This window comes from Sapajus apella, unplaced genomic scaffold (assembly GCF_009761245.1).
Source record: "Sapajus apella isolate SASKATOON/1434 unplaced genomic scaffold, GSC_monkey_1.0 scaffold10, whole genome shotgun sequence".
In the NCBI taxonomy this organism is placed as follows: domain Eukaryota; kingdom Metazoa; phylum Chordata; class Mammalia; order Primates; family Cebidae; genus Sapajus; species Sapajus apella.
This window is the reverse complement of record NW_022436950.1, coordinates 32,225,831-32,297,919: the sequence shown is the minus strand read 5'-3', so window position 1 is coordinate 32,297,919 and position 72,089 is coordinate 32,225,831. Positions and strand designations below refer to the sequence as shown.

At 39.2% G+C, this 72,089-nt stretch overlaps 1 protein-coding gene across 1 annotated transcript; it reads left to right on the top strand.

The window, feature by feature from the left end:
• The first annotated feature begins 19,232 nt into the window (after nucleotides 1-19,232).
• Nucleotides 19,233-46,943, top strand: CPO (carboxypeptidase O). Its single transcript, XM_032278471.1, has 9 exons — nucleotides 19,233-19,566; nucleotides 29,181-29,277; nucleotides 33,621-33,722; nucleotides 36,121-36,225; nucleotides 37,128-37,238; nucleotides 38,341-38,431; nucleotides 39,573-39,775; nucleotides 45,640-45,724; nucleotides 46,549-46,943. Exons 1-9 carry the CDS (start codon nucleotides 19,499-19,501, stop codon nucleotides 46,809-46,811), a joined length of 1,125 nt encoding a protein of 374 aa, XP_032134362.1. The 5' UTR covers nucleotides 19,233-19,498; the 3' UTR covers nucleotides 46,812-46,943.
• The last annotated feature ends 25,146 nt before the right edge of the window (nucleotides 46,944-72,089 follow it).

Genomic DNA, 72,089 nt, shown 5'->3' with positions numbered 1-72,089 from the left:
ACAGGGTGAAGATGTTAAGCGTGCTGGAGAGAGTCTTGCTGACAGTGCATCATGAGGTCTGGATTGGGTAGGATTTGAGAGGTGGCACATGTCCAGATGAAGGAAAGGTTTGGGGTGAGGCCATAGGAGTGGAGTGCTTATAAGAAAAACGAGGGTTGAAGCAGGGCTGGGATATTTCCTTGGCAGTCCAAATGTCTCTTGGTCTCTAAGCTCCATTTCTCAGTGAATTCCTCACGATCCAGTGGGAACCTCCCATTATCAAGGGTAAGAAAGGGAAAGGCATTTAAACAACAAATAGATTCTAGTTGAAAATAGACTTGTGAGTGAGCAAAGAAAACAGATATTAGAACTTTACTTCTAAACCACAATATTGACATTAAATTTGTACAGATAATTTTCCTTCAAAGTAGTTACAATGAAATTTGCATAAATAGGTGGTTAAACTTCGCAACAGTCATAGCTTTTGGTCACTATGATTAGCCTTGTTTTCAAAGCAGAGACTATACACAAGTCATCTTTGTGGACCCTGAACCGAGCACATGGGGGTACAGCCCAGCTGGCTGGCACAAATCTGGAAACAGTCTCCAAGTCTTGAGTTTCTTATTTTACTGGTAACTAAAACCTACTTCTACTGACATGTCAGTCAATTAAATTTACACGTCTGTTTTATGGTCTTTTTTTGAGCTACCAAAGACTTCTGCTTTCCATTTTGCAGATATTCTGTTTAGATAACACCAGGCAGGGAAACAAGAGAAGATATGCACGGATTTGAAAACTTCATGAGTAGGGAACACTTACAGGTTCAGGAAGACTGCATTAAGAACTAATTTTTTTTCTGGGATAAGTAAACTCAAACAAATAGGTACTGAACATATACTCTGTGAAAGACACTAAAAAATGGAAAATATATACTGTCCCTGCTGTCAAGTAGTTTGCAATCAGAGAAGAATTAGAATGACACAAGGGACTACAAAAAAAAAAGCAGAATTGTGGAGGAGACAGAAGGACAACTGTCTTGGGTAAGAGGAAAATCTTCAAGAGGTGAAGGATCAAGCCTTTTGTGAAAGTTTATAATCACAATCACCTCATGCTCACAAGATGCTCTGTGGATATTCCCTCAGACAAAAACTGTCATAAACAAGAATGTCTTCAGAGTCCCTGCTCTTAAATGTAAGGCCAATGGGAGGCCAAGGTCAAGTCCAAAGAGAGGTACAAGATGGGCAAGAACGAGTACTTCTCCCAGAAACTGTGGTTTTAGATGTTTTTGTTGTTTTCAGTCTTTAAAAATAAAATAATAAATAATGTACATGTGTAATCAGTACTCAAAATGTCATGGTTTAAAACAATAAGCATTTATTTGGCACATGAATCTATAGGTTGGACTCAGTGATCCTTCTGGTCTGATGCTAGCTTCTTCAGGCATCTGGGGTCAGTTAAGTGGTTCTGCCTCTAAAAGATGGCCAGCTATTGGTTGGTGCAATGGGGATACTTGCTCTCATTATCTGAAACTCTAGTCCATGTTTGCTCCTATGTGGCAAAAGCACAGCCTGAGGGCAAACCCCGATGCACATGTACTTTTTCACACCTCTGCTTGTGTCACATTGGCTACTATTCCATTAGCCAAACAAGTCACAGAGTCAATCTCAGAGTCAGTGCAAGAGAGCACTGCTACAGTGTGTGGAATCAGGGAAGGGACAGACTTGTACCCAGTTTTGTAATCTACCACTCCTTACTAATTGATAAAGGAGACAGATAGTAGGTTACACAACAAATAGAAGGTCATCACAGTAGGGCATCACACATTCTTTGTAGGTTATAACAGGAAATATTTTACTATTACTAGTGATTAAAGAAATATACATTAATGTGGGCTTCAAGTCTTATTTTGCAGAAGAGAAAACTAGAGGCTGAAAGCCTTGTTATGATGATGGGTAGATGCCTACCCAGCCTGCAAGCCAACCAAGATCCCTAGCTCCAAGTTCAGCAGCCAAAGGCAAGTCTCGGTTCATACTCTGGCTCTGTCATGTCTTAGTATAAGTAGTATAACTTTTATAACATTTCTAAGACTCAATTTCACCTCTGTAAAATGAGAGCAATAATGCCTACCTCACAGATTATGAGGACTAAGTGAGATCATGTAAAAACATTCTTTGAAGGTCCTGATACCTATTCAGTTCTTACCTCCTTTTTTCCATTTTGATGCAATTTTGTGAAACCAGCTACAGAATAAAGCAAAATCAGAAAAGCCCAGACAAAATAAACTAGCCAATAAATAGATAAAACTATAGAGACCAAGAAGAAACTTTAATTTTTGTGTTTAACTGGTGACTGTTCATTCTGTTGTTAATTCACCCAGCAATTATTGAGCGCCTCTGCTGGACTTGACACTGTGCTAGGCATTGGGAATACAGTGGCAAACAGAAGGGGGCAGGTTCATACCCTCATGAAGCTTAGAAGCTAATGTCCAAAACAGACAATAACCAAATGATCACATTAATTAGTACTGTACAACACCCTTGGTTAGTTTTAGTTGGAAAGCATATAATTGGAATATGTGACCCAATTAAGGGTAGGAGGAGGCCAGGTAGAGTCTCCTTGATAAATGGATGAGTAAGTTGAGGTATGAAGGGGACAGTAATTATTTCATCTAGACTACAGTGGTGTTATAAGAAGGGGCCCAGCCATGTAGCCTCTGTAGGGAATGACAAGGAGATTATCTTAACCCTTAAAGCAATCGGAAGTCATGGAAGGAAAGAGATGAGCAAAATTGAGATTTGGAAAGCTTTCACTGGGATCAGGTTGGAGAACAGATAAGCGCAGGGAAGAGGTGGATTCAGCTAAATTATCAGACTATTGGAAGATTCTTGAAATTATAATTCATTGATTATTTCCATTTTTAAAAAATGAAGTAATGGTAGACCTGTTAATTCTACTTTGGGAAGCATACACTCTAGGGAAATACACCCCAAACACTTGTACATTGATCAGAAATGGTCAGCGACTAACATTAGACCACAAATTGTACATTTTAGTATGAAATTATTGAATAAATAGGTGTTAGACAGCTAAATTATTATTAAAATCTGTGTGTATTGGTCATTAAGAACCAACGGGGTCATATTTATTTTATCATTACTGATTTTAAAAATCCATGTACTTAGCCAGGTTGCCCCTACCCTAGTGTCACATTTCCGGGAGAAATATTAAGTGGGTTTGATATTTCAATATGAAGAGATCCTGCAGAGATACAAAGTACAGCAAGAAAGTGTAGATGATGTAAAGAAGATGTTAAGTGTTCAACAAGCTGAATACAAATTATTAGCAGAACACTGATTATTATGAAAAGCTCATGAGCAAACTGAGCAAAGTTCAGAAGACAGACTGAAATATTTCCTCAGCTTGGGTACTTGGTTTAAAAAGACTCAAGAGTAACACTTGACTTTAACAGCAGTGTTGGGAATGGAGTCTACTTATTCATCATTGAAGGAGTTCAATTATATTGCTTCCCAAAGAAGGTTGAGAGACTATGCTTCCCACACCATGTAATTGTAGCTTGATCCACTAGTCACAGATTCTTAGAAATAAGTAAATACACAGATCTTCAATCCTGATTCTCAGTTTCAGCATCTTCACAGTAATAACTGTACATTCCAACTTTCTGGTACTTTATAGCACCTTTTCTTCTACTATTGTAAAGTGCCTGTGAGAAGTGACTATATTTTAAATATCTCAGCTTAATAAAAAATGTAAGAAGTTAAACGTAGATCTGAGAAACATTTAGACATCTGGAAAGCAATTTTTTAAATATTATTGAAATTTGTTCTTAAAAATGAATTTTCAAGTTGCTGCTGAATCTCCTAGAATAAACCTAGACTGCATTGACATGTAATTGTTTTCTCTTTCAGAGTGAAAACTATAGCTTCCATAAGAAACATTTGGAGGTTCCTAAAGATGACAGATAAATGAACTAACCTAATCTGCAAAATTAAACTATAGAAAAGAATATGGACCTTGAAAAGATGGGTCTGGTTCAAATTCCTTCTCTTAGTTGAGAAAATCCCATTGCCCTTTGAAATTGCAGCTTCCTTGTAGGAAAAACAGGGATAAAAGTAACTATCTTTCAGGATTCATAGGAAATTTAAATGAGGTATTGTATATCAAGTAGCTGAGGAACACTCAATTCAAACATTAGAGGCCCTTCCTTATCTTTCACAGAGTTGAATGGGTTTCTTGGTGCATTTTTTTCCTCTTTCCCAGCTTGGCCCGCTTGATAATGAAAGTAACACCTTTCCAAGTAACATTGGAAATTTGACCTCCTTATCGGAAAAAGGTGTATAGACATCTCTGGAGTCAGGCTACCCCACATAAAGCTTGGATTTTGGCTTTACTGTGGCTGCAGGTATTTGAGGATGCAATTAGCTGAACTAATCTTGCACAAATTCCTAAGTAAGACTTCCTATGTGGTTTTCATCTAGCTGTTCTATCTATCCCAACAAGAGTCTGTTGCTAGACCTCAAAATCACGCTGAGTGCTGTCAGGAAAAATTGTGCAAGGCACCACCAAGATTATGGGGCATCTACCATGGAAAACCTAGACATTGTCTAGAGCATTGTTTGTGGTTATCTCTGCCTTTCATTGTCTTTGATCTATTTTTCAACTCTGAACATCGTAGAAAATGACTGATAATTCAAATGATTCTTTTCCATAAAAATGCAAGTGAACAATGTTCAGTGGAATGCAATGGACTAATTTTGTAGGTATTTGTAAGTTTATTTCAACATTTTGTATTACCTATGTATATATGTGATTCTCTGAATTCTCCTTTGAACTGATTGTAACATCTTACTGGATCTCATTAATTAATGCACTAAATAAAGTATTTGACCCATGTTCATTTTATATGAGAGTCTTGATTTTACATTAAAAAATGATCCTTTGAGAGTGGCTAATCCTGACAAAGGGGATTCTCCCAGCACAGTACACCAGCTCTGTGGCTGATCCTGACAAGGAGAATTCTCCCAAGACAGCGCACCAGCTCTGCTAAGGGTCAGACTGCCTTCTCAAGCGAGTCACTGACCCTGTGCCTCCTGGCTGGGTGAGACCTCCAAACAGCAGTCAACAGACACTCAAGAGCTCCGGTTGGCACCAGACCAGTGCCCCTCTGGGACAAAGCATCCAGAGGAAGAAGCAGGCTGCAATATTTGCTGTTCTGCAGCCTCCACTGGTGCTACCCAGTTAAACAGGGTCTGGAGTGGACCCCCAACAAACTGTGGCAGACCTGCAGAAGAGGAGCCTGACTCTTATAGGAAAACTAACAAACAGAAAGCAACAAAAACATCAACAAAAAAGACCCCCACAACAAAACCCCATCCAAAGGTCATCAACCTCAAAGATCAGAGGTAGACAAATCCACAAAGATGAGCAAAAACCAAAGCAAGAATGCTGAAAATTCCAAAAGCCAAAATGCCTCTTCTCCTCCAAATGATCACAACACTTCTCCAGCAACGGCATTGAATAGGGCTGAAGCTGAGAAGGATGACCTGACAGAAGTAGGCTTCAGGAAGTGGGTAATAACAAATTTTGCTGAGCTAAAGGATTATGTTCTAACCCAATGCAAAGAAGCTAAGAACCATGATAAAAGATTATGGGAGCTGTTAACTGGAATAACTAGTTTAGAGAATGACACGATGGAGCTGAAAAACACAGCACTAGAACTTTTTGATGCAAAGACAAGTATCCATAGCTGAATTAACCAAGTAGAAGAGAGAATATCAGAGCTTGAAGACTGTCTTGGTGAAATAAGGCAAGCAGACAAGATTAGAGAAAGAAGAATGAAAAGCAATGAGCAAAACCTTCAGGAACTATGGGACTATGTGAAAAGACCAAACCTATGACTAATTAGAATACGTGAAAGAGGTGGGGAGAATGGAACCAAGTTAGAAAACACACTGCAGGATATCATCCAGGAGAGCCTCCCCAACCTAGCAAGATAGGCCAATACTCAAATTCGAAAAATCCAGAGACTCCCAATAAGATACTCCATGAAAAGATCTACCCCGAGACACATAATCATCAGATTCTCCAAGGTCAAAATGAAGGAAAAAATGTTAAGGGCAGGCAGAGAGAAAGGCCAGGTTACCTACAAAGGGAAGACCAGCAGACGTCTCAGCAGAAATCCTACAAGCCAGAAGACATTGGGGGCCAATATTCAACATTCTTAAAGAAAAGAAATTCCAACACAGAATTTCACATCTGGCCAAACTAAGCTTCATAAGCAAAGGAAAAATAAAATATTTTTGAGACAAGCAAATGCTGAGGGATTTTGTCAACACCAGGCCTGCCTTGCAAGAGCTCCTGAAAGAAGCAGTAAACATGGATAGGAAAACCACTACAAAAACACATTGAACTACACAGACCAATGACACTATGAAGCAACTACATTAACAAGCCTGCAAAATTAACCAGCCAGATCATGACAGGATCAAATTCACACATAACAATATTAACCTTAGATGTAAATGGACTAAATGCCCCAATTAAAAATTGCAGAATGACAAGCTGGATACAAAGACAAGACCCCATAAATCATTCTATTATAATTCTTGCACATGTATGTTCATCACGGCACTGTTTACAATAGCAAAGACCTGGAACCAACCGAAATGCCCATCAATGATAGACTGGACAAAGAAAATGTGGCATATATACACCACAGAATACTATGCAGCCACAAAAAATAATGAGTTTGTGTCCTTTGTAGGGACATGGATGAACCTGGAAACCATCATTCTCAGCAAACTGACACAAGAACAGAACATCAGGCACCGCGTGTTCTCACTCATAGGTGGGTGTTGAACAAAGAGAACACATGGACATAGAGAGGGGAGCATCACACACTGGGGTCCGTTGGGGGCCACAAGGGGAGGGACAGTTGGGGGGATGGACCGTGGGAGGGAGGCTGGGGAAGGATAATGTGTGGAGAAATGTCACGTATAGGAGATGGGGGGATGGAGGCAGCAAACCACCTTGCCATGAATATACCTATACAACAATCTTGCATGATCTGCACATGTACCCCAGAATCTAAAGTACAATTAAAAAAAAAAAGACCTATCATGGTGCTGTATTCAAGAAGCACATCTCATGTGCAAAGACACACATAGACTCAAAATAAAGGGATGGAGGAAAATTTACCAAGCAAATAGAAAGCAGAAAAAAGCAGGGGTTGCAATCCTAGTTTCTGACAAAATAGACTTTAAACCAGCAAAGATCAAATAAAGACAAAGAAGGGCATTACATATTGCTGAAGGGTTCAATTCATCAAGAAGAGTTAACTAGCCTAAATATGTATGCAGCCAATACAGGAGCACCAGATTCATAAAACAAGTTCTTAGAAACCTGCAAAGAGACTTAGACCCCCACACAATAATAGTAGAATAGTTTAATACCCCACTGTCAGTATTAGACAGATCATGAAGACAGAAAATTAACAAAGTTATTCAGGATTTGAATTCAGCTGTAGACCAAGTGGACCTGATAGATATTTACAGAACTCTTCACCCCCAAACAACATAATATACATTTTCTTTCAGTGCCACATGACACCTACTCTAAAACTGATCACATAATTAGAAGTAAAGCACTTCTCAGCAAGTGCAAAAGAACCAAAATAATAACAGTCTCTCAGACCACAGTGCAATCAAATTAGAAATCAAGATTAAAAAGCCCACTCAAAACCACACAACTACACAGATATTGAACAACCTGCTCCTGAATGACTCCTGGGTAAATAATGAAATTAAGGCAGAAATTAAGAAGTTCTCTGAAACCAATGAAAACAAAGAGACAATGTATCAGAATCTCTGGGATGCAGCTAAAGCATCCCAGAAGGAAATTCATAGCACTATAAATTTAATGTTAAGAGGGAAATTTACAGCACTAAATGCCCACATCAAAAATCTAGAAAGATCTCAAATCAACACCCTAATATCACAACTAAAAGAACTAGAGAACGAAGAGCAAACAAACCCCAGAGCTAGCAGAAGACAAGAAATAACCAAGCTTGGAGCAGAACTGAAAAAGATAGAGACACAAAAACCCTTCAAAAGATCAACGAATCCAGGAGCCGGTTTTTTGAAAAAATCAATGTAATAGATCACTAATGAGACTAATAAAGAAGAAAAGAGAGAAGATTCAAATAAATACAGAAACTTTAAGGGAGATAACACCACTGACCCCCAGAAATACAAACAACCATCAGAGAATACTATAAACACATCTATGCAAATAAACTGGAAAATCTAGAATAAATGAATGAATTCCTAGACACATACACCCTCCCAAGACTGAACCAGGAAGAAGTTGAATCCCTAAATTAGACCAATAGCAAGTTCTGAAATTGAGGCAGTAGTAAATAGCCTACCAAAGAAAAAAAGCCCAGGTCCAAATGGATTTATAGCTGAATTATACCAGAGGTACAAAGAGAAGTTTGTACCATTTCTTCTGAAACTATTCCAAACAATTGAAAAGGAGGACCTCTTCCCTAATTCATTTTATAAGGCCAGAATCATCCTGATGCCAAAACGTGGCAAAGATACAACAAAAAAAGAAAACCTCAGGCCAATATCCCTGATGAATACCTATGCAAAAATCCTCAATAAAATACTGGCAAACCAAATTCAACAGCACATCAAAACATTTATCCACCACGATCAAGTCAGCTTCATCTCTGGGATGCAAGGCTGGTTCAACATACACAAATCAATAAATGTAAATCATCACATAAGCAGAACTAAAGACAAAATCCACATGATTATCTATATACACACAGAAAAGGCCTTTGATAAAATTCAAATCCCCTCATGTTAAAAACTCTCAATAAACTAGATGTTGAAGGAACATACCTCAAAATAATAAAATCCATTTATGACAAACCCACAGCCAGTATCCTACTGAATGGGCAAAACCTGGAAGCATTCCCCTTGAAAACTGGCACAAGACAAGGATGCTCTCTCTCATCACTCTTATTCAACATAGTGTTGGAAGTTCTGAATAGGGCAATTAGGCAAGAGAAAGAAATAAAGTGTATTCAAATAGGAAGAGAGGAAGTCAAATTGTCTTTTTTTCCAGATGGCATAATCTTATATCTAGAAAACCCCATCATTTCAGCCCAAAAGCTTCTTAAGCTGGTAAGCAACTTTAGCAAAGTCTCAGGATACAAAATCAATGTGTAGAAATCACAGGCGGTTCCTATACCCCAACAACAGACAAGCAGAAACCCAAATCATGAATGAACTCACATTCACAATTGCCACAAAAATAATAAAATATCTAGGAATACAGCTAACAAGGGAAGTGAAGGACCTCTTCAAGGAGAACTACAAAGCACTGCTCAAGGAAATCAAAGAGGGCACAAGCAGTTGAAAAAACATTCCATGCTCATGGATAGGAAGAAGATTATGAAATGGTCACAGTGCCCAAAGCAATTTATAGATTCAATGCTATTCCCATTAAAGTATCATTGATATTCTTCACAGAATTACACAAAAACTATTTTAAAATTTATATGAAACCAAAAAAGAGTTCACATAGCCAAGACAATCCTAAGCAAAAAGAACAAAGCTGCAGGCATCACACTACCCAACTTCAAATTATACTACCAGGCCACAGTAATCAAAACAGCATGGTACTGGTACAAAAGCAGGCACATAGACAAATGGAACAGATAGAACTCAGAAATAAAATTGCACATCTACAACTGTCTGATGTTCAACAAACTCAACAAAAACAAGCATTGGGGATAGGATTCCCTACTTAATAAATGGCACTGGGAGAACTGGTTAGCCATATGCAGAAAATTGAAACGGAATCCCTTCCTTAAACCTTATACAAAAATTAACTCAAGATGGATTAAAGACTTAAATGTAAAACCCAAAACTATAAAAACCCTAGAAGAAAATCTAGGCAATACCATTCAGGACATAGGGATGGGCAAAGATTTTATGATGAAATTGCCAAAAGCAGTTGCAATAAAAGCAAAAATTGACAAACGGGATCTAATTAAACTAAAGAGCTCCTGCACAGCAAATGAAACTATCATCAGCGTGAACAGACAACCTACAGAATAGGATAAACTTTTTGCAATGTATATATCTGACAAAGGTCTAATATCCAGAATCTACAAGGAACTTAAGTAAATTTACAAGAAAAAACAAACAACCCCATTAAAAAGTAGGCAAGGGATATGAACAGACACTTCTAAAAACAAATAAATGAATAAAAAGACTTACAGGTGGCCAACAAACATATGAAAAATAGCTCAACACCACTGATCATTACAGAAATGAAAATCAAAACCACAATGAGATACCATCTCACGCCAATCAGAATGGCAATTATTAAAAAGTAAAGAAACAATAAATGCTGGCAAGGTTGCAGAGAAATAGGAAACTTTTACACCGTTCTTGGGAATGTAAATTAGTTTAACCATTTTAAAAGACAATGTGGCAATTCCTCAAAGATTTAGAACTGGAAATACCATTTGACCCAGCAATCCCATTACTGGGTATATACCCAAAGGAATATAAATCATTCTATTATAAAGATACATGAATGCATATATTCATTGCAGTACTATTCACAATAGCAAAGACATGGAATTAATCTAAAGGCCCATCAATGACAGACTGGGTAAAGAAAATGTGGTACATATATACCATGGAATACTATGCAGCTATAAAAAAGAATGAGATCATGTCACTTGCAGGGACATGGATGAAGCTGGAAGCCATTATTCTCAGCAAACTAATGCCAGAACAGAAAATGAAACACTGCATGTTCTCACTTATAAGTGGGAGCTGAGTAATGAGAACACATGAACACAGCGAAGGGAATAGCACTTATTGGGGCCTGTCAGAAGAGAGTGGAAGGGGAGAGCATTAAGGAAAAGAGCTAATGCATGCTAGGTTTAATACCTAGGTGATGGGTTGATCTGTGCACCAAACCACCATGGCACACATGGTTGCCTATGTAACAACCTGCACATCCTGCACATGTACCCTGGAACTTAAAAAATAATTATTATTTTTTTTAAAAAAAGGGCAAATAAAAAAATAAAAATTTAAAAATTTAAGATGATCCTTTAATAGTATCTAGTTTAGGATATCCCTAGCACTGGGCTGGAGGCATGGGAAATATGGCAATTGGACACACATGAAACGGTTGTAAACTACACATGAAAGAATGGAGTCAGTGAGTAGACTTTATAATAGAGGCTTCAGGTTGTCGGTGGATTTGAGTGATCAGGGTTGGACTAACCAAGATAGGTTTCAAAAAGAAGGTATGACTTCATGGCTAAGACTTCAGAAAGCCCAGAGGAGCCGGAGAAAGAACTTGCCTTGGGGCAAGGAGAAAATGGAACCTGAGATAAGAAATAAGAAATGGTAGAAATCAGAGAGATTTGTTCACAGGCAGTTGTTCTTTGACAAGATCTCAATAGAAAAAATAATAAACAAGGCTAAGTTTTATTTGGTATCCACAATGTAGAAGGCAATGGGTGCCAGAGGTTCTCAAACCTGACTGCCTATTAAAATCATGTGTGGAAGTGTAAAAATGCTGATTCCAGGGCCTCATTCCTAGAAATTCCAATGTAAGTGATCTGGGGAAGGAGGTGCCAGGGAAGGTTCACCAGATGATTCTAAAATGAAACCAAGTTAGTGAACTACTGGGCTATATAATTTATGTGTACACTTTGATTTAATTTAATCCTCCCAATAACCCAATGAGAGCAGCATGAAAACCCCTATTTTACAAATGAAGAAAAACAACAAAAAAAAGGAGGCTGAGAGACTAAGTGATTTGCCTTGAGGGGTTTCTGTGACTTGCTGGTAAGAGAATACAAAACAGAAAAAAACCTTATTTAGGGGTGAGTGGCTTATGGCTGCCTTTTTAAATTCTTTTTCTTTTTTTACTTTAGGGTCTGGCATACATGCACAGAACACACAGGTTTGTTACATAAGTATACATGTACTATGGTGGTTTGCTGCACCTATCAACCCATCATCTAGGTTTTAAGCACTGCATATATCAGGTATTTATCATAATGCTCTCCCTCCCCTTGCCCACCACCCTCCAGCAGGCCCCATGTGTGATGTTCCCCTCCTTGTGTCCATGTGTGCTCATTGTTCAACTCCCACTTATGAGTAAGAAAGAACATGTGGTGTTTGGTTTTCTGTTCATCACTACATTTTTAATGATGTTATTGCACTGTATAATTATGAAAAGAAAATTCATTCATGTAGAAAATGTTTACTAGGTGCCTACTACGTGTCAGGCTGTGTTCTAAGGACTAAGAATAAAAGTGATAGTGAACGAAGTCTCCACTCTCATCCTGATGATGGGAGACAAAGCTGGCTTTTTGGCTACCTGAAAGAAGAGTTCCAGGCTGAGAGAAGAGCCAGTGAAGTGGTAGCATGGCATTCCATCAGGGCATTAAGGAAATAGGACCCACAATAAACAAATGAGTACAAAGACTTAAAAATGTGAATCACCTGGGGATCTTGTTAAAATGGAGGCTGAGATACTACCTTTCTAACTGTGCCTGGGGTCATACTGACATGGCTGGTCCTGAGCCCACATTTAACTTAATTTTAGATTTTAGGTTTTAGATAGTGTCTTAGTCTGTTTGGGCTACTATAACAGAAATACCTTAGCCTGTTGAGGCTACTATAAAAAGTCATAAACAACAAAAATGTATGGCTCACAATTCCAGAGGCTGGGAAATCCAAGTAAGGCGCAAGCAGACCCGGTGTTTGGTAAGGGCTCTGCTTTACAGCTGGTGACTTCTTGCAGCATCCTCACATGGAGGAAGGTGCAAACAGTCTCTCTTGGGCTTCTTTTATAACAGGATGAATCCCCATTCATGAGGGCCCCATTCTCATAACCTAATCACCTTCCAGATGCCCTGCCTCTCAACACAACTGCACTGGGGATTAAGTTTCCACAAATGAATTGGGGAGGACACAGACATATAAGCCACAGCAAATAGCTCAGTCTCCTTTTCTGTAATTGGGTCAATAATTGGTCCTGCTACATAAAGGATGTTGGTACATTAAAGTACAGTATCTTGGACATAGAAATATGTACAATCTTGGACATCGATACTTTTTTTATAACTCTATCGCTTACTTTAAATTTTAAAAGACTTGCCTGTAGAATAGCATGGCATCCTTCTGAGGAGTTAAGAAAACAATAATAGAAGCAAGAAGGAGATAGGAAAGTTAATGTAAAGGATATCCACCATCCAGTGACAATATTATTTCCAGGAATGGTAATCACAAGTAGAAATCTTATGAAATCTGGGAGGTCTCAGATTTCACAGGGAATTGGACCTCGGAATGTAGAGCATTTGGGTTTATTAAACCCCATAATAATTTTAGTAGCAATTACTTTTCTGGGTGTAAAATTAATCTCAATGTATAAAATAAAGTAGAAATCTCATGCCTATCCTTTTATAGAAATTATTTTAGAGATATGGGGTAAACCCACAGGAATAGGAATATACAAATTGCATTAAATTATGTATATTTTATTTAAAAAGCCAATTATGCTGGAAAATGTTATTATTTTATAAACAGAGAGCTAGGATTATGTAGATTATATACAGTTGGTTTTAGAAGCTAACATATAGCTTATTTTAAACAGATGCTGTATTTCAGAAATGCATTTCAGAAATCTGTTTTTTCAATATATATAAAGCTGAGAAACTTCACCCACCCCCCTTTTTTAGGAAAATCCTCTGATGAACTTTACATTAAGATATTTCACAGTAAAAGGAAAAAAAAAAAAAGCTCGACATTTTGCTTTATGGGGAATTTGGTTTTTCTTTTTTGTATTGTGTGGTCTTATGTTAGAGTAATCCTGTATAGATAGCACTGTAATCTAGTTACAGATCATTGTTATTAGTGTCAATGATAATTATACCATACATTTTGATGGCATCACAGTCTTCAGAGGGCTTTTCTTTACATTACTTTAGTTAATGTGCTCCACAGCCCAAGAGGAAGGCAGAACAGGTATAATATTTTTTTCTTTTTTTACAAAGGAAGACAAGTGAGATTTGCTGAAAATCACATGGCTGAGAAATGGAGGAAACTGAATCAGAACCCAAGGCTTCTGAATTCTAACTGATTACTCTGCACCCAGTCCATCTAACGTTGCACTGAGATTCTGACAACGGTGATGATCTGTGATGTCCTTGCCGAATATATTAAGCAGAAATGAGAAGATCTAGGACAACAACCTGGGGCAAAATGCAGAGAAGGAAAGGAAACGGTCCTAATTGGGTTGTCTTTCTTTTAAGTACCTGAGCAGAGACTCAGAATGGTAACCCTCTTGATCAAGTTTTTCAATGTGATGATTCAGGGTGATGATTTGGAAGCATTCTCTTTGAAAACTAGTTGGTAGTCGATGCAGAATGAATACTGTCCAACTGAGAAAGAGATGGAAAAGTATCCATTGGCTAATTCCCAAGCTGATGGCCCTACCTCACCTCAGTTCTGTCCCCACCTAGTGCCCTGCAGATTGCCAGGGTTTCTGGAGGAAATCCAACTCCTCTTTAAAACCTCCTCCATTTCCTCACCCTCCCACCTCCACTCTCAGCACTCGAGAGCATGCATTTCATCTTTGCTCCTCTTCCTTCCCCAGATGATCCAAATAGAAAATACATCAGCACATGGGAAAGAGCAATGTTGATCATCTTCACGGAAAGGTTGAGGACCCTGCGCGTGCCACACATTAGCCAGGGTGAGCAAGCAGTGAGAGAGAAAACACTTTTTTTCAGAAAGCCAACTGGTAAGGAATGTTACTAAGCTGCCATGTAATTTTCTGTAGCTTTCTGGCTGTGTGTTGTAAGCCTGTTAAGGCCTAGCCATGTAGGATTATCCCTGTTACTTCCAAACTTGAGGGTTTTTTTCTGCATTTAATTATCCACAAAGTTTCAGAAAGATCCATGTGACTCAAGATCAATTACATTCATTTATTTTCATGTTTTCTGTGATCTGGCTGATGTATTGGCTGGATCATCTGAAAAGCAGATACTAAGATGGAGTTGAAAGTAGAAGAGATTTTAGGGGAGTAATTCTTATGAAAGATAAAGGGGAGAAAAAGCAAGACGAGGCATAAGCCCAGATCTGACACCTGTGAAAAGATAGAGGGAAGAAAGGAAAATTGGCCAGGTAGGGTCTCAGACTATGGTACAGCCAAAAGAAGATTGCTCCTAGAGGCACATTGCATTGGTTCAATGGTGAGTACTTATGCCAATTCTGTGCTCAGTCATTGGTTGGAGTTGTCAAGGTAGCACATAGTCTCAGCTTGAATACAGAGTCAGATTCTGAAGCTACCCATAGCCAGAAGTTGACAGTGGTTTCTCTCTTGATGGTAGAGCTGAGTTGCACACTTCCACAGCTGGGCAAAGGAAAGAAGATGGTCACAGCAAGCTAAGATCCTACCTGTGTATGTGAGTGGCTACATCTAGTCAGTGGATTTATCCCATCTGAGCAGAGCATAGATACAGAGTCATCCATGCATTTATGCATCTGTGGACACATGTATCCAACCAACCATCCATCCATCCATCCATCCAGCCATCCATCCCTTCATCCATCCAACCATCCATCCATCCATCCATCCATCCCTTCATGCATCCATCCATCCATCCATCCATCCATCCATCCATCCACTCATTTCTTGCTTTAGATGATGGCAGCAATTGCTGAAGCTTCTGTCAGAAGAAGAACCTCTGCTTGGTGCTGCCTCGGAAATCAAATCTAGATTTTGCCTCTTCTGCTAATAAAGCTGTAAGTTCAGAGTGTCAACCAGTTTATATCTCCACCCAACCTGCCTCCAGCTCTCCTTGTGACTGTAACTCAATGTATCATCCATCTGAGACCAAGCCCTTAACCACACCTTAATTGCTGCCAGTCTGATATACCACTTATTTGAATCCCGCTGGTACTTTGCTCCACTGGATGGATCGTAATTCATGTTATAGTCCCTTTGATTCAGTGTTCCAGCCACAAACAATGCAAAGCAAGCAAGTGATGAAGTTTATTGCAATGTCCTTGGGTTCACGGTCAATGAGAGCAACTGACAAGCAGCAGAGGTAGTGAGCTGACTTGGCTGTATGCCTTCCAGTTCTTAAGTCACTGAAGCTGTTCACCTTCAACATGACCCTGGCTTTTGGTAATAATATTTCATAGCAGCCTCTATCCAACTAATGTGACAACAAGTCATGCAATTTTGAGCCCAGAGAAATCATGGGCATCATTTTGAGAGCACATTATTTTGGAGGATGAAGACAGTGGAAATGTGTAGGGTTTGGCAGGTAATAAAAAGAGGTTGGGTTTTTAAACAAATAATTCTACCAATTAGAATATAATTCTCTTTGAAATCAGCTATCTCTAAGGTCCTTTCATTTCTTTCATCGCATTACTTACTCTATCAAAGAACACGAGTTTCACCATAATAGAAACCAATTCCTTTTTTCCCTAGAACAATGTTTATGTTTTGGCAGGCTTTCTGTCATGTGGTTTAAAGAACCACATGTGTTTGCAGGCATTCTATCAAGTAGTTTAAAGAGCATAAAATTTACAGTAATATTTCTGGGAGTAAATTTTATTGTTATGGCTTTAAAACACAATCAAATAAAAATAAGAATTCTATTAGTAGTCGAATATTGTAATAATGGTGTTGAGGATAAATTTTACTATTATGGGAACTATAAAACAGCAATAATAAAACACTATTATTGTGAATAAATTGTGTTGAGATGACTATCTAGAAAGCTATAAAACACAATGATAAGAAATAATCTAATCACCAGGAAAGATGTGATAATAATTCACCCTTGTTAGTGAGGAGCCCATGGTTCCAGTTCATTGGCCCTGAGTTGCCTGGGTTACTGCTTGCATTCCATAAGGTTACAGAAAGATAATCTTTGGCCAGCGGGGTTGGCAGGAGACCACATATTACAGTGAAATTGGACATGGGGCTTGAGGAAAATCCAATTATCAGTGACAGTTAAGAAAATCCTGTGAAGTAATACCAAATGTCCTCACAACACATTTTAAAAATTTGCAGGTTTTTACTAACAATTTTTATGTGTCATTTGACTGCATTTTTATGTGTTTTTAAACTTTTATTTACATTCTTTTGCTTCAGAATAACTATATGGAACTAAATATTTGTAGGGGGGAAGCCTTTTGTAGTCTTCCGTTTTACTTAGACTACCCATGCGTCCCTCTGCCGTGAATCCATCTCAGTCCATTCCAATTAGCAAGAGTACAGAAAGAAGATACCCTTAACTTCCAGGTCCCACTCTCTTTCTGTGGAACTGACAAATCCATTAGAACCCTTGCTCCAAAATTAGTACTACCAAGGTGCCTGCGAGTCCCCTCACTTGGGTGAAGAAGAGAATGACATGGGTGTTGCATTTTACCCCTCATTCTGAACAGCAAAATTCAAATTCATGATTTTTGAATTAGTTATATCCTAAGGGAAGGATGTAAAATCCTAACAATACAGTTTTCCTTAAGGTGCCATTATCGTAGGCAAGCTATGCTGAGTTTTCTATATTCACCGCCTCCACTTTCTCACTTCCCTTTCCTTCTTTAACCAGCTCTAGGCAGGCATTTTTCCCCACCACGTATCTACTGAAATTGCTCTTTTCAAGGTCTCTGGGCGTCTCTATCCTGCTGGTTATCATTGGTTAGTTCTTCGTCCTCATTTAACCAGTGGTAACTCCCATTTTTTCTTAATGCTTTCTTCACTTGGCTTCTGGGACACAATAGTCCCCCAGTTTTCTAACTACCTCACTGGCTGTTCTTCACAATTCCCTCACTGGATTCCTCTATTCTACCAAGTCCTCTAAATGCTAGATCAGCCTGAGACTTAGTCTGTCTTTCTCTGTCTATATCCACACCCTAGATGAACCCCTCTAGCCCAGTGGCTTTAAACACCTTTGTGTTATTGTGATATAATAGGAAGTACATATTTTTCGTCTTTGTCCCTGGTTCCTGTCACAGAGCTCCTAAAACCCTTGACATTTCCTCAGTGAGAAGATCAATAAAGGTGAAAGGGCCATTTTTGTCATTCATGATGCCCCTTTTGACTATGTCTAAGTTAACAAGTAACTTTCGGAAAGTATCTAAGGATTTGGGGGGCAGTTGCCAGGAGAATCAGCCATGTGATTAGAAAGTTAGAGCTTTTAGTAATCCCCTCCCATCTCTCGGGAGGAAAGAGGGACTGCAGATTTATTTAATCACCAGTGACGAATGATATGCTCAATCATGTGCATGTAACAAAGTTTCCATAAAAACCCAAGGGAATGGAGTTTGGAGAGCCTCTGTGTTGCTGAACACATGGAGGGACTGGGCAGATGGCATGCCTGGAGAGAGCATGGAAGCACCTATCTCCTCTGTTCCTTAACTGCATTCTCTTCCCTTGAAATTGTAGTATTTGTTTGTATACGTGTTTATTGTTCTCTCGACTCTACCATGAGTTCCATAAACGAATGGACTCTGCCTTGTTCACCTTTGTATCCTCAGTATCTAGAATAGTGCCTGGTATACAGTGGTGCTCATGAGATTTTTGCAGAATGAATGCATGAATACAGGGCAAAAGATTTAAACTGGGTCCCCAAATATCAAGGACTCTATTTAAACACTCTACCTGTGCTGCACTAAAGTTTGCCTTGCTCAATTAGACTGTTAGCAGTGGTCTTCACGTGAGTCTTTACTTTTACTTGTCATTGAGACTCAAGCATAACTTGGCTATGTCTGAAAACATGGTGGATTATCCTTCATGTAAGAGGGGTGTCGGGTAAAATCCAATTGAGAAAGGATTGAAACTGTTGTCACTGCTCAGGTTTGAAGAGACCTGGGTTTGTTTAAGAAGCTGGTGATGTGGTTCATCAAAAAAAGAGAAGGCATGTCAAAGCCTTTGATTGAAGCAGGAAGTGGAGATTCTGAATAATGACCATGTCCATCGTGACCAGAGCAGAGTGTTCTTTCTGGTCTTATGAACAGGGTCATGATTCAGAATGATGAGCCTACTATTCCCAGCCTACCTGTGTGAGGGAAAGAGCAGGAATGATTGCTCTTGAATACAAGCGATGGGGATTCCTAGAAATACTCCAAGGTGACTTTACATAGGAGGAAGTTTATTTCTGGATCTGGTGGAGTTGAGAGCCCCTGTAAATTTGATTTTAGAGAAGAAATGAAAGATTGAATGGTACAGCATTTCCCCCATTGAAAAAGGTGTTTGAGGACATGATGGAGTTAATAAAGCAGTTGCTCAAGTCTCTTTCTGCTGAGACATCTAACTGACTTATCTCATCTTGATTGTGGGAGCCATTCCCACAATTGAATTGATGATGCATTCTTAAGGACACTTGATCCACTGCCAGAGAGGTCTAGAATTTTCTAACTTACTCTGTAGAAGAATGAAGCCTCTGTTTGAAACCCTTTACCTTTTGGGAATGCTGTTTCCTGGAGGGCTGGGATATGATAGGTGAGTGTAAAGTGGGTAGAGGGACTGATTATTATGATTCAGATTGTCTAAATTGAATGCTTTTTTCGGGATCAATGCAGCTGGCTTCTCCTTCCTTGATACTCATGTATACCACCATGAGATGAGAATAATAAAGACCACTGAAATTTATCATTGAATGGTAATAATCCTCTAATAATCCTTGAATAAATGAATAAATATATCAAACATTTCCTAACACAATGCATGACATATACCAATAGACATGTCATGTTTTGTGATTGGAAAAAGAAAATTGTAATAAAAATTATATATCCCTCATTTTCATAGTTTCTTAATTGGTGAATCAAATTATCCTAATTATTAAGAAAAATGTTAAAAAGACCAAATAATTTCACCTAGATATAAGTACCATTAATATTTTCAGATAGCTAGCTAATTATATATGCAGTACTATTTCTGAAATATTTCAGTTAAATTGTATTACAGAAATTTTCCTATGGCATTAACAATTTACTTAAAACATAGTTGAAATCACTAATAACATTCTATCATTTAGTCAATTCCTGCTCTTTCATTTTTATAAATAATGCTGTGATGAGCAACCAGCTACATTTTTTTTTTGGTTGCAAATCTTTGATTATTTCTCTAAGAAGTGGAATTACTGGGTCAGTGGCTGAGAAAAACATAAGGATCTTGCTATACATTGCCCAGTTACCCTCTAGAAAGACTGTATCAGTTTACACTTCCAGCAACAGTGTATGAAAGCACTTTTTAAGTGTTTGGCACATTGACAAGCAAAAAATACCCACTGTTGACTTCCTTTGTATTTTGTTGATGTACAATAAGAGTAAATATTTTGTCTTGCTTATTACTCATTTTATTATTTTACAAATTGCCCATTAATGTAATTTGCCCATTTTTGTGATCTCTCCCTATTCTTAATGAATTATAAGTTCTCTAAATACATTGAATACATTGTATTGAAATCTCTCTCTCTCTCTCTCTTTCTGAGTGTGTGTGTGTGTGTGTGTGTGTGTGTGTGTGTGTGTGTGTGTAGTTTCCTTATAAAGTGTGTTTTTCCCTTGTTCATACATAACTCATTATTTTGCTCATTTGGCATGTCTCATGAAGTATATGTGGTTTTAACTGGTATTTCCTCTTTTGCTTCATGGTTAAAAGAAATCTTGCAATGAACTTGCTCTCACATAACATAGAAACCCACTCCAATTTTTGTCCCACAGTAATAGTGTGACCTCAGCTTGTTCCTTATGTTTATAGACAGTTCAATTTCAGATATGTGCAGAGTCCAGGATCTCTGTAATATCAAAAACTTAAGTTTGACTATTTATTTCTCATTTTTTCCATTAGTTTACTTGGTTTCTTATAGATAGTGCATTTATTTTCCTTTCTGAAATTCCTCACCCATAAATTGGAAACAAAGACTCTTACATATTCTGCAGGGAAAACATGAAAAAAATTAGGCTGCTTAAAAATATCAAGAGCCTTAAAACATAAATCTTTTGGCCTAGTGTCCCTGCCTCTGGACATCTATACTAAGAAAATAAGCTAAGGTCTGAACGAGTTCTATGCAGCTCTGGGATGCAGCTTTATTTATACTACATATATTCTAATATTTGGAAACAACTTAAATGTCTATATTTGGTTATGTAAATGCCGATGTGTGATATAAGACAATGGAATATTATTCATACAATAGAAAAATAAGTATAAAATGTTTTAATAGTACAGGTAATGTATGTTTTAGGCTAAAAGAAAGAGGCAATATATAAATGTAATGGAGTACTTTGAAAAATAAAATAAAAATATGTACTAAAATGGTAATTGTTATCTCTGGTTGATGATATTCTTTCCCTTCCCTCAACTGTTATTCATTTTGCAAATATTGTACAATGAATGTTATAAAAAACTTTTATTTAAAAAATTAGATTCCAAGCCCAGGTTAAATAATGGAAGTGACTAGGCTCAGGCAGTGGGACTCAGGCAGTGGGACTCTACTAGCGGCTTCCATTGGATGGTTCCTCATGACTGCACTTGACCATGCTTGTCTTTATTGGCTGTTTTTATTTTAATTACTAGTTATTGATATAAAATATGTTCACTTTTATGTAACTCTCACCAACTCAAAACATATGTAAGCTGCAATCTTTGATAATCTTTATTCACTATGTATGATAATGATCTAGAGAATCTAAAATTAATAAAGATTACAAGCTTTGTAATATTTCTCTTGAGCATTTAGGAAGGTGGTCTCTGATATATTATGCATTGCATACATCCTAAAAAAGTGTTACTCTGTATAATCATGTGGGAATGATAGCAGTATCATTCGAATGGCTTGAAAATGTTCATCCTCTTTGATCTATTAGTTTTTCTTTCTGGAACGTAGCTCAAGGAAACAATAGAAAATGAGAACAAAGATTTATACAAAAAGTTATTATTTCTCGAATTATTTACAATGGTATAAAAACAAAAAGGGATATAGCTTTAATATCCAGCATAGAAGAAACTATTTAAATAAATGATACTATGTAACATATACTTACTGTCAAATAGTCTGTAACCATTAAGGAGTTTTTACTGGTTTGAGGAAATGTCTTTGGTAGAATATAGAATACAAAGAAACAAATACAAAATTACATATAGATATAATCTGCCCTGCATTTAAGAAAAATAGGACATGCCAAAATATCAGTAGTAGTTAACGCAGGGAGGTGGATTCATTGATAATTCTTTCTTCTCTTTTCTATTTTTTTTCCTCCTTTTTTGCCTCTCCATACTTTCTAAATTTTCCATGTTAGACATATGTTAATTTTGTAAGCAGAAAAATAAAGTTTGAAAATACAGAACTATCATGAAATATTCATGTAACGATTTCTTCACCAAGTATTTAAAAATACAAAATTTGACTCAATATTCATTAGGATTTTTTTTTGCCTCTTTATACATTCCAGTCAAAATACTCTCAGACCATCATCTTTGATCTGCAGACTTTATTAATAATGTACCCCAAAGGATCATTTTCTCTATTAAACATTTTATGAATTCCTGTTCAAAAAGAATACACAAAGTACAATCATCTTTTCATTTGATCAGTGAGATAAGACTGGTTTTAATTTGGGAGATTAGCCAGCTTTTTCCTCCCTCTCTACATGTATTATGCATCACCTAAGATATTGCCTAGAAACAGAGAATAGCCTTCTCTAAGTATATGGTTTAAGCATTCATTTGAACAAAGTATTAGAGTTTCTGAGGTTTAAGTAATGTGTTTTAGTTTCATCTACAAGGGATGCGCACTTTTAACATCAGGGACTTTCACTTAAATCCCAGACCACTCACTTTTTTGCATATGAAATGGACCCAGTTGGTCAATGCTTTTAGGAAGTAACAGACACATTTTGTAGACATTAGCCAAAAGTAAGGCAAATGCCTGAGGGTGTTAGGTTATCTTTGCTTAATTTATTCCCTTCAGTGCTATGGCATTGCCAGGGAATCCCAGCCCAACTGAAACAGGAATTCACTAGGTACAAACCCCGCTATTTAGTATATTTACTTTCCTAAACCGCTGAGTAGATAACTGATAAGGAAAAACCCAAACATTTGCTAAACTATGTGAAGAAAGGAAGAGGAGCCAGAAACCTTGTTCTCAACACTGCTGGGGAAGCATCATCAATGATGTTATTTCCTGGCAGGATAGGATGGGTCAAACAGCCAGTATGAGGAATAAGAGACAGGGAGTTGGGGGTTGGGGGCAGTTAAAAGAATATCCTCTTCATTTGCATCATTCCCTCTCCTCTTCCTATTCTGAGAAAGTATTAAAATGATTTTCTAGTCACTTTATAATACTTACTTTTATTCTCTATAGTCCCAAACAGAGGTAGACAATTTGGATAATTTTTTAGTTCCTAAAAGTAAACTACTTAATACTTCATCTTTATTTTCTAGGGTGTAATAAAAGAATAGTTAAACCTATGTAACAAAGTCTTCAGAAAAAAAAAAAAAAACTGGGATAATAGTATTTACCTTAAGAATTATTGTTACAATTAAATGAGGATAGATGATAAACAGACAGACATGATATAGATACCAAGTTTTTAAAACAGTTCCTAGCATACATAATTGCTAGTAAAATACTGGTTGTTATTATTGGCTATGCTTGAATTTGTAATTCTCCCTCTCCTGACCTTAATATACTTTGTGCACCATTTAATTGGCAGTTAATCAGGCACTAGTTTATCACACCTCCTGCTTTGTTATTTAATGGCTAAGTTATTTTGCTGTCCATGTGTTTATGTCTTATTGTCTTAAGTAGATTTTAAATTCTGCAAGAAAAATATCTGCTTTTCGATTACTACTATTACTCCTTTTGCACAGAGTAGTAAGAGTATATACACATTGGGTTGCTGAGTGAATTAAATAAGATAGTAATATAAAGTGCTTTGACCGTTGCCTAGCATATGGTGCTCAGTAGGGGTTAACTATTGTTATTATAAAACATATATATTTGCTGATTAATTTTTAGAGATATGAGATGTGCTCCTGAAAATGTATGTTAAAAATGAATTTTTATGAATTTTAACTACAATAGAAAATACATGTATTTTCTTTACAAAATGATCATCTTTTGTAAAGCAATCAGCCTCAACATATTGCTTGTACCAGTATATATATTTATATTAAAAGTTCTCACTTTGATGCATCCTTGTTTATTAAAAAATCAAATGAATGGTAAATATTAGAAATAGATTTGTGAATAACATGAAAAAGAAAATCGTTCCTCAACTATTACAATGTAAATAACATCTTCTTCTAAAATTCATTTTTATTGTTTTAACCAATTATTTGGACAATCCTATCTCATGAAGACATTGAGATTGTCTTTTCATTTGGACAAGCTAACAGGGCAAGCTTCATTCAACAATGTAATAAAAACATTTATAATTTTAATTTAGAGGACAAAGAGCTTCTGTTAGGTTCAAATTATTATTAATGTTACTGATAATTAACAATAATAAATGTAACTCTAAGTTTAAAGTGGAATTGTGTGGAGAAATTGATTTCCATTGGAGCAGCTTAATGGGGTACATGATGCTAAGTGAACTAGAAGAAAAATAAAATTAGGACTTACATAGATATGACTGGAACTTGAGTTTTAATTAATTCTATCAAAACATTTTGTAGTTTGGCATTGTTTGTGGATAATACTAGTTGAATGGCTAAATTATTCTTTGTACAATTTTTATTTTTAATACTATGCAGCTAAATAGGGCTTTTGTTTTGTTTTGAATTGTATTTTAACACTTACTAGGAATTGACTCTGTGACAGAAATTGTGCTCATTGTTAAACACAGATTAGCTTATTCGATCCTCAAAAAAATCCTTTGGGAAGGTACTATTATTATTCCCATTTACAAATAAAGAAATAAAAACTTAGAGAAAGAGAGGATACAATACTATTTTGAGCATCTTTTGAATACTCAAGAAAATGTAGAATAGATAAAAGTCATAAAAACATTAGCTACTTAGATCTCTAACACATTTCATTGCAATTCAGAATCACTATACAAGTTTGTACACCAGCAGCTCCAAAAGTTCATACTCCAATGCCATTAACATAGTAGTGATTCTGTACATATTTGCTGGGTAAATGAATTACCACTTAATATGCTCTCACAATAAAAATATAACCCCATTTCTTGCTTACAAACAGCATTTAAACTAGGAAACTAACACATTCAACGAATATTTGTGCAGCTTAGAGATAGAATATTAGCTGTGTGACTTACTAGCTCTGCGACTCTTTGCAAATTACTTAATTTCTCTTGGCCTCAGTTTCCTCATTTGTAACACATAGAGAATAACAATTTACAGAGTTGTAGTGAGAATAAAATTATATACTGTGCATGGATGTTTCTCTTAGGTGTGAGCACAATATCTGGTAAAGAGGAGACACTGAGTTGCTTTAGTAAGCTGTTTGTTAAAAAATAAACTATAAATAGACATTTGGAATAAGCACATATCTATTAAAAAGTTGAATGGATAGTAAATCATCCTCTAAAACAAAGCACCAAGCCAAGATAGGTTCACTGGTGAATTCTGCCAAACATTCAAGGAAGAAATTATACCAATTCTCCACAATCTCTTCTAGAAATAGAGGCAGAGAGAATACTTCCTATTTTATGAGATCAGTATTAGCTTAACAAATAATTAAAAGAAAAGAAATTTACAGACCAATATCTCTCATGAACACAGATAGAAAAATCCTTAATAAAATACTAGCAAATCAAATCCAGCAATGTATTAAAAAATTAGACACCACAATCAAGTGGAATTTGTCCCAGACATGCAAGGCTGGTTCAACATTAAAAAATCAATTAATATTATCCATCCTACCCACAGGCTAAAGAAGAAACATAACGTGATTATATAAATAGATGTAGGAAAAGCATTTGACAAAATCTATCACCCATTTTTTATTAAAAAGGTGGTAGGGAACTTCCTCAACTTAATAAACAGCTTCTCCAAAAAATCTACGGTTAACATTACACTTAATGATGAGAAACTAGAAGTGTTCCTCCTAAGGTTAAGGAAGGATGTTCCCTCTCACCACTCTTTTTCAATATTGTACTGGAAGTTCTAGCTAACATAATAAGACAAGAAAAGAAAATAAAGGTACCCAAATTGGGAAGAAACAAAACTGTCTTTGAAGATGACATTATTGTCAATGTAGAAATCAGAAAGAATCAACAACAACAAAAAAATCTCCTGGTAAAAGCAATTATAGCAAAGTTGCAGGATACAAAGTTTATATTAGAAAGTCAATTGATTTCCTATGTAACAGCAATGGACAAATAAAATATGAAATTAAAAACAAGTTATTATTTTCATTAGCACTCCTCAAAATAAAGGTATAAAGCTAGCAAAATTTGTACAAGATCTACATGGGGGAAACTAAAATACTCTAATGAAAGAGATCAAAGAAGAACTAAATAAATGGAACGTCTATGTTCATAAACAGGAAGACTCAATATTTTTAAGGTGTCAGTTCTTCCCAACTTCATAGCAAGTTATTTAGTGGTTATTGACAAAGTGATTCTAAAGTTTTTATGGCAAAGTGAAAGACCCAAAATATTCAACTCAATATTGAAAGAGAAGAACAAAGTCAAAGGACTGACAGTATCCAACCTCAAGACTTAATATAAAGCTACAGTAATCAAGACAGGTGTTATTGGCAACAAAATAAACAAAGCAAAAGGAGAAAACAGGGATTCCATAAATATACCTACATAAATATAGTCAAAAGTTCTTTGATAAAGGAACTAAATAGTCTTTTCAGCAAATAGTGCTGGAACAACTAGACATCCAAATGCAAAATAAGTGAATCTAGACATAGACATTGTACATTCACAAATATTAACTCAAAAAATATTGACCTGAATATAAAATGCAAAACTATAAAACTCTAGAAGATAACATAAGAGAACCCTAAATGACTTTGGGTATGCTGATGACTTTTTAGATACAACACACATGGCACAACCCATGAAAGTGAGAATTGATAAGCTAGACTTCATTAAAATTGGAAACTTCTACTCTGCAAAAGGCAATGTCAAGAAACAAGAAGACAAGCCACAAACTGACAGAGTATATTGGCAAAGCACATATCTCTTAAAGGATTGTTATCCAAAATATATAAATAATTCTTAAAACTCAACAACAAGAAAAGGAATAACTTGATTTAAAAAATGGCAAAAGACTTGAACAGACACCTCACCAATGAAAATACAAAGATAGCAAGTAAACATAAAACAGTCTACATCATATGTCACTAGGGAATTGCAAATTAAAACAACGAGGTAATACTACACACCTAGTAGAATGGCATAAATCCAAAACACTGACAACACTAAATGCTGACAAGGATGTGGAGCAACAGGAACTCTCATTTGTTGCTGGTGGGAATTCAAAATGTTATAGCCACTTTGGAAGACAATTTGGCAATTTCTTATAAAATAAACTCTTAGCATATGATCCAACTATTGCACTCTTTAGTATTTATCCAAATTAATTGAAAACATGTCAACCCAAAAACCAGTACAAGGATGTTTACAGCAGCTTTATTCATAATTGCCATATCTTGGAAGCAACCAAGATGTTCTTCAGTAGATAAGTATGGATAAATAAACTGTGTTATATCCAAACAATGAAATATTATACAGCAGTAATAAATAAATTAGCTTACTAACCCATGACAAAACATGGAGGAAACTTAAATGCATATTATTCAGTGAAAGAAGCTAATCTGAAAAGGCTGCACACTTTATGATTCCAACTATGCTACATTCTGAAAAGGCAAAACTATGGAGAAGTAAACAGAGCAGTAGTTGCCAGGGGTTAGGGAAAGGGAGGGATAAATTGGAAGAATATAGAGGATTTCTAAGGCATTAAAACAATTTTGGGCCTGGCTCAGTGACTCACATTTATAATCCCAGAACTTTCGGAGGCTGAGGCAGGAGGATTGCTTGAGGCCAAGAGTTTCAGACCAGCCCGAGCAACACAGTGAGACCTTGTCTCTACAAAAATTAAAAATAGCTGAGTGTAGTGGCTTGCACCTGCAGCGCCAATTACCTGAGAGACTGATAGGAGGGTACTCTGAGCCCAGAGTCCAAGGCTGCAGTTGGCTATGATCGTGCTATTGCTGTCCAGCTTGGGCGACAAAGTGAGACCTTGTTTCAAAAACAAAACAAAACAAGCTATTTAGTATTTTACTATAATAGTAAATATGTGTCATCAAACATTTGTCAGAATCCATTGAATGTGTAAAGAATGAGCTCTAATATAAACAATGGACTTTGGGTGATAATGATGTGTCAAAGTAAGTTCATTGATTCTAACCCATGTACCACTGTGGTGTGGGATGTCTACAGTGGGGAAGATTTTGCATGTGTGAGAATAGTGGGTATATGGGAACTACCTGCATTTTCTGCTTAATTTTTATGTGAACCTAAAAGTGCTCTAAATAATAAAGTTTATTTTAAAAAAGATAAACCACTGCATAAAAAGATAAGCCATTGCAAAAAGAATTAGTTCTCGCCATTATATGCAGTACAGTAGTTAATATTCCAGGGTCTTCAGTCAGACTTCAGTCAGGGTTTAAATCCCTAATAACACTTTCCCTGTGATTCAGTTTCTTCATCTCTGAAATGGAGATAATAAGAGTACCTATCTCAGAGTTTTAGAGAGAAGTAAATGAGATTTAAATTGCTTAGAACAGTGCATGTCTCATAAATTTCACTTTGATAAATCTTAGTTGTTATTTCATTTACAAACTTAGAAGTATTTTTATCTACAATATTTTATTGAATTATCTTAGCCTCCCTGCAAGGTTGGAATAATTGTCCTCACTCTACAAATGAAGAAACTTCATCTCAGAGTGGCTCAATGGATGCCCAAGGTCTCACAATTAGTAAGTCAGACAGCCAAAGATGCCAGCACAGGTCTTCGTCCTCCAAATCCTGTGCACACTGATTCTACTACCTTTTTCATCAACCCTCCAGCTCTCAGGATATCCCAGTTTCATCACTGCTTTTCATCTTACTTTCTTCCCTTTGTAGATCCTTAGCACAACACAGACAAGAGACTGTGGACAAGTCAGTGAGTCCACGGAGCCTGGAGACGTATTCCTATAACAAATACCACCCCATGGGAGAGGTAAGGAAGGACCCGTGGGGGGAGATTGGTGGTGTCACAACCTACTTTAGAACGGGCAAAGAATGGTTCACTATTAATGTGCATGCATTGGACAGGCTAAAAATGTGGCGTTAAGATCTGCCAGTACATCGAGTTCAAGGGATTCCTGAACATGTCCTCACCCACCACCACCATTGAAGCTGTAAAAGCTGGTGAGATGAAATGTTGAAAAACTAATAACAAAAAGAAAATGGACAAGAACGTCCCAATGAGCCAGTTCTGCTGTTGTGAACATGAACCAGAATTAACTGTCATTTTTGTTTCTCAAGTTCTCAGCAAGTTTAAGCCAGGCAGCATTGCTGTTTATATGGGTGTGAGGTGGAGAAGCCTTCTGATTGAATCATATGTAGCTGAAAACGTATTTCTTGTAAGATTTATGAGACACATGCAGCAGTTCTTAAGAGGGAAAAACTGTTTCTTTAAAGAAATATTTGTATTGCTATTAAGATAAGTTTGGTGGTTTCCTAAATTGGATACAGTAAAAAATTAGCTTCTACTTACATAAGTATGTGTATGTGTATATGTACAAATATACACATACACATATCTTTTTTGCGGTATAAATTTCTAAAAATAGAATTGCTGGGTCAAAGAATATCCACGTCTACATTTTTATATAAATGTGCAATTTATCCTTCACATGGCCTTTACCAATTTATTCTCTCAGCATTTGGGAATATATTCATATTTTCCAGAGTTTTTTTCGACAAGTACAAGAAAAGATGTACATTTTCTTGTACAGAAATCACCCCCAAAGTACTGAAAGTTCTACAATTTTGAAAAGGTTGAGTATGGCCCATGGACACTTTATGACCTGGTATTAGAGATGCATTCACACCTGGCTTGACCACTTGCTGGCAGTGTGACTTTCACAAAGACACTTAAACTTTTTAATCTTCAGCTTCCTCATCTGTGAAATAGGAATAGTAGTATCTATCTTGTAGCATTGTTGTGAGAGTAAATGAAATAAATAATACTACCATGAACTGCACAAGCAATACATAAAGAATATTTGTTGCTGCTACTGGCTGCTATTTGTAGCTCTCTCAAGACTTAAAGCATCTGAATTTGACCTAGTCCCATCACAGATACAACAACCCACGTAGTAAGCTGTTTCGCTTTTCAGTAAATAGACTGAAATGAAAACACCCTCACTTAAGTATTATTACTGTTATAATACAGTTTATCTCTATCTGTCCCATGCTAAAATAAATGTCAATTGAGATCTAAAAATTTTCAAATAGGATAGTTGTTATCCCTCAATTAACCATTATTTACTATAACTCTTGGTTGTTATCAGAGACATCAACCATATAGAAATTGATTGTAAGAGGTGTGAAATGCTGATGATTGTCTGAATATGTCTTATGTTTGTGAATTTTCTTATTGCATTCACTGTTACAGAACCCCATGTTATGGACTTCTAGTCCAAGGTATAAGACTTTTTCTAAGCACAACATAAGACTTGTAATTAAATCAGCAGCTATTCAGGTCTATTCAGTTGAATCAAAACAACAAACTTAGGACTTGATACAGAGACTTCTATTTGCATGTTGTGAGAAGGCCATACTCAGGTCTTCTCTAATATTGGAACCATGGTGTATTAGTCTGTTCTCACACTGCTATAAGGACATACATGAGACTGGGTAATTTATAAAGGAAAGAGGTTTAATGGAGTCACAGTTCCACATGGCTGGGGAGGCCTCACAATCATGGTGGAAGGTGAAGGAGGAGCAAAGTTATGTCTTACATGGCAGCAGGCAAGAGAGTGTGTGCAAGAGAACTGCCCTTTATAAAACCATCAGCTCTCCTGAGACTTATTCACTATCATGAGAACAGCACAAGAAAACTCGCCCCCCATCCCATGATTTAATTACCTCCCACCAAGTTCCTCCCATGACATGTGGTAATTATGGAAACTACAATTCTAGACGAGTTTTTTTGGGGGACACAATCAAACCATATATTCTGCTGCTGGCCCTTTCCATATCTCATGTCATCACATTTCAAAATCAATCATGCCTTCCCAACAGTCCCCCAAAGTCTTCATTCATTTCAGCATTAATGCAAAAGTCCATAGTCCATAGTCTCATCTGAGACAAGGCAAATCCCTTTCCCTATGAGCCTGTAAAATCAAAGGCAAATTAGTTACTTCCTAGATACAATGGGGATAGAGGTATTGGGTAAATACACTCATTCCAAATGGAAGAAATTGACCAAAACAAAGGGGCCATAGGCTCCATGCAAGTTTGAAATCCAATAGGGCAGATATTAAATCTTAAAGCTCCAAAATAATCTCCTTTGACTTCATGTCTCACATCCAGGTCATGCTGATGCAAAAGGTGGGCTCCTATAACCTTGGACAGTTCTGCCCCTGTAGCTTTGCAAGGTACAGCCCCACTCCTGGCTCCTTTCATTGGCTGGCATTGAGTGTCTGCAGCTTTTCCAGGTGTAAGGTGCAAGCTGTCAGTGGATCTACTATTCTGGGGTCTGAAGAATGGTGACCCTCTTCCCATAGTTCTACTAGGCAGTGCCCCAGTGGGACTCTGTGTGTGGGTTCCAACCCCACATTTCCCTTCTGTACTGCCCTAGCAGAGGTTCTCCATAAGGGCTTTGCCCTAGCAGCATACTTCTGCCTGGACATCCAGGCATTTCCATACCACCTCTGAAATCGAGGTGGAGGTTCCCAAACCTCAGTTCTTGAATTCTGTGTACCTACATGCTCAACATCATATGGAAGCTGCCAAGGCTTGGGCCTTTCACCTTCTGAAGCCATGGCCTGAGCTGTACCTCAGCGCCTTTTAGCAATAGTTGGAGCAGCTGAGACATACAGCACCATGCCCCTATGCTGCACAGAGCAGGGGGTCCCTGAACCAGGCCCATGAAACCAATTTTTCCTCCTACACCACCAGGCCTGTGATGGGGGGAGCTGCTGTGAAGGTCTCTGGCACATGCCCTGGAGACATTTCCTCCCTTGTCTTGGTGATTAACATTTGGCACCTCATTACTTATGCAAATTTCTGCAGCAGGCTTGAATTTCTCCCTAGAAAATGGGTTTTTCTTTTCTATGGCATTGTCAGGCTGCAAATTTTCCAAACTTTTATGCTCTGTCACCTCTTGAACACTTTGCTGCTTAGAAATTTCCTCCTCCAAATACCCTAAATCATCTCTCTCAAGTTCAAATTTCCACAGATCTCTAGGGCAGGGAAAAATGCCACCAGTCTTGTTGCTAAGGTAAAACAAGAGTCACTTTTGCTTCAGTTCCCAGCAAGGTCCTGATCTTCATCTGAGACCACTACAGCCTGGACTTTATTGTTCACATCACTGTCAGTATTTTGGTCAAAGTCACTCAACAAGTATCTAGGAAGTTTCAAACTTTCCCACATTTTTCTGTCTTCTATTGAGCCCACCAAACTGTTCCAACCTCTGCCTATTACCTAGTTCCAAAGTCACATCCACATTTTCAGGTATCCTTGTCGAAGCACCCTACTCTACTGGTACCAATTTACTGTATTAGTCCATTTTTACAATGCTATGATGACATACCCGAGACTGGGTAATTCATAAAGGAAAGAGATTTAATTGATTCACAGTTCAGCAGGGCTGGGGAGGCCTCAGGAAACTTACAATCATGGTGGAAGGAGAAACAAACAAGTCCTTCTTCATATGACAGCAGCAAGGAGAAGTACAGAGTGAAAGGGGCTGGGGGAAGCACCTTCTAAATCTGTCAGATCTTCTGAGACTTATTCACTATCATGAGAACAGCACAGGGAAAACCCACCCCCATGATTCAATTACCTCCCACAGGGTCCCTCCCATGATATGTGGCGATTATAGAATTCAAAATGAGATTTGGGTAGGGACACAGCCAAACCATATCACATGGACATCAGCAAAAGATATCACTGGGATCCGTAAAGATGAAAGAAAACCTCACAAAATAAGCCTAACCTGAAATTTCTGGCGTGATTGTGTCCCACATGAAAGCTAAGGCTGGTGGTCAATTGAAGGATGTGCTGTTTACAATGTTTCTGAAGTGTTATTGGAAGTTTATTCAAACTGTTAATTCTTAATAACTTATTTGTAAATTGCAATGGTAGATCCTAAGACTTGGTGACAGAGTAGATTATTAAAGAAAAGGAAAGGCGGGAGGTTTTGTTTTCGGTTTCTTTTACCACACAGCTGTTGCAATCTAGAGCAAAGATAACAAAGTTCAATGTGTCAGTAAAAGAAGCAGTTATCTTAATCAGAGGCATGCAAACAATCTTCCTATTGATAGCAACAGTCCTCCCTGGCTGTTTCAGATCTATCAGTGGATGAGAGAGATCAGTGAGAAGTACAAGGAAGTGGTGACACAGCATTTCCTAGGAGTGACCTATGAGACCCATCCCATGTATTATTTGAAGGTGAGTGAAAAGGCTGACAATTACCTTACTGGGACAATTATCCAATCTGAGGATATGTGTTTACCATGTAGGGAATCTAATCAGAATTATGGAAAAGAGGCCACAAAGAATGACTTTGCTTTTTCCACCCCAAACTGGATTGTTAAAGTTCAAAACTCATAGATGCTCTTGCCTTAATCATCTGGGTGAAATCAAGTTCAGGAGTGAAGAGAATCGAGATGGCTGCAAACTGGGAGAATTGGGTGGGACTAAGGGGGTAGGGCTGAAAAACAGCAGGGCCCAGAAGTGGACAATGTCCACTCATGGTTCAACCAGAGCCAGTTCACTTTTCATCTGTATTTTAAGTTGTTATTTTGTTTATATTTCTAAATTTTAAAATGTTCTTTTAAAAAAACAAAAAGTGTTTAAAAATCACAGATAACCTTCACTTTTAGTTTCTTCCTTTTACGGTTAAGAGAACAAAGATCCAGAGAAGTGAGGTGACTTGTGAAAGGCCATGCAGCCAGATGTCAGTGTAGCCAAGGGGCTGTAACCAGGTCTCCAGGGTCTCCTACCCCTTTTGCATACAACATGACCAAAAGTATTCGGGACCAAAAAGCCATTTTTCCACAGGGATAGGAAGTACCTCTGGGCTCCTGGTTCTAGACTAGTGATTTTCAATTCTGGCTGCACAGTAAAGTCACCTGGGAGCTTCCAATAATCCTTATGCCTAGACCCTACCTAATTTGGTTAGACATTTTGACCCAATTGTGTCAGGATGGGATAGGACATACTTCGAACACTCTCTAGGTGATCCTAGTGTGTAGCCAAAGTTGACAATCTCTGCACCAAACCTATGGTTTTCAAAGGGCAGTAGTTAAATCAGCAGCAGCATCACCTGAGGGCTCATTAGAAATGCACATTCTCAGGTCCCTGCAAAGGTCTACTGAATCAGAAACTCGGAGGCTAGAGCCCAACAATGTGTTTTAACAGATCTTCCTCTAGGCAATTCTGATACACACTCAAGTTTCAGAACCACACGGCATTGTTACACTTAATCATAGCCAAAAGGTTGAGTAGCGATACCACAGTGCATTTCTAACAAGTTCCTAGGTGATGCTGATACCACTGGTCCAGGACCACTCTTGAAGAACCACTATTAACGTACTACGGCATTAAGAACCAGCATTACTTAGCTCTTATTACCTAGTGTAGGTATGTTAATTTACAAAGCACAGCCCTAAATTTGAGAGTTAACTACATCTCCAAAAACAATATTGGCTCTGAAATAGGATTTACCAGGGATTATGTGAGCAACTAGTTGATGTATTAAACATGGGGCACCTGCCTACCTGAATTTCTATAGGCCATCCAAGTCTACACTAAAGCAGCCAAAAAGATACCTAAATATCCTCTGCCTGGGGCATATTATACAAAATAGAATGTGCACATAATAAAGAGTTGATAAAGATAAACACGCAACTAGCATACATGTACTCATAAAAAGGCTAATTATAAGACAACATTAAGGTAAGAGGTGGCTTAGGAATTGTCCTGACAGTTTGAAAAATTGGTGAGGGCTAAAAGAGAAAATTCTTTGAATATGATAGATCCAGCCATGTATTTATCTCAATTTGTAAGTTTCTCATAGAGAGGAAGAGAGCCTTCATCTGCCCACCTCCCAATGGTTTTCAACAAATAGCCCTGGTCTAGGCTATTTACAAATCCAAAACAGATGTGACTGTTCCGAGCATGGGAGTGTTAACAGCCTCTTCTCCACCAAAGAGAATCCACAATTAGCAGATTAATTCCCACCCACCCACCACTCTGAAAGAGGGGAATCTCAGTGAGGCTGCACTGATGTACAAGAATAGCAAATGGGGAGAAGGAAGGAAGATCGGGCTGGCAGAGAGTCAGGGAGTCTCTGAGGGGAAGGGGAATTTGTGTATTTTAATCCACTCGAAATTTCAAAAATTCTGAGACTGGGATTAATTTTTAAACACCTAGGATTCTTGAATATTACCTCTTGCACACTTCACCACTCTAAGTGAACCCTAAGTGCAAAGGTTTTATAAGGTTTGTACATATTTAGCCTCTTAGCTTGTGGATTAGGGGTTATGCTGTTATCTACAGTTAGGGAATAATTTAAGGTATAAAGAAGATCATTCTTTGGGTGGATACCATGGGGAGTCAGTGCGTGGTCCTGAGAACAACCATCAAGGTAACTGGCAGGAGAACAAGAGTGACGGAGGAAAGAATCATATTGATGGGTGTCTCATTAGCATACTTGCCTCCCTCTTGAAACCACAGAGTGGGGTAAAAAAGGGACCTGTTGGGGAATCAAAAATCTGATAACTTTGCACAGTGGCTTACAATAACAAGCAGTTGTTTGGTATTGGGGCATGGATGTCTTCTCTAGATCAGCCAATTGTCTGATAATCCCAAAAAGATCGTTTGGATGGACTGTGGAATTCACGCCAGAGAATGGATTGCCCCTGCTTTTTGCCAATGGTTTGTCAAAGAAGTAAGTGTCTTTAGCTTCCTCATACTGGTAAATCACCCCCATAAAATACCTGTCACTTCTTGGCTACTTACAAACCACACTTCTTTCACATGTTAGTGATGCAACTCTTTACTTTGCTAATCCTTAACCTCGAGTGAAATAAAATTAATGAGAAACTTCATTGAAAACTGAATTAATATTCTGATCTCTTTTGCATCCAAAATAATTTTTATTGGAGGGTAAACATATCTAAATATGGAAGACAATATGTCTACAGAGTCAGAGATGATTTTTAATCCTGGCTGTGCCTCTTTCTGATAGTATTTGGCAAATTTTCTAGTTTTTCATCTATAAAAAGAGTATAAAATAAGTATTTCATGGGTCTGTAGTGTGGATTAAGAGATTTAGCATATGGAAAATACCCAGCACAGTGAATTTCTGTGTATTCCTTACACTCCTCCCTTGAGAGAATAAGAAACTTTTAAAAGTAATATAGAATACTTTCTTGGCCAGTGTTTTCAGAAACCCAAAGACAGAGAAACCCATAGAAAGTAGTCCTCAGAGTGTTGTCCCCGGATCAACAGCATCAATACCAACTGCAAACTTACTAGAAATACAAAGTCTTGGGCTCCATTTCAAACATAGTGAATCAGAAATGCCTGATGACAAGGACAGCAGGAGGTGAATGGGGATAAGGGAGGGTAGAGGTCAGCAATCTGTGTCTTAACAAGTGCGAGGTGATTCTGATGCGTGACAAAGTTTGGGAACAACTACCGTAATAAGACAACTAGGAGGGCTTGGTGGCTGGAGGGTGGAGGTGTGATGTGCAGTCACCTCTTACAGTTAAGTTGAAATTGGTAGAAAATTAAGAGAAAAGATCCCTTCTCAAAATAATTCTCAGTGTTTCTCTCTTAAATTCCCAGATTCTGCAAAACTACAAAGACAACTCAAGGATACACAAGTTCCTTAGAAACCTGAACTTCTATGTCCTTCCAGTTCTTAACATAGATGGTTATATCTACACTTGGACAACCGTGAGTACACCATGTTTGGTCTTGGAATGCGTTCATGAACTAAAGCTCAGTTCACGTTAATTTTTCCAATGTTAGCCATTCCAGCTCTAAAAATATTTTTCACCTATGTAAAGAAAGGAATGCTATTTGGGATAAAAATCAGCTTAACATTTTTAATCAAACCATCTACATTAAGTTTAGGCTTGGGGAAGCCTAAAGCCTTTTTAGAGTTCAAGTCCATTATAGGTTTTTTCTTTGTTTTTTACTCTCCTGTTCCCTCTTCTTAATGTTTGCCTGCCACCCAATTAGGATTATATTAATAAAAATTCACATACCAACTTGCATCCATGTCAAATCAGTTCTAGAAGCATGAAGGGAATGAATAATGTATAAATACAAACCAGCCTACATTTTTTAATGCAATCATTCACACTCGGGCAAACATCACATAAAGGCTTTTTATGCACCAGACAACTGTCTCTTTAAAATGTTCCTAAAGATTTATCACTTCTCAAATCAGAGCCCCTATTTCTAGAGAGTATTCATTGCCTCTCCTTACCCATTGCTCCCCTAAGGAACTCAGGGGCCCCCTTCTCTGGAACAGCCTTTCTGCACTGGTGTATGAATCGAGTCCTCCCTCTGAGCTTCTCTGATGACACTTGTCTTTATTTGCATCTCCACTCATCAGTCTTCAGCTTCCAGAAATGTGCAGAGACCATCTCTGACACACCTGGAACAGCCTTTTTCCATCTGTCAAGCTATTTCCTTTTCATCCTGTATCACTTGGACATAACAAATGACTCCAAAACAAACATTCCCTGAGTAAGCAGCTCACGTCCACAGGCACTGCTAATCTGCTCATGAAGAAAAGGCCAAACTACTTCCTCCAATTTAATTGTTTACATGTATGCATACTTTGGGTTGTACAGATGTTCCTATTATTGGGGGCTGCTATCCCATCTGCAAGACTAAAAATTACACACACGAGCTGCCTAATGTTAAAGGGACGTTCTTCCAGATCATCCTAGGAAACATTTTTCATGTTCAAGGACCACCTATCATCACTAACACTGTGATTTATGAAATCTTAGAACAGCAACGTCCCTATGTTCCTCTGCTACAGGATCGTCTTTGGAGGAAATCCCGTTCACCCCATAACAATGGCACATGTTTTGGGACGGATCTCAATCGAAATTTCAATGCATCTTGGTGCAGTAAGTACATGCTTAGATGAATTATGAACAAATAAATAAAGCTTAGAAGAAAAGAGGTGACTTACTAAATATGTAATTTTCGAAAATAAACACCTAATCTGGTACAGCTTTCTGGGCTTCCTGATGAGTTTTATTCCCTCTAACAAGATAATATTATCTACATAGTAAGAGGTATCAATATTCAAGTACAGGACTCTCTTCAAGTGAGACTGGCTATACAAGAACACAGTAGAGCTAGACCAGTGTGAATATATTTCAAATCCATCCCTTTGTTTTTAAGTATATGAATTATCATAAAGAAAAGAAATATCAGAGACTTATCCTTGAAGACGATTTCATAGCAGGGGGTGGGCAGTAAACAAAGCAAACATTTTTCTCTCCTTATGGCATTTTCATCTTTCCAAATCTCAATATGCCCAGTGAATTGGAAGCAAATAAGGAGGAATGGCTGAGAACGTTGCCATTAACCAGATGGGAAGGGTTAAAATTGAGACTTGGCAGCTGTGTGGTCTTGAAAAATTGCTTCATCTCTCCGCTTTAGTTTTCTTTTATGTAAAATGTGGGTCACAGTAACCCTACCTTATCAGTAGGTTGTCGTGGGGATTAAATGGGATGCTACATAGGAAGTGTTGGGCACAGTACCCAGAAGGTAAGAAGTGCTCAACTGATCATTCTTATTATTCTTCATGAGGATTACAGATTACTATGTTCTTGCCAAATGCTCTAATGAGACTCAAGCTAGTAAGACATGAAGGAGAGATTTAAATCAAACAGACTATGTCAGAACCTTACCTAGGAACCCAAGAACTGTTTTCCAGACATTTGTTTCAGGGCCCACCACAGGTTCAAGTAAAAGATTACTAAAATGCCATTTGATTTTGCATCCTCTTTCCCCGGCCATGGAAGCATGGAGTTTGTTTCTAAATCCTAATGTTATCCCTTCTGCCATTCTGAGTTCCTTCTAGATTGGTAATCCTTCAGCAACTATCCAAGTTGACTAATTTAGCCAGGACTAACACAGAGAACCAAGGGGAAGCACGGATTCTACTCACAGATGCCCTGAGTCTGGATGATTCCTTGCCATTGGTCATTTCCAAACTGAGATCATGAAGCCTTCTTTGTGGTTTCTTTCATATTCTAGGTATTGGCGCATCTAAAAACTGCCAAGATGAAACATTCTGTGGGACAGGGCCATTGTCTGAACCAGAGACTAAAGCTGTCGCCAGCTTTGTAGAGAGCAAAAAGGATGATATTTTGTGCTTCCTGACCATCCACTCTTATGGGCAGTTAATTCTCACACCTTATGGCTACACCAAAAATAAATCAAGTAACCACCCAGAAATGGTGAGTCCACAGCACCAAGGCCTCCAGAAAAATCTCAGCAAGACCTCTGCCTTCCTTTTTTTTGATTTCCATTTCCAAGATTTTGGCTCCAGCCGCCCTTTTGTTCTCTCTGCTTATCCTTACATTCTTTTTCCTGCTTTTGCACCTTGCCAGAAGCCTGCTGGGAAGGCTTCAGGTTAAATGCTGCTTTACCTACATTAATTAACTACCTGTTTCATAAAGTGTCAAGTTGGGAGACATCTTAGGTATTCATCTATAATATAAATGAGATGATTATGTTAATAATCTGCAGGAATGCACTTTCATTTCTGTAAATTCTCTTGAAGCTTCATTCAGCAATTACAGCTTTTGAACCGTGCTTTCAAGAACTTGCCAGCTGTTAGTGGAATATGGCATATCTAAAATAACACAGCTAAATAATATCTGCTCTCTTCTCTGCTAAACACAATGCTCTATTTTCTTCTAAACTCTTCCTTCAGTATTTGCCTAGGATTATTTGTAAGGGGAAGTGCCAGCGAAATGCAAGCTGGAGCAGGGAAACTGTATTCTGTTTTATCCGGGTCCTGCTCTGAAGCTGTGTTTACCCAAGCACTGTTGGGCAGAATTACTGAGAAGGACTGGGCTCTTTGCCCTTTTGTGAACCAGAGGACAACAGACACAAGTCAGAGAGGGTAAATTTAGAATTGCTAATTGTAATATTTGTTTTCCGTTTAATTTTTTCCCATTTTTAATTGTAGCAAAATAAACAAAATCTACTATCTTAACCATTTTTAAAGTATACAGTTCAGTAGTGTTAAGCATATTCACATTGTTATGCAGCCAATCAGTGGAACTTCTTCATCTTGCATAAATTGAAACTATGCCCATTAAACAACTTTCCATTTCTTCCTACATGAGTCCCTTGCAACCACCACTCTACTTTTCATCTCTCTGAATTTGACTACTCTAGATACCTCACATAAGGAAATCATGTAGTATTTGTCTTTTTATGACTTGCTTTCATTAAACATATTATCCTTAAGTTTCCCCATGTTGTAGAATGTGTCTGAATTTTCTTCCTTTCTAAGGCCAAATAATATTCCGTCATGTGTATACAGTACATTTTGTTCATCCCATCCATTTATCTGTCAATAGACACTTGGGTTACTTCCACTTTTGGCTATTATGACAATATTGTGAATATGGGTGGGCAAATCTCTCTTAAGACTCTGCTTGTAATTGCTGGTCACATGGCAATTCTATTTTTAATTTTTTGGGGAACCACCATACTGTTTTCCATAGAGGCTGCACCACTTGATATTCCCACCAACAGTACATAAGGATTTCTCCACATTCTTGCCAACACTTGTTATTTTCTGTTTATCTTTTTTAAAAAAATGCTCCTTTTTATATGCAAATGCTGAGAAGGAGTGGGCTAAGTTTGCTCTTTTCTTAATATCACAGAGCCCTGATGACCTCTTGGTTAGGTTACACCTCCTGCACATCTCCCTCTGGAGCATGACCCACAAGGCCTGAACACTAAAAGAAAAACTACTATAGATCTCTGTTGGAGGGAGCCCCCAGCAGAGGGTCTCCCAACAGTCAAAAATATCCAATAATACCCAAGGATCTTTCTTGCAATTATTTTTTCTTTTCTTTGTCCAGGAACATTTGTATTACATGATCATTTTGTAACATGTGGAAATAACTAACATCTGCCTAGATCTCTACAATTTACAAAGAGATTTGCAGCTATTATCTCATTTGACCCTCATGATAATATATTACCTTCACTTTGTAGTGTAGAAATGGAAACCTGAGTTAACTTTATCTTCAGAACTCTATAGATAGAAAGTGGTTGGGCCCAGGTTGGAACTCATGCCTTTAGACTCCAGAGGCCACATTCATCATCCTCTGCTGGCCACATTCACCACCTCACACTGCCTCTCTCTGCTCAGAAAGGATGTGCAACTTCTAGGAGCTATTATCAGCTAGATTCCCAGTCAACTATGCACTATTTCCTTCTCATTTGTGAGCCCTGGAAGTTCTAATTCTTCAATAAAGAAATCTACAGAAACAGACATCTCAATCAAGAAGCCCAGAATGCTCCTTTTCCCCCCGATATTTGTTGTAGATTTCCTACTTTCTGCTTAAAGGGATCTGTGAAAAACACAAATGAATCTCCAAAGACAGGTAATTAGAGATCTTTGATGGAAAGAGGTCTTCCACCAACAGAAAAAGGAGGCTAGTATATTCTAGTATTTTTCTTGGGTACTTCATTTCTATTTAGTTCAGGAAAACAGATACTATGTGACCATTTTGCAAAGTTTGTAACAAAAGGTTAAAGGATCTTGTGCTGCAGATAGCTGCTTGCTTAGAGCCCTGTGCTATGTGGCCAGAGGCTAGAAGGAAAAAGACAACAGGAAGGGCCTCAGGCAACGGCACCACCACTGCTGGACAGTGACTCTAAGAAGGAAATAACTGGCAACTCCATGGCACTATATGCAGAAACCTGTAAGTCAAATTGAGAAAGATGGCTTCAATTCTGTATCTCTTACAGTCCAGGTGCTGAAGGATTCACATAAGCAGTCATCTCCCAGCCTGTGCAGTAGAAAGACAGTGTGAATATTTTACCACCATGTGTCTACCTTATTGAAGCTACTTAGCAGTGTTTTCAGGTTCTTGGGGGCAAGCTTTAATAGAGTACACAAAGACACAGAATCAAGCCTACTGCTCTAAGGAGATTTCCATCTCTAGTACTATTTACAAGCAGCAGAGACCAGTAATTAATCTCTATTATTTACAAAACAAAAAGTTTATAGAAATCATGGTAAATATTATACTACATGATAGACAGCTTGGCAATCACTATGTGTAGAAGAAACATAACTATATATAGCCTCTTCCTAAACTGCTCTGGAAATTAGAATAGCTATAAGAATTCTAATGTTTTACATGCTTACATTCTTTCCATTTGAACTCTCTTTGTATCAACCTCTGTGCTCCATCCCAAGCTCCGTTGCCCCCACCCCCATCAGGCCAGGGCTTTATTCAACCATTATGTGTGCCTGCCTGTGAATACATGCTTACAGGAAATTCTCTGGGCCCAGAGAAGGAGTTGTTAAGCAGGCCAGAGGTTTTTAGAAAACATATGTTATGTACTATTGGCAAAGGAGTTTTTATTATTTTTATTAAGAAGTACCCATAAGCTGAGAAAAAACGGCAGCAGAGAAACTGACTCTATTATAGCCTTGCAATATAGTATCAGAAGGAGAGAGAAGTTCAATCAGGAGCTCCACCTCCAGAGACAGAAGTTGAATTCAGAAGTCTAGGGGATTTCCATTTTATCTTCTCAGGAAGGCCCAAATAGCTAAGCTGAGGATCACAACTGAATGCCTCTCATATCTATTTCTTACTCCTGTCTGCTTCCCCATAGTAATTGCTCATGGAATTATTGAAATAGAACTCAAAAGTTCTTTTATCAACAAAGAAGGATAAACTGGGAAGACTGTTTCCTACCCCACAGCCAGGATTTGAGGGAAGGGAATGATATCAGATAAAATAAATGATGGCTGGCAACGAGGAAAAAAAAATTGTTGTATAGGGTGAGCTGCAGGAAAGAAAAAAAAGCAAGGAACCATTTGGATAGTAAGTGTAGGGTGGGTCTGATGCACCTATTCCAAATGAAAGGTAAGGCCCCACATGGACCAGTTAGCATGGCGTTCTATTTAAAACACACACACGCACGCACACACACACACACATACACACACACACGAGAATTAAAATAATTAAAAGAAATTCATAGCTCTGCTAGAGACCTTAAAGAACTTCAGAAGGGAGGGTAGTTGGTAAATCCCAACACTTTTCTCAGGCCCCTTCTCTCAACTTCATCACATACAGTTGCTACCCTGAATCCTGCCCACCACTCACTCTCATTTCCTTACCAGAATTTCTCTCTCCAGCAGACTGCTCTTGTGCCTCTTCCCAGTGTAAACTATTAAACCAGCTTTTTTTTTTTTTTTTTTTTTTTTTTGAGACGGAGTTTCACTCTTGTTACCCAGGCTGGAGTGTAATGGCGCGATCTCGGCTCACCGCAACCTCTGCCTCCTGGGTTCAGGCAATTCTCCTGCCTCAGCCTCCTGAGTAGCTGGGATTACAGGCATGTGCCACCATGCCCAGCTAATGTTTTGTATTTTTAGTAGAAACAGGGTTTCACCATGTTGACCAGGATGGTCTCGATATCTTGACCTAGTGATCCACCTGCCTCGGCCTCCCAAAGAGCTGGGATTACAGGCGTGAGCCACTGCGTCCGGCCTAAACCAGCTTTTTTAGCCTCTCCTACCCATTATCCCAATTCTGGATAACACAAACCCAGGAACTGAGGCAGACACAGAATCCGTTTTTAGGAATTGAGGGAGGAGAAGGAGAATGGCCAAAGATGGAATGCTCAGTAGTGAGTGGAGAAAAGGCAAAGAGCTTTCACGTATGTTTGACTGAGTGTTTTTCTTTGATCTTAGTCATACATAGAAAGCCCCAAGTGCCTTAAGAATGCTGCCCACAACTGTCCAGTATGATCCCCCCAACCTCTTTACTGCCATTGCCTTATTACCAACAGAAATATTCTTCCTTTTGAATTTCACTGGGCCAGTTCCCTCTCCACACAAGCACTACTCTGCAACATCTCAGGGTTCAGCTGGACAATACAAAGCTGGGAGAAAGAGACAGAATCTAAAACAAGGCCTCTCCCTTCCCTAGTCAGGCATTCGGGGAGCTGGTGCATCTGGAGCGCAGTCAGGCAGCCCTGAGGGGCAAAGCTATGGCAGATCACAGTGCAGGCAGGAAGGGAGACTGTCAAGGGAAACAGTGGGATATACCATCCGATGGGTAGAACACACATGTCTAGGCTGGGGAATACCTAGAGGGTCTGTTGGCGAACCAAGGTGAGATGCATCAGAAGGTCACTAAGCCCAGCCAGTAGACTTAGGCCTCAGTTAGTGACACTGATCTCAGGAAAGGGGCTGCGGAAGTGAAGTGGTGGTAGGTGTAGGGATGGGTATGACTTCCAGCTCTGAAATTCTATGAGAGATAAGAATCAAACACTATAATGAAAAGGAAGGGGGGCGGTCAGAGAGAGGTATGAAAAAAGGGCCATAGGGATTCAAAGCAGGGAGAGATAGAATTCAATTGGAGGGATCAGGTAAGGCCTCTTAAAGAAGTTGGCACTTGAAAAAGTCATTTGAGGCTGGGCAGAATTTCAACAGGGAAAATGAGTTTTTGACTATCATCTAGAGTGGATGACAAAATACAGTGTTGGGAAGGTGGGTTAGAGTCATATTAGAGAGGATCTCAAAATCTAGGCTGAGAAGTTTGTACTTAGTTCAGTGAGCAACCAGGGGTTAGTGAAGACTTTTCCAGGGGATCATGATCGTAGCTGTACACTGCAAAATTTCATCTGGAAGCCAGGTGGGATCACTTGGAAGAAGGATTGGTGAGAGAAAGGGAAATCTGTTAGAAGATGCAACAGACCAGTTCAGAGATAATGAGTGTGACATAGAATGATGGCACTGGAAATGCAACTTGGCAACTGTTTTAGAGAAGGAATATCAGAGATGTCTGCAGACTTCTACACGTGTGTTTGGGAGAGCATGCAAGCCCAGAAATATGAAAGTCAAAGCAGCCTTATTAGTGGGAGAGATGGTGAAATTGAATTTGAGTGTGTTATATCTGAGGTACCAGCAGGCTACCTAGGTGTAGACATCCAACGGGAAGTTGGAAAGGTGGCCCAAAAACTCTGGAGATGAATCTGGACAAAACAGCAAAAGCTTGGATTGTTGGATTTATTTTAAACACCAGATATCTGTCTCTTCATTTCCCACCTACAGATTCAAGTTGGACAGAAGGCAGCAAATGCATTGAAAGCAAAGTATGGAACCAATTATAGAGTTGGATCAAGTGCAGATATTTTATGTAAGTATCTTTTTTTGCCTTTTCAATAGTATCTAAGGCACAAAAGAAGTCAGTAGACTTTGGATGGTAAGATAGGCAGGAGAGGAACAGAAGAGTTCCTGGGATCAACAGGGAGTTGTACAAATCAAAATGACCAAGGATAAAAGAGAGTCTGTACAAATCCAGAATTATACTCTCTAGGGATAAGGTATGAACTAAAAGGAAAAGAATTAATGTGCTGGCTCAGACCAGAACTTCCCCTGGCTTCAGTTAAAAAGAGCTGGCAAGCCAGAAGGCACAGGAGTTAACAGGAAGGACATTGTCCGCTGCCCTTTGGTCAGTCCATTCAGTTCCCAGAGGACCCATAAGGCTAAGAAAGCCCTGGAGAAAAAAATCTAAAGGCAAGAGTTTGGTTGAAAGGAGAGTGCACTGTTTCTCCCGACCCCAACCTCTACCTTCTCCACCCTTCTTGAACCCCCCTCTAAATAATACTTGTACAATATTTTTCTTGTGGGTCATTTTGTTTCTGTTTTTTTCTTTATATGACTCACTTCACTCTTTCCAGGCAATATTAGGTTGCCAAGTCATTGACTCAGCTGAGAAACTTTAGCCAAATCTCCCTATGTGCCAGACACAGTGCCAGGTATGATGGGGGACAGAGATACTGAATAAGATGTGGTTCCCACCCTACAGAGCTTACAAGCAAGGAGAAAAAGAAGACAGCTATTTCTGGGACCCTGAAAGAGTTTATTTTACTAAGTGAACCTTTAGTTCTTGGAATGGCTATAGAAATCTGTTTTTTCAAAGTACGACTTCTACCTCTGCCTTCATGTTTTCACCTGTAGATTCCTCATCAGGGTCTTCAAGAGACTGGGCCCGAGACATTGGGATCCCCTTCTCATACACGTTTGAGCTGAGGGACACAGGAACATATGGGTTTGTTCTGCCGGAAGATCAGATCCAGCCCACCTGTGATGAGACCATGGAGGCTGTGCTGTCAGTCCTGGATGATGTGTATGCAAAACACTGGCCCTCAGACAGTGGTGGAAGGGTGACACCTGCCATGGTCCTGCTGGGCCTGCTGATGTCCTGCATGTCTCTTCTCTAAGTGCCTTGTGCCCAGGCCTGCTCAACCCCAGTGACATGGGTATGACTGGAGGAACCATGTGCTATGGTTGTAGAGAAACCAAATAATTTAACTGAAAATACTTCCTATTTCAATAAAGAAAAATCATGTCCACGTTTTAATTTTTGTTTTTCTGTTAGTTGAGCTTTACTCCTTATACGAGGAACTAGTTAATATTAATTAGTGATTGCTACAATAATGCTACAAACCAAACCTCTCTAAAACCAAGTGGTGATCTTGGTTGTGCTTGCGTATGCATCCATGGTCAGTTTCAGGGCAGCTGGTAGATCTCAGATGAACCCATGCTGGGGGTTGGCTACTGTAGGCTAGTCTAGGTTAGCCTCGGCTGCAATGAGAAACTGGGGTTGTGCTCCATGTATTTCTCCTCCAGCACATTAGCACCATGCACTCATGGCGGTAGTGAAGGAGCAAAAGCAGCAGGAGAGCAAGTCTCAATGTGCAGGGACTTTTCAAACCTCTGCTTGCATCCTATTTGCTAACATCCCATTTGCCAAAGGAAGTCACATGGCTGAGCTCTGCATCAAGGGGTGGAGCAGAGCAGAAGGTGGTGAATGAAGAACTGGGGCCATCAGGGAAATGACTCTATCTGGCATTTATATCATACGCTTGAGCTTTACTGGTTTAGCTTCATAGTCGGTAGCTCAGCTACAATTCGAGGCAACTAGATGGCTATTATTCTATTCAGCTTTAAACATAGAGAAGCCTGTGAGTTCCAGTGGAACTCCACTGCTCTTGGAATCTAATTAAAAGTCACATGATGAGATTCTTATAGGGCCTTTTGTACTCTACTAATTTTTGTGATTTATGATCTTAATATTCACTAAGGAAAATGGTAGGAATAGTTCTTCTGCCCTGGGGTCTAGGGACTTTTTTCTCATCTATATTGCTCAAAAATTTTGCTTATGCTTTTGAACCAGGTTCTTGCTTTCTTAATTTCGTGGTAATAAGTTAGTAGCAGCATGCAGAGGATAAGTTCTACAATCTCTCTAGATAACTGTTGCTGGTTTTATTTACTTATTTATTCATTCAAAAAATTTGAGAATCTACTAGGTGCATTTTGATAGGTTCTGGGGTTATAATGGTGAATAAGATAAATATGGTCCCTGACTATTTGAAATTTATATTCCAGTGGGCGAGATCAGGAGTAGCAGCCATAAATCATTGGAATGGACATGCTGTTTCATCCCAGGTGAATCCCAGCTCTAGGGGAGTGCAATAAGCAAGAACACAAATAAATAAACTAAATATTGCAGTCTGTGACACATACTATGAAAGAAATGAAAAGTCAGTAGAGAGGAGAGGAAGACCCACATTGTACGTGTACAGATATCTGGGCATTTAATTGTGCTATCTCATCTATTAAATTGTAAGTGCTGTTAAAATAGCAGCCATGACTGTCATTTCCTATGTATCTCTACGTGACACCTGGAAATGGTGCTAAGTAGTTGTCAGGCTTCGAATAAATGTAGTTGTGATCGGCTGACAGGGCATCCTTGGGTGTTCAGTCACCCATTGCCAAATTTCCTTGTTGGTCACAGCCACAATACACTTCTTGGTTGTAACCCTTTTATTGCCTCTCTTTGTTTCTTCATGTTTTGCTAGTATACGGCTGATAAGGGTCAGAAAGGAAAATGTCAGGGGCAATAGGGTTTAATGAATCAGAGAACAGCTATTTACATAAAAATGCCAACTCCACAATTGTGGCATTGTCAGGAGGAAATGGTTTGGTTTCATCAAGGCTCAGCCTAGAAGGAAAGAAAACTAGTGTGACCACCCAATGCTATATTCAAGAAGAAAGCAGGGGAGCTGTGCTTAGAGACACCAGTTATCGGTGTCCATCCAGCCTGTGTTTTAGTCTCCAAGGCTATTTTTAAAATAATTCAGACCTCTGAGTACTACGGGAGCTCTAATCTACAAAATTTAATTCATGTCTAGAGATGAAGCTCATGCGCAAATAAAGACAGAAGTGAACAGATAGAAACGCAATCAGCTTGCCTGAAACCTCCCACATGGATTTTTCCAGATTCCAGGATGTGATCATAGCTTCCTTGAGGGGCTTCACATGTCTCTGGGGGAATAGGGTACTGGGAAACACAACACATTGTTTACTGCTTCTGGAATTTTTTAAATTCCTGTGAAAGAATCCTAAGAACAGGGATAGAAAGATGGTGAATGACCACACTGATCTTTCTTAAGAATGTTTACAGCTTTGTGGTGGAAAATGATATTTGTTTGGGAAAACTTCACAGCTGATGCTACTAATGCAATCTTGAGAGTATCCTGTTTGTAGCTTGGTTAGGTCTCGAATTTGATTTTATCCTACCTTAAAGCTAATAAGTTAGCTTTTTAATGCTTCATATATGTTAGTAGAAGGCATGAAACTCCCAGTCAGAGTCAAAGAACACTATTTCCCGCAGTACATGAAGCAGCATGAGCATCAGCATATTTACAGGGGTACCCCCTTCCCCCAAGCTCCAAGAGGATGATGCAAAGAGCCCAGATGCCATGTGTACATGCAGCGAGTTATGCAACTGGAGAGAAATACTCAGCTTTGAAATTCGCAGCTTCTACAGCAAGCAGTAAGTGGGCCTGATCTTCATCCCAGAAGAAGACATGTCCTCATCACTCACGGTTGCTTGCTTTCTGTAAATAAAACTGAGAAACGGCCCAGGTAAAAGTGGTCAGGGCCTCGCATCCTTGGCCAGACATGCAGGAGAAAAAGAGGCTCATAAACGTCTGTCTTCCAATAGGTTTTACGTGTCAGGTTGAATCCTATGAAATTGCTGCTTTCTTGGGTCAACAAAGTTCAAGTATTGGTGATTTTACATAGTTCAATTTAAGACTATCTCAGTGCTAATCCAAGTATTTTAATGCCTCCTCTTTTATTTTTAGCAAGTTTGACTATTCTGCCTTTTCTTTTGCTATTTCTTTCTACCAAACTCTATCAGTGCTTTTTTTCATAACTATTCTTACAAAGGATCTAGATCTTGACTTACAGGTGAATTCAGAGTTTAAAATGATGCTAAATAATAAGTACAGATGATATACAAGCTTCGAGCTTTAGGTTTTTTTTACAGCACTGTCAAATTGAGTTATATTTTTGTTTTCACTATGTATGACCAAACTCCTATTTCTCTTCCTTATGCAGTTTATCAGTCTCCTGATATGTTATTAAAAATACATTCTTTATATCACCCCAGTAATATTCATATTTTATGTATACAGTTTGAATCTGGTATAAATGGATTATGGCACTAAGAAAAGCCCACTGCCCAAGGCTATAAAATTGAAGTACCAAATACAAAGGAGTTTTTTTTTAAAACCTAAAATTAATAATTATTAATTTATTTTATGATGTGCAGCTATTGAAATATTTTATGTGTATTCTTGTGTGAAGATGTTACTGGAAAGAGGTCCCGATCCAGAACCCAAGAGAGGGTTTCTGGATCTCACACAAGAAAGAATTTAGGGCAAGTCCATAGAGTATAGTGAAAGCAAGTTTACTAGGAAAGTGAAGGAATGAAAGAATGGCTGCTCCACAGACAGAGCAGCCTCGAGGGTTGCTGGTTGCCCATTTTTATGGTTATTTCTTGATTATATGCTAAACAAGGGGTGGATTATTCATACCTCCCCTTTTTAGACTATATAGAGTAACTTCCTGATGTTGCCATGGCATTTGTAAACTGTCATGGTGCTGATGAGAGTGTAGCAGTGAGGACCAGAAATCACTCTCATCACCATCTTGGTTTTGGTGGGTTTCAGCCAGCTTCTTTACTGAGAACTGTTTTATCAGCAAGGTCTTTATGACCTGTATCTTGTGCTGACCCCAATCTCACCCTGTGACTCAGAATGCCTTAACCATCTGGGGATGCAGCCCAGTAGGTCTCAGCCTTATTTTACCCAGACCCTATTAAAGATGGAGTTGCTCTGGTTCACACACCTCTGACAATGCTCATAAGAATCTTGAGTTAGATATTTTTATTTATTTGATGAAGAAACTGAGACAAAGAGAAGTTAAGAAATATGCCCATTCATGGGCACACTGTTGTTTGTTTGTTTGTTTGTTTTTAGAAACAGAGTCTCACTCTGTTGCCCCAGGCTGGAGTGCAGCAGCACAGTCATAGTCCGCTGTAGCCTCAAACTGTTGGGCTCAAGTGATCCTCTCTCCTCAGCCTCCTGAGTAGCTGTGACTATAGGTGCGTACCACCACTCCTGGCTAATTTTTTATTTTTTTGTAGAGACAGCTATGCTGCTCAGGCTGGTCTTGAACTCCTGGCCTCAAACAATCCTCCTACCTTGGCCTCCCAAAGTGCTGGGATTACACGTGCGAGCCACTGCACCCGGCTGGTAACTAATCAATCTTAATGATTGATTAGTTTTATTGAAATGGGAATTTTCCAGTTTTAGGATGTCAGAAGTACTCTCTAATGGATACTGCCAGTGCTTTGCCAAACTCCTTCAGGTAACTTCTGCACCCCTCTCCATCTTTGATGTGTTTTTGCCTTCAGTGGCTCATACATACGTGGCTTTTTCCAGTGTCCACTCTTGGGCTACTGTATGTACTTTGCCTGTAGCCACAGAGAGTTGGAAGTGTGTGACAGTGACACCTGTTAAAAGGAAATCCTTAGCCAAATTAAATTTAACAGATTTTAAGTGAGCAAGGAATGATTCACGAATCAGGCAGACTCCCAAGCTAGAGTAGGCTCAGAGAGACTCTGGCACAGCCACATGGTAGAAGAAGATTTATAGACAGAAAAAGTAAAGTGACATATAGAAAACGGAAGTGAGGTACAGTAACAGTCAAATTGGTTACAACTTGGCATTTGCCTTATTTGAACACAGTTTAAATAGTTGCCCCCCTTTGATTGGTCAAAACTCCGTGATTGGCACAAGAGTAGGTTACAGTCTGTTTACACCTCCACTTAGATTATTGTTCACTATGTACAGAGAAACCTTTAGGATGAACTTAAAATATGTAAGAAGGCGGCTTTAGGCTAAATTTGATTTGATTTAAAAAGGACCAGAAACCTCCAGTCTCTGCCTAGAGGGTAACTGATGAGTCCAAGGGTATGAAAGCCCAGTTCTCTTGCAGTGGGAAGTGTAATTTGTTCCAAAGATACTGCAGGATAAGGTTAAAGTTACTCTCCAAAGAGCTTGCCTTGAGGTTGCATCCTTGCTTGGCTTCCTCCTTTTCTTTGTCTTGCTTCCTCACTCTCTTACTAGTTTCTCTTGGGAGTACCTCCTTAATAAATCACTTATGCATGAATCCTCACATCTGGACCTGTCTCTAGGGAACCCAATGTAATTGTCAAAGTTTTGGAATTATTACCAAAGCATCATAACTTTTTAATTTCCTAAAATAATCTTTAATACAAGTATTACTATTATTAAATATTCAGAATATGCCTGGAGATTACAAATATTGTACGAACAGAAATGTTTCTATTTTTAATATTTTAGCATTCTAGAACATGAAGAGTCTTATTCCAGATAAGACTTTTATTTCAGGATAACATGCAGTTTTAGTTGAACTACTTATTGAAGGCACAGTAAAAAAATATTAGTCTTTATAGACTTGTAAATTTTAAAGTATTTGGTGTTATAAGACTTTATGAGAAAATAATAGCCACTTATTACAGTTTCACACTCTACTGTAATCAAGACTGCATAGTCTTTTCTCAGCTATTCTGAAAAAGAACTTTTATTTCTGTCTCAGGATTTATTCATTTAAAATAATTAAAAAATAAAGCTCCAAAGAGATTTAATGGTGAGTGTATTAACTCTTATCCTGCCAACATGTTCCTTTCTTACAGAGCTCTTATTATGTATTTGCTGAGAATTAAAAAAAAATACATTTGTGAAAGTCAGCTGTAAAATGATGCTTCCAAACAAAGACGAACAGTCCTTTTTATTTACATAGATGTGCAAAAGCAACCACAGAGACACAAAGGAGGCAAAGAGTAATGTGTCTTCACACTATGAGTTTGAACCCATGAAAACCCAGTTCACTAGATACAGGATCCTGAGAAGGTGAAGTGGAAGGTCAGGCTAGGATCAGGTGGTTGAAGAGCCTGAATGTCTGACCAGAGTCTAAACATTCTCCCTATGGGCTATGGGGAGTACTAGCAGAGGTAGTAAAGGAGTAAAGAGGCAGAGGGCGTAAAAAGTAAAGATTACTCTGGAAGGATGAACTAGGGTGAAATAATTAGAGGGAAGAAGTCAGGCAAAACAGTTCAGAAAATATTACACTGGGCATGTAACACCCAGTGGGTTCATTTGCCCCCTGCCTAGACAGAGCTCATTTACCAAGACAGGGGAATTGCAATGGAGAAAGAGCTTAATATACATAGAGCCAGCTAAATGGGAGATGTGAGTTTCATTATTACTCAAACCAGCCTCCCAGAAGATTTGGAGGCTAGGGTTTTCCAAGGATAGTTTGGGAGGCAGGGGGCTAGGACAGGGAAATTCTGATTGGTTGGATATGCAATCATAGGGGTATGGAAAATGGCCCCCATGTGCTGAGTCTGCTTCTGGGTGGGGGCCACAGAGGAGTCCTAGTCCAGAGGCATCATCAGAAATGCAAAAGCCTGAAAAGACAGCTCAAAGGGCCAATCTTAAATTTTACAATAGAATTGTTATTTACAGGAGTAATTGCTGAAGTTGCAAATCATGGGACCTTCGAAATAACGTCTGGTAATCTAACCAGACCTACATCTTAGCATAAATCAGGCCCCTATTATCCTCCTAATATGGTGGCCTTCCATAAGTTTTACAAAGGTTGTTTAGTTTGGGGAAGAGCTATTATCATTTAAACTATAAACTAAACTTTTCCCAAGTTAGCTTGGCCTATGCCCAGAAATGACCAAGGGCATTTCAGAGGTTAAAGGCAAGATGGAGTTGGTTAGATGAGATCCTTTTCACTGTCATAATTTTCTCATTGTTATGATTTTTGCAAAGGTGATTTCATACACACATGAATTAAATAACAACTAAGTTGAGTTGATCACCACAGAAATTTCCATTCTTTCCCCACAAAGGGACAGAAATCAGAGAAGCTATTCAGAAGGATTCAAGTATTATAAGATCATGAGAACTTGTCTTCAATCATCTTTGTTTCATCCCTGCCTGAGAAAGCATAATCATGCTGAAAATTGACTTATAGATCTACGGGAGCCAGAAGGGAAGCAGAATGGAAAAATGAGGAGCCATGTGGTTTCAGATAGGGAGTAGGAAATGCAGAATTGTCATGCTGAGGTGTCAGTTGAAATTCAGGGTGAGTTTTCTATCTTATAATCAGGTGTTGAGTCACATGCAACCTTCATTTCAATCTCATATTTCAAACTTCATTCAGTATGGAAACTTGAAAAAGTTTTAAGAAAATTAAAAACTATAATCTCCATCAGTTTTTTTCTTACACATACGCTAATTCACCCTATGACATTTACTTTATAATTAGGTTTGCAAGTCTATCACTTTAAAGGTTGACTATTTTCTCAAAGGCTGTTGCCTCAAAGATTTGTTTTGCAGGAGAATTCTTATTTCAAATAAAAATTTACCTTGAAGGTTAAAATATAAGTCAGATAAAATAGAACTGCTCTGCCTGATTTGAGAAGGCTAGGTAATGGGTCTAAAGATCTCCTCCTCCCCCAATTTCCCTGCAGTCCTGAAGCACTTACTACTCAAATTGTGATACCTGACCAACAGCATTAGTTTTAGATGAGAGCTTGTTAGAAATTCAAATTTTCTTACATCAGTGCTTGCGTTTATCAAAATCCCTAGGTCATTTGATGCTCTTGAAAATTTAGGTAGCACAGCTTTAGCATACAGACATCACCTGGAAAGCTTGTTAAAACACAGATTCTTGTCCACATCGATAGATCAGTGGTAGAGTATGAGAGTCTGTATGTTTAACAAGCTCCCAGTTGATGCTGATATTGCTGGTCCTCAGACTACCACACATCAAGTGGCAAGAAGCTAGAGCAGGGATTCTCCAATGTTAGTGGGCATCAGAATCATCTGGAAGGCTTGTTAAAACCTGGACTGCTGGGCCCCATCTCCCCATCAGAGTTTCTGATTCAGTAGTCGGGTGGAAGGAGGGAATGTGGAGAATCCGCATATTTAACAAATTCCCAGGCGATGTTGATGCCGTTTCTTTGGGGAACGCACTAGAGCATTCCACTCATAATTAGGAAAAGCTACCACTACGTAAGCAGAGGTATCTTGATTTAGTTTTTGAGTAAAAGGAAGTAAAATACAAAAAAGACAAAAGTTTCTGCCCTTAAGGATCTTAGCACCTAGTCCAAAATACAAAAATGTAAACAAACACCTCACAAAATGATAAGTACTAAAATGAAGACCATGTGCAAGCAACTAACTGAGAAGAGCCATTAACTCAGCCTGAGTGGGGTGGGCATGGGAGCAAACTAGGGAAGGGTTCACTAGTTGTCTTAGAAACGTGAGAAGAACTTGGAAGTAAGACTACTTACTTCCAAGATGGCTTAAATGATCCGCATTCTGTGCAAGATGCAATCTTTAATTTGAGATCCTGATAATAGCCATGGATATACCAGTTAATTATACATTTGTAATTAAAAATAATCTCAACATCTTTTCTGAGGCAGGATGGGGTAGTTGGGGAGGAGAGTTGAGAATCGGGGGTTTGCAGCAGAAGCAATGGAGAAGGGGCTAAACCTAAACACACCCTCCCTCAGAGTGGGGAAGAGGAGGCTGGAATTAAATCACAGTCAAGAAATACCTGGTTGTCTCTGGCTCTTAACTTCTTAGAAAGTCAAGCATCTGATGTTAGCTCCTGTCCCCAAATTTATTGGTTCATCTAAATAAAAGGTCTGAAGGGAGTTCAAGAATACAAGAATCCAGGGATTCCAAAGATGTTATTAGAGTCTAATGAGTTTCCATATTTTATTTTTGCATCAGACTTTTTTCTGATGGTTTTATTGAAGCAGGTGCTTTCCATGTGGGGGCATAAATACAAGCCCTGGCCTTGCTGTACTCCCACTCATCCCCTGCAGCTCTAGTCCTAGATCCTAGCCCCTCCACAACCCCGGAAAAAAGTGTTTCTCTTTTGTAATGGTTCCAATAAAATTCCCAAAGAGGGACTGAATAGGCCTCCTTGAGTCAAGAAGTTGGAATATACTATTGCCCCAGCCCAGGTTACATGTCCACTCAAAGACCAGCTTCCCAAACCACATAGATTGAGATAGGAAGTAAAATCAGTCTGCTTATGTTGGAGGAAGAGTGAGTAGACACTGGTCAGATAAAAAGCAACAGCTGTACCCTATCTCAGAAAAAGCACAGGACCTTTCTACAAGTCTCAGAGTTCACTCTAGCAGATTCTGAGTGTCATATACTCAAAAACAAAATAAAACCATTTATTTCTCAACTGTGTACTGAGCATACATCCAAAATTAGGTTCATGATCCCCCAGACCAAGCCAAAGTCCATTCTACTCACAGTGTCTACTTAATTGTAGCAACCATGTCTCTGTGTCCTTACACAAAATCTTCATTTTCATGAACCTATTTTCATGAACCATTCCCAGGATTCAGGTACGTGAGAGACACCGTAGGGAAGTGTTCACAGCAAAACTCTGAAGCCATATTGCCTAGGTAAAGCTCCCCCCAGTGACTTCATGGCTGTGTACCGGGGGCAAGTCACAGAACATGTTTGTGTCTCAATTGCCTCATTGATAAAATGCAGATAATAAGTGGACCTGCCTTATACCGCTGTTAGGGAAATTAAGTAGGTTAATGTTTGTAAAGTGCTTTGAATGATGTTGATTTTCCACGGCAGAGTGATTTGTCCACCCTAGACCACCTAGTCTAACCACAATGTAAGTGCTCAGTAAACTTCAGTGCTTAGAAGTTAAGACTATTTTTATTACCACAGCCCCAGATCTCATGGGAAATTCTCAAATATAGGAAGGGAACTCTGATGTGATTGTCAGTGACCAAATATTTCCAGTATTCCCTATTTTAGCTTCACTTTCACAGCAGTCTGTTATTCTGGGATCAGTAAAGATGTCTCACAGTGGCATCACTGAAGAGGACTTTGCTCCTCAAGAAAGACACTTGGTATGGAAGTCTGAGGCAGGAGAGTGGAATAGGAATGGATGAATGACTCTTTCCAAAACATCACAGTAGTCCCCTATGTCTTAGCTGCCTGCTGGGCCCCTGAACTTACACTTAGACCCAAGCCTCAATGATGCCACCAGGAAAAGAGGGCTTATCTCCTTCCTCTTGTGAAAACATTCTATTGTCCCTCTCCCTGTCATTGCCTTTTTCCTTGGCTTTCCATAGTCACTTCTGTCTTCCATGAGCTCTCTCTCTCTTCTTTTCCCTGTGTAAGGCATTTTTTTTTTTAATCACAGCCAAGAGTCATTCACCTGTCCAGTAAGGAGCAAAGAGCAGGTTGTCAACAGCTCCTTAAATCGCATTTCAGTTAGGAGAAAAAGGAGATGGAGAGTAGGATCACTGTCTGAGATTACCCTAATAAATCACTTCCAAAAGAGAAGGGGCGAATGTCATAAATCCAGTGGAAGTTACTGGATAGTTGGGGAGTCGGCCCCCTCTTTTGCAATGACTTTTTTTCTAAGTTTTCACTGGCTTCTTGGGGGAGGGTGGCATTTGGATGCCTGATTATTACCCCACAAGATTATATGGGGCTGACACCAGCAATCGTGCTCCAGGTTAAGGATCAAAGTTACAGAAGGTAGATTATCTGTCCCCTGGTAGGCAAAGGTTTCTTATGTGTTCAGTTATTATTTGTTTATTGCCTTATTTTGTTTTATTTCAATCTTATTAATCCTTAAAGGTCATTTTAAGACATTGTCCCCTCTCCTTAGTTTGTCTTCCTCTGGTTCTTGAAGGTTGGCTTTGCACAATAGCTGTTCCTCTTGAGGTCAAACCCTGATGAGCTAGCCCCTATGCCCTTTCCAAGAGAGAAGTGTCTAAAGTCAGACACAATATTACAATGGGACACGTCTCCCAAATCACTACTTAAAATTGACTTTGAGTCTCAAAACATTTGACACATGCTAATAGAGACTCTGGGAAGATGAAATGGGACATTTACTCTCAAATAGTGAGCAAACATTCTGTAAATAGCAAATATTGGGCAATTGTGAGCTAATTCACAGTTACATCCTCCTCTTGTGTTCCAATTCTTATTCTTCCATCATTTCTTCTTACAGCTTTCTTCTGCTACTCTCCTTTGACTACATTATTCCAGCTGAATTTTTCAATTAACAATAGTGGTCCTTTGTTAAATCCCTGTGACATAACATAGCAGTTAAGAACTTGGATCTTGAAGACAAGTAGCATTGCTTCAATTCCAACCCTGCCCCTTAGCTATTCTGGGTTCTAGTTCTTTTCCCTTCTTTACATCCACTTTTGGCACTGCTTCATCTTAAGCAGGGTGTATTTCCCCATTCCTTGACTTTGGGCTCACCCATGTGGCTTGCTTTGACTGATTTTGCATGGGTGGAAGTGTCCCTGTGCTAGTTCTGAGCCTAAGACTTAAGTGGTCCTCATGTGTTCTACTTTCCTGCTTTCATCTCTACTGTCACCATGGGAAGAACGTGCCCCAGCTAGCCCACTGGTCCAAGAGCAATGAAAGAACCATGTAATGGAGCCACCCCAGCTGACTCCAGCTTAATGTGGCCAACTTCCTATAAATTCACAGATGTGTGACCTAAATAAACGCTTATAATTAGTTGTATGCCACTGAGAATTTGCAGTTCTTGTTACACAGCATTATTGCATCAATAGCTGACTGAATCTTCTTTCAATTTCCTAACTTGGAAAGAAAGGATCATAATGTAATAGGGTTTGGGGCGAGAGTAAGTGAAACAATGCATATGAAGTGCAAAGCAAATGCTTGGACAAGAACCAATTGGTACTTACCTGTTACTACTATCACTGTGTGCCAGGAGTTTATGCTCATTCTCTTAACCTACACGTGCTTCAGCGAAACTTCAAAAGAAAAAAAGTACCATATACATATGAAACTGTCATTTCCATCATTTTCAGATAGGAAAAAAAACAGTTCCCAATGGCCTGCTGAAGTGGCCCAGGCAGATAAGAAGAGAAGCTGATGGGTGACCACTTTTTTGGAAACTCAAATCAGAAAACATCCATGCGACCTCATGGCCTTTGCCAACAGATTACAAAGGGAAGACAAAAGCCTTCCTTCCAGGAGCTGCTGATTAAGATGAAAACAAGGAGCTGAAGACAAGAGCCTTTGTCTAAAAATCAGGATCCAAAGGTAAAGAATCTGTAACCCTGGAATCAATGCTGAATGTCAGTATTTTACCACTATTTTAATGCAGTTACTGCAATTCATCTCACTTTGTGCCATCCCATATTTTTATTTTTTAAAATCTAGAGTCCCCTGGGAGTGCTATGGGACTACAACCATGATACTGTCGGGAAATGTGGTGTCTGATGCCCCTGCCACAAGGAAGGCTATGTTCCCAAATCACTTTCATTAGGGTTTCTCTCTAGGGGTAAAGACAAAGAGCATGTCCAAACAGGTGCGGCAGAACCCTGATTCAGCTTTGTTTTCCTGGGGCCTGGGCTGAAGCAAGGTGTTATCTGAGCTTTTCAGATGTGTGCCTCTGAAGGTCCAGGATTTTCAAAGCATGAACCTTTAAATCTACTTTCAGTATAAGGCCAGGGAACAGAAGAGAAGTGGAAATATCCTTGGCCATTTCTTGTTGGTGCCCAACCCAAGGATCGGTTTATTGCAAATATTTCTGTGGCCCCTCCTTTCCTCCCAAATTAACCAAGATGCCCAAAACTTTAACCCAGGCTTGCAAAGAAAGCTAGCTACAAAGGCATTTTTAATTAAGTGCTGTTAAGATTACTTTGGCAGTGGTGATGAGGTTTCACAGACATTATTAGATAATAGAAAAAAATGTGTATACATTTTTCTGGAAGAAGCATACAGACTCTTAAATATTTTTCAAGAGTCTGTAACCCCCCTTTCAAAAGATAAGAACTACTGACTCAGAAGGATACTAGTTGAACTTAAGCAATTCAGGTAATTAATTTAAATCAATCAATTCAGTTAATGAGACTATGTTCTTATTTGCCTGATAATCATATTTTTGTTATTTTAAAGGAAAGCTGCTGATAGAGAAATCAATTATCCCATTCTTTTTCATGATGATGAGCCTGATATCTCCCCAAATGTATTTTTGCTTTTCTAGCCAAAACCTGACAGCTAACCTCCTCTAGTCAGCAGGGAAGGGTATGCCTCAAAGATACAGTTGTGTGCGCCGGTTTTCATTTGCTGTGAGTCTAAATGGAAACCTATAGGTGCTTTTCTATGTCTTTGGTATTTTCCAAAAATATCTCATTAGTGATCCCAATATGCTGGTAAGGTGGGATCTCAAACAATCACCACATAGCAATAGGGCTGAAGAACTCAGGGATTCCTCCACTCTGACCATACGTGTGACCGCTGCCCCAAGTCCTTGGCCAAGTCCTTAGCCCATTTATACCTCAGGTTGCAATTTTTTGAATTTTTGCAATCAGACCTTGGCGATGACCTTGAGAAGTGCAATATAAATAACTTCCATATGCTTAGTGTTCCAATAATCGAACAATAGGCATAATGGTGTAAATAATGTGGGCATTTCTTCCAGAGATCCCGAGGGCAGGATCCTACTAGTGCCAGGCACTCATTTACAGTAAGCAGCATCTGTTACCAGCCTCAGGAGCAGAAGGTGAGAGTAATGATCACAGATCTCTGCACCAGTGGCCTTCCCAACCTAGTTACTTATTTTTAATTAAGATGACAATGCAACCGGGCATGGTGGCTCATGCCTGTACTCCCAGCACTTTGGGAGGCTGAGGCGGGCAGATCATCTGAGGTCAGGAATTGGAGAACAGCCTGGCCAACGTGGTGAAACCCCATCGCTACCAAAAATATAAAAAATTAGCCAGGTATGGTGGTGTGTGCCTGTAATCCCAGCTACTCAGGAAGCTCAGGCAGTAGAATTGCTTGAATCAGGGAGGCAGAGGTTGCAGTGAGCTGAGATGGCAGCCACTGCACTCCAGCCTCGTGACAGAGTGAGACAACGTCTCACCTAACATGCAATAAGCCGAGATCATGCCACTGCACCACTCCAGTCTGGTCTGCAGAGCGAGATTCCATCTCAAAAAAAAAAAAAAAAAAAAAAAAAAAAAAGGCAATGCAATACCTTTTCGTTCCCTTCAGGAATTAGTGCATTCCACTTTGAAGGGGCAGAAGATGGCTAGGTGTGCCCAGATCTTGGGTTCTAAAGACAGAAGGCCATGAGCAAGTGCTTTTTTTTCTGGTTGGTGGCACTGGAGGAAGGATGATAGCAGGCGCCGCACACAGAGGGTTTTCCAGGAGGTGGCAGTGCGCCCTAAGGCTGGATCCTGGCTGTGCCTGCCTTCTGTATCAACCAAAGAATATTGTAATTGAGACATAACATTATAATGCATTCCAAACCACACAGCTACTCGAGTGTCACCTCAAAATGCTTCTTACTAGTTTCAAAGTCACTGTAACCAGGGTAGGGAGCTGGAAGTGAGGTAGAGGGTGGGGAGAAGTGAGAGGGAGCTCTTTGAGACGAATCAGGCAATGACACTTAGCATTGCTGTGAGTGGAGTTTCAATACCATCAGACCAGGAGCTACCCTGATGCATATTTACAACTGCTCCCAGGTTCACCTCTGAAGACCAATAAAAGAAACTGAAGGACTCGTATTGTCTGCATTTTAATTCCCAGGTTTACAAGAAATGTTTCATTATTCTAATTCACAGGGAAATAAAGCATCTTCCCTTTTTAAATGAAAGGTCTCCTTGTTCAGGGTGAAGAGCAAAGCAAATCAGTCTCTCCCCTGAGAGGTAAGGCTGGCCCCAGATACCAGGCAGTGAGAGGAATGGCCACGTGTGGATGATGGTGATGGGAGGTGCAGGGAGAAAAAGAACACTGGCTGTTGACCAGAGCATGCATGTGAAACACACATAAGAGATGTACACATGGAGTCCATTCACAGACAGGGCAGATGAACTCTGTAATTCCCAATACCTGACAGTGACATCTTGGGACAGACTAAGCGATGGAGGAATAAGAGGGAGGCTAGGCAGGTGTCTTTCCCCTGCAAGAGGCTGTTGGCTGGGGTGCTGGTTTACGCAGGCACATTTACAGAAATGAAAGAGCCCAATAAGATCAGAGCAAGAAGTGCTACAATGACCCCTTAGTATTGTCACATCATTTACTAGACACATTCCTGGCTTGGAAGCCTGACTTCTGTTTATACCGTTCTTATTTGTATTTTTTTGTTTATAGCTCCTTGGTCTTAGCCAGAGGCCTCCATATGGATGACAGAAGAGTAAAATCAGCCAGGTGAATTGCTTTGGAAATCTGTGCAAATGAAAATGATGCTTAAAGAACAAAAGCCCAGCCTTTAAATGCCTTTGAACTCATCCAGAGTCTATATGTGGTTTCCCTTTAATTTAGAAAACTAGTTGCTTTCTGATTTCCTCAACTCTCTTCCACTGGAACTTTGTTCTATATTCTCTGAAAATCCTTTCTTCTGCAAAACTCTCTTTATTCAACTCTCTTACCTAATTCTAAGAATGATCCATGTTAAGAATGCACAGAAGTAGTGTTTCTATGCCTTACTGATAGCACTCAAAATATGCCTGCTTTTTTGATGGCCAAGTGATGTTTTTAAAGCTAGAAAACAAAGCAGACAAACGAAACATTTACACACAAAAACACTGGTTTTCACTGCTGGGTTGATGTTCTTTTGATGGCCCTCTGCCAAGAGGCCAGGCCTTCCTAGCAGAGACCAGACTGCTTTCTGGGTAAGCAGGGAGAAGTGCCTATTTTGCAGAGGGTGGGAAATCATTTGCTAAGCGCAGAACTGGGTTATTTAATGGGGTGATGGCAGCTCAAGAAAGCTCATCAATAATCAAGGGAGGGGGACAGGAAGGGGGATACTGGAAAATTACTGAAGCAGGTGGGCTTTCAACGTGGGGACTCAGCAGAAAGCAGGAGTGGAATGTAGACCCCTCTGGGCAGTGCAAGACACAGAATGTTCAGATTCCCACAGAAAAGTAATGTACAAGAGGTGAGAGGCAGTACCTTCCCTAGAGGCAATGAAATCTTCAAGATTACCTGTAAACATTATGGTGATGTAAACAAAATAAGCAGATATTGGATAGATCACAGAGAAAATGCATGTTAACTCTCTGCAACCTATATAATAACAGAAATCCCAAACAGAACACACAGCTAGAACTCTGAGACATGCAGCAGTCCTAATGAGATACAAACTACCCATTCTAGTGAGAAGAATGCATGGTCTATTCTCATCTCATTATGATGTTTATGATTCCTGTATTAAATTGTTTTCCAAAGATAGCTTTTTGTTTGAGTCCCAATCTAAGGAATCAAGTGTTTGCCTGATGCCCAAATATTTAAATCCAGGTATTTCCTATTGGCCATCTGGCAGGAATGTTATATCATTAGCCATATTTAAACTCAGGAATATCAGCCAGGAAGACTGTAGAGGTGGTACCAGGATGATACAAATTATTGATCGAAAATGGTGTTATTGTTGTGCAGAAAAGGTGCAACCCTAAAAACCACCTCATTCAAAGTCAGTAAGTACATAACGCTTCTATTCTTCATCACAGAGAAAAGTACACAGTGAGGTTTACAAGGGAAACCCATATCACACAGCTCCAGAACATGCAGCAAGCCTGCAGCTCTTAAGTGTTTAGATATTAAGAAAGAGTTAAACTTCATAAGCCACTGCAAAAAGATTGGTGGGAAAGATATTGAGACATCTTTTGCATGATCATATTACTGACCTAGGTTTCTTTGTGGTTCCTGCTGGTGGTAACATTTGCATTGAGTCAGCTGCCAGATATGCAAAAAGCATTTTCTTCTGTTGTTTTTTAAGCTTAAAAGCATAAGACTAGGAGCAACACCTAAAATCATTTGGTCCAAACTTTAATATTTTAGCATGGAACTCTTTGCAAGAAAACAAACAAGAAAACAAAAACATATCTTGATAAAACTTTATACATTTAGGGTTATTTGATTGTAGGCAAGAGAAATTAATGAGCTAACCAAAGCATAAGGAAATTCACTTGGAAGATACTAATGCTTGCACATGTTTAAAGGGAGGATGTAAGCATGAGACTTTGAATATACAGGTAATTCTCCCTGTGATAAAGAGAAAGAACATCGTCTCACACACTGACTTTGAATAAGGTACTTTTTAGAGTTGCGCCCTTTCTGCACAACAGTGACACCATTTTCCATGAATAACTTGTATCGCACTGGCGCCACCTCCTCAATCTTTATGGCTGATATTTATGAGTTTAAATACAGCTAATGATATAACACTCCTGCCAGATAGTCAATAGGAACTATCTGGATTCAGATAATTGAGCATCAGGCAAATGCTTGATTCCTTAGATTGGGGCTCAAACATAAGCCATATCTTGGAAAATAATTTAATACTGAGCTCCAAAGGGGGAATGAATGAACTTTCACCATTTCTTTTGCCATTGTAGTCACTGGTCTGAGGGTAAAAATCCAAGGGGAGAGAATCTGATTAAGCTGGGGTCACATGTTTGGCTGTACCTGGATGGCTTCTCATAGAAGCCAATAGCCTGTGTGGCTGGTAATCAGGACATCTTGAAGCTTTATACAATATGAAGGGTGTAATTCTTCAAATGGAAATTTGGGAGCTGTTAGAAGAGAGAAATGGGTGCTGAGAAACCAAAATTCATCAAAAACACCCACACACACTAACATGGACCGCACACACCAAATAAAACAGATGAACGAAGTTGAGGAGATAAAAGAAGAGGAGCCTGAAGCCTCACCCCTTACCTGTTATAAAAGTGTCTGGGACATTTCACGACACAAAATGGAAACCACTAACATGACTTGTCTTCAAAAGATTTGGTATCATGAGACCTAATTTATTATTCCCCACATGTTCAGGGCATGCATTCCACACTATCTTTCTGCCAACCTTTCCTTCAAAAATTCTTAATGATCATAGTTATAATTTAAATATCAATTCAATATTGACTGTTATCAAAATTTGATTGTGGAAATCACTAAAGTAGCCTCAAATCTGTATGGCTTTCCATTTCTGGTCTCATGATTTGATTGTACTTCTTCAGCTTCTTTGAAGTTAGGTGTGACCAGGTGTTGTCCAAAGAAATGTGAGCGGAAGGGTTGTGCATCACCTCCAGGCAGAAGTGTTAAGAGCCAATGCATAGTTTGAGATGCTTTCTGTCTGCAGCTGCTGTGATCAGGTAAGTACTTGGTGAGATAAAGCCTCTACCAGCCAGGCTCCCTGACTATGGTGGGAAGACTCCCCTGCCAACCCCTGCAGGAAGTATTGGGTTACGCCATTGAGAGTCAAGGATTGTTTATTTCTGCAATTTAGCAGATCCTTACTGATGCATCTATTTTCCTTTACTCTGACTTCATAGAGGGAGAATATCTTGTTTGTTCTTCCAAAAATATACTTAGAATTATACCCATACAGAGATTTTACTGGGCAGAAATTGAGGCTCAGTAAACCAGTAATATTAGTATACTAATCCTTAATATTTGTCTTCTCCAGCCTCCTTCTTATGTGGTTTGGCTGTGGGTCTCCCCCCAGATCTCATCTTGAATTGTAGCTCCCATAATTCTTATGTGTGGTGGGAGAGACCTGGTGAGAGGTAATTGAATCATGGGGGTGGGTCTTTCCCGTGCTGTTCTCATGATAGTGAATAAGTCTCATGAGATCTGATGGTTTTATAAAGGGCAGTTCCCCTGCACATGCTCTTTCCTGCAGCCATGTAAGATGTGACTTTGCTCCTCCTCGCCTTCCAGCACGATTGTGAAGCCTCCCCAGCCATGTGGAACTGTGAGTCAATTAATCCTCTTTCCTTTATAAATTACCCAGTCTCCGGTATGTCTTTATTAGTAGCATGAGAACAGACTAATATACCTGCTAAGGCAGGAATTTACTTGGCTATATCACTACTTTGAAACTAGAAAGACATGGGTTTGAATTCAGGCTGTGCCACTTACAAGTAATGAGCTCTTAAGCAAGTGATGTAACCCCTCTAGACCTCAGGTCCCTCATTTGTAAAATACTGCCAGTATTTTTTTCTGCCTTGCCAGATTATTGTGAGCATTTGAGATAGTGTATATAAAGCACGTATCATGGAACACGGCATATAGCAAGCTAGTATGATGGTTGTTAACCTTCTGTCTCTTCTTGGACACTTCCAGAGGCAGCATAGACTCATCACTTGGTAACAAACCAGTTTCATCACACTGAACATCTCTAATTGCTAGCAAACTCTTTCTTATTCAGCATAAATCTGCCTTAGCTTCTCTCTATTAGACATTTGGTGTGCTTCTTTTACATTCTTGAACAGCACGGACCAGTCTTATTCTTTCCTCCACATGACAACTTTTCATATATCTGAACACAGCTATCCTGTTCCTTCTAGAGGTCTTTTCTCCTCTCAGAAAAACAGTCACAGTTTCATTTTTCATAAAATTGAATTTCTAGACAACTCATCTAACCTGGGGGCTGTGTTTTAAAATCTCTCTGTAGTATCTAGTAATTAGTAGGTGCTAAACAAATATGCATTCCTTTATTCCTGAGTTCAGATCTCTGAGGCCTTTAATATGGTGCCTAGAGCTGAATGCACCTTTGGTCTAATAAGCGCAGATCACAGAGGGAGCCACCTTCTCCCACACTCCCTGCTCCCTACTCTGATCCGATCTGGATACTGTACTTGTAAATGCAGCTTGGGATAGCAAATCCTTTATTTAAAGCCAAGTCATGCCACAACCAGCTCATGGTAAACTAAAATTCTGAGATTTTTAAAAATGAATCACTGTCAAATCAGGGCTCTTCTCTGCTGTTATTGCCAAGCCAATTGATAACCTAATTAAAGAGTCTTTATCTCATTGTATATAATATTATTGTTTTTGGGCACTAGGAAAGCCTACCAAATTTTCAGCGTTCTTTTTCTGTCACCTCACATATTAGCTATTCCTCCCCATTTGAAGTGTCCCCTGAATCTAATCAGTATGCTGCCCTCATCAATAACTGTTTTGACTTGGGCAAAGATAGAGATCACTTTCAGGGTGGTAGAATTCGTAAAGCGACATTCCCCTGGGCATGTTACTTTCACTAGTATAGTGGGCACCCGCAGTGTTACCTGCCGATAGCCTTTCTTGGAGAACTGTCTTTCGCTTTCATATGGCCCTAAAAGTAGGCTTCTCGGGTGTGTTTGTGCAATGCTGCATCTGCCCCAAACCTTTGCTCCCGGCTGCTGTGCCAAACTCCTATTTAGCTCAATGAGGAAGGCGGCACATTCAAGAGGATAAAGAAGAGACTCAGAATCAGCAAACAAGACAGGTTTCTATTACAGGCTTACATACAGCGGAGAGAATCCAGTGGCAGTGATTGAGCTGGACAGGATACCTGCCTTACCTACAGCGATTGGTGCTGGACAAGATATCCGTATGGCCCAGTGGGCAACCATTTGCAAACAGCATGCAGTTTATATAGCATTTTCACTTAACACCCTCCCCTAAACGACCTCCACTGGCAACCTTCATTTAACCCAAAACTCAGGGCCACAATCCCCATAAAGCCTGTGTTCCCAGTATGAGTCTGGGGCTCAGATGTTTCTTATAGACAGGGAACGATCTCCAGGTTGGCCAGTCTCTAATTCCCTAGCTTGGAGCACACTTCCAGATGTGCCTGCTATCCAGGGTCATTCTAAGGCTGTGATTAACTCACAGCTCTCAGGTGCATTTACCCTACACTGGCTAAGATAGATTGGTCCAGGGCTTATTTGACACAGGGAACCAATAAAAATTCCTTCTACTGGAACCGAAAAGTGGGACGATGGAGTCCACTTCAATCTCCCAAGAGAAGATAGTGAAATATTCAGAGCTTTATCATGACTGTGTTTCCTCCACGGGACTTAGCGGGTAGAGAAGAAAACAGTGAAGCAGGTGCAGAGGTGACAGAGAGGAGGAGAATGTGGATGACCTTCTACTGTGGCTGGCCTGGCCTACAGCCCATAGGTCTCTGTGGCAACCTCTTATTTTTTTTTTTTTTTTTTTTTTTTGAGACAGCCTTATTCTGTTGTCTAGGCTGGAGTACAGTGGCATGATCTTGGCTCACTGCAAACTCCACCTCCTGGGTTCAAGCGATTCTTGTGCCTCAGCATCCCGAGTAACTGGGATTACAGGCATACACAAACACATCCAGCTAATTTTTGTATTTTTAGTAGAGATGGGGTTTCACTATGTTGGCCAGGCTGGTCTTGAACTCCCAATCTCAGGCAATCTGCCTGCCTTGGCCTCCCAGAGTGCTGGGATTATAGGTGTGAGCTACCACACACAGCCTCCACCCTAATTCTTTGAAACACATCATCTTTTTGCATTCAGTCACTTCAGAGGGCTGTCTGTTAGTGGGAAACCACAGAGTCCTATTGAATTGAAGGATCTTCCGATTCTTATAATCCACTACTCATCAAATCCACCTTGAACGAAGGCTGTGACCTCTATTCCACTTATTTGTTAGCTTATGTTTTGATTTTTCTTTCTTTATACCAAGGAGCCTCTGTTTAAAGTTGGGTTCTCTAGAACCAGAGCCTGAGGCAGAGATTCAGGTGATCTGATTTATTGAGGGGGTGCTTTTCAGGAAATGGCTGAACAGGAGTGAAGGGACCAAAAGGAAGGGAAAGGGTTGAGCCAGGAGGTGGTTTCAGGTGAAGTCTAGACTTGGCTTGAGGCCCAGGAGGGAAGACAAATGCACCACAGATCAGCCTCAGCTCGAGGGAAGGGGGCTGGATTTTTGTGCCTTTTCAGTCAATAACTGACTAGGGGACAGGAAGGGAGGTAAGCAAGGCAGTGCGGTCAGTTACTAGCAACTCCCCAGCAGCCTTCCAGTGGCTGGGGAAGGGCCCTGTAGCCTGATGAAAAGAATGAGGGTGGGGTGCCGGGCATGCCTACCACAGCTTTCTTCATTCTAACTATTCCATCATCTTCCTTCTTCCAGCATGCCACTTCAAAGACTGGTCCTCTCAGACCACTCAGGAGAAAATGCACTTGATGGATCCCAGTGGTCCTTTTCTATGCTTTTCTATTATATTTATCTTTTTATTATCCTGTAAAATATGTTGAAATTAGTATCAAGAGTAGAAGCTGTTATATGAAAGGGTCCCATTAGGGCAGGGGTGGGTGGTGGTGCCCATCATGGTTCTGCATATTGTGGTGGATACCTGGGATTTTATTGCCTATGTCCATTTCTCCCTCTTTCATCATGACAGCACCCCAGATTTCCTTTGGGGAAAAGCCCCACTCCCAATAGGAGTGATCTGACTTTGTTCCGGGGTGACCTCTGATTGACAAAAGCTGATCTGCAAAGTCCATCTACCCCTTCCCAGGCCTCACAATGAGCACATAATCTAATTTGAACCAATAAAAGGCAAGAAGACCCTGAAGTTTCAGGGGGAAAATGCTTCCTAGCTCTTAGTAAAAACTAAGGAAAAATGCTTTCTTGTCTTCTGATCAGCATGGGAATGGATATGATGTTTGGAGCCATACAACCATTTCTGGAACCTCAGCCTGAGACCAGCCTGAAGAAAAGATCTGACACCCAAAGTGGATGAAAGCCTCTCAAATCCATGGGGCCCCTGAGAATATGGTGAATCTCTGCCTCAAACCATACCTGAAGCCAAATACCTTGAAGCCGTCAGTATGTGAATCAACAAATTCCATTATTTGCTTAAGCTAGTTTCAAATGGGTTTTTGTTTTTTGAAACATAAACTATCCTAAGTGACAGACTGCAGCAAGTGGGAGGAGGAATAGATTACAGTCGGGGAATGTCACCACCCACTTGTTTTTGGCAAACTTTCATGTGTAAACTCTCCTCTTAAGTCTCATAATTTGTTCAGATTTAAAAGCCGGAACAGACGATTCAGCATCCCTGATAACCCTTCATAAAGCACCCTGGCCTGAATGCTGAGTGCCTAGCCTTCCACTGCAGGCATCTGATTTTAGGATCTGGTTTCTGGTACACTAAGCCATTGAAATAACATCAGCTTCATTTGGAAGACCTCCAATTGTTAGTGGAGCTTTGCAGAAACATCTCCCTGAAATGAGAAGAAAATGACCTCTCCCGTGGGGGTCTCTTTGAAAGTTTATTAATAAAACATTTGATTGAAACTGTGCATTAATGTCCTTCTGCAACTACTTTGGAAATAGTAAAAGTGCTCAAGACAGCTTAGGAGTTACATGTATCATTTCATTCTGTGCCCTATGCTGTCCTAGAACTGATTCCAGGCCTGGGCTGGGTACAAGAGTCCACTGAGGGCTGCAGAGGGGACATGGCAAGTCATGATCTGGTCCATTTCTCTTCATCTTTCTTCCTCTCTACAGCCCTTCTAGAGCGCTCTCCTATGAGGGCTGTGGAATTTGCTTCATGCCTGGAGGTTCTAGTGCGACTAGATGATTTTTAAAATAATAGTCCCAGTTATTATCATAGTTAGATATCTCTTTGTTTCTTTTCTCCATTTACGGTGCCTAATGCCATCTTTGACCAGATGGAGAATGCAATTAAAATAAATATAATGTAATATAAAAATAAAACAGAACATATTGCTTTTGCAGGGCAATCTGGGCCCAAGATTTTCTGCAGTGGAAATTACTGGCTAAATAAACCTATCTCCTCATTGACACAAAGCTGCAAAGAGAGATTGGTTACAACAAGAGAAAGAAATGTGATTATTTCCTAAATTGAAGCAAAAGAAGTTTTGTCCAAATGGAAAATTATTGAAGTAGAAAGTTTCTGTTTTAATTTCTTTTTACATAAACACCATCATCAAATTCAATAAAATCACAGTGCAGGTGCTACAGGGGATGACAAGATGAGTGGGAAGAGTCATCTTCCAGAAGAAGGTTCTAGTTTAGTTGGAGAGAATACACATACATGGAGGGAAAAACAGAAATACACAGTGGGTGAACTTGAATAAAGAGATTGTTGTACCTCTGTTCTGGCTGAGGCCCTGCTTCCTCAGATGGCTGCATGAGAAATTCATCCTTCCCAATAAGACATTTCTAATACAGAGTGGGTGAATAATAACTGTTACCACTAAATCATCATAAACCCTATCTCATTAAAAAGATCTTTGATACAAGTGATGGACTCTGATGTGTGAAAGTTAGAATTTGTTGGAAGGACCCATGTGTACCACAGAGAACTCGACAACCAACAACCCTCGTCTCTAGGAAACAGGAAATCAGAGCCTGTAGAATCAGTAAGAACAAAGGGAGCTATTGCAAATCTTTCTATGATACTAGGGCTCCTTGCCTCTACTTCCCTCCATGTGCCTACTTTATTTTTCTCTCTTTTCATACCTTTTGCACATGGTGAGACATTACTGGCACAGCCCTAGAATCATACTGCTTCCTAGCATAAAGACCCCCAAGTAACTGATGACCATACTAGGTCCAAACTCCTAGCAGAGAATCTCATTGGCCCAAATTGGGTCAAGTGTCTATCTCTGCTCCAATCAGCTATGACCAGTAAAGTAACTATTGGTCAGTACAAAAATAGCTACAAGAGTCCACCCATTTTGGTAGGTGAACAGTTCCCAGAAGAGGGGCTGGGAAGACATGCCAAAAGGTCTTCTACTACTAACTTTGTTCCAATTCATTATATTCATTCTTGGCAATGTATTAAATTCTTCCACTTATGATCATTTCTGTGGTTGCAAGCCATAAGAGATATCCTTATCTTAAGTAGAATTTATGTTTGATCTCTATGTCCCATATCTAAAACTTAAGACCATGGTTGACATAAGTGTTTCCCAAAGTCTGTACCCTTAGAATAAAGTCCTATCTATAATCTTTATTCTTTTCAACTATTCTCTTTAGAACCATACACATACCCACTTAGCATATCAAAATTAGTATAGGCAAAGTTTTACCAAAAGGATTTCTAATTCTAGATAAATAAGGAGGTTGGGGAAGATTAAAGAGCCATTTCTATCTATTGTATGCCAATAGGAATATCTGAAAAATCAAAAAAGGAGGCAAACAAATAATTATGCCAAAGAGAAGTCTGATCATAGGTCATACTTCAATCATGGTTAGGTATTTCTGTTAATATCTTGTATACT

What these genes read in the sequence shown, in the direction of transcription:
- CPO (XM_032278471.1), top strand. Translation starts at nt 19,499, where the DNA reads ATGAAGCCTCTGTTTGAAACCCTTTACCTTTTGGGAATGCTGTTTCCT. An exon ending in GGAGGGCTGGGATATGATAG is followed by an intron (nt 19,567 to 29,180) that starts GTGAGTGTAAAG and finishes TTCCCTTTGTAG; the next exon opens with ATCCTTAGCACAACACAGAC. An exon ending in ATATCTACACTTGGACAACC is followed by an intron (nt 37,239 to 38,340) that starts GTGAGTACACCA and finishes CCTCTGCTACAG; the next exon opens with GATCGTCTTTGGAGGAAATC.